Source organism: Chenopodium quinoa, unplaced genomic scaffold (assembly GCF_001683475.1).
Source record: "Chenopodium quinoa cultivar QQ74 unplaced genomic scaffold, ASM168347v1, whole genome shotgun sequence".
Classification (NCBI taxonomy): domain Eukaryota; kingdom Viridiplantae; phylum Streptophyta; class Magnoliopsida; order Caryophyllales; family Amaranthaceae; genus Chenopodium; species Chenopodium quinoa.
Genome location: NW_018743204.1, coordinates 3,173,540 through 3,245,628, shown reverse-complemented (window position 1 = coordinate 3,245,628; position 72,089 = coordinate 3,173,540). Strand labels below are relative to the sequence as shown.

General features: G+C 36.5%; 3 protein-coding genes, 1 long non-coding RNA gene and 1 other non-coding gene across 5 annotated transcripts; 3 read left to right on the top strand and 2 right to left on the bottom strand.

Annotated features, from left to right (window-relative positions):
* Positions 1 to 1,128: 1,128 nt before the first annotated feature.
* On the top strand, positions 1,129 to 2,095 carry LOC110733773 (uncharacterized mitochondrial protein AtMg00860-like). The gene is made up of 2 exons (XM_021913833.1): positions 1,129 to 1,676; positions 1,981 to 2,095. Exons 1-2 carry the CDS (start codon positions 1,129 to 1,131, stop codon positions 2,093 to 2,095), a joined length of 663 nt encoding a protein of 220 aa, XP_021769525.1.
* A 31,791-nt stretch (positions 2,096 to 33,886) lies between these two features.
* LOC110733917 (transcription factor TGA9-like) lies at positions 33,887 to 40,993 on the top strand. The gene is made up of 2 exons (XM_021913994.1): positions 33,887 to 34,756; positions 39,824 to 40,993. Exons 1-2 carry the CDS (start codon positions 34,374 to 34,376, stop codon positions 40,191 to 40,193), a joined length of 753 nt encoding a protein of 250 aa, XP_021769686.1. The 5' UTR covers positions 33,887 to 34,373; the 3' UTR covers positions 40,194 to 40,993.
* A 7-nt stretch (positions 40,994 to 41,000) lies between these two features.
* On the bottom strand, positions 41,001 to 52,348 carry LOC110733915 (acyl-coenzyme A oxidase 4, peroxisomal-like). The gene is made up of 14 exons (XM_021913993.1): positions 52,192 to 52,348; positions 51,025 to 51,129; positions 49,619 to 49,725; positions 49,397 to 49,474; positions 49,195 to 49,318; positions 48,963 to 49,036; positions 48,816 to 48,875; positions 48,631 to 48,740; positions 46,711 to 46,870; positions 44,990 to 45,066; positions 44,731 to 44,902; positions 44,557 to 44,649; positions 42,962 to 43,089; positions 41,001 to 41,348 (listed from the first exon to the last, which is right to left on the bottom strand). The coding sequence occupies exons 1-13, from the start codon at positions 52,214 to 52,216 to the stop codon at positions 42,967 to 42,969; spliced, it is 1,308 nt and encodes a 435-aa protein (XP_021769685.1). The 5' UTR covers positions 52,217 to 52,348; the 3' UTR covers positions 41,001 to 41,348; positions 42,962 to 42,966.
* Positions 52,349 to 52,442: 94 nt separating this feature from the next.
* On the bottom strand, positions 52,443 to 52,515 carry TRNAA-AGC. Its single transcript has one exon. It is a non-coding gene; the product is annotated as a tRNA-Ala (tRNA).
* A 16,363-nt stretch (positions 52,516 to 68,878) lies between these two features.
* Positions 68,879 to 70,741, top strand: LOC110733794. The gene is made up of 2 exons (XR_002513670.1): positions 68,879 to 69,350; positions 70,577 to 70,741. It is a non-coding gene; the product is annotated as an uncharacterized LOC110733794 (long non-coding RNA).
* The last annotated feature ends 1,348 nt before the right edge of the window (positions 70,742 to 72,089 follow it).

Sequence of the window (72,089 nt, the reverse complement as noted above, 5' to 3'; positions counted from 1 at the left end):
TAGCAGCATGCGCATGCTAGGCATCGCCAGCTAGCAACTAGCGCACCATGCATGCTAGCGTGCTAGAATGCTGGTACCTTGTACTCAGCAGCCCACAAGCATCGCAGCAGCTAGGCGCTGCCTAGCATAAGCAACGCATCAGCAGCTGCAGCTCGCATAGCGTGCGAGGCCTGTTGGATGTGCGTGGTCATATGTGGGCTAGCTAGCAGGCCCAGCCATGGCGCTAGGCACCAGCAAGGTTACCTTGGCTGCCAAGGCAGGCCACCAGCTAGCACTTGCGTGTGGTTGGCTTGTGCGTGTGGGAGCTTTTGCGTGTGAGTTTGCTTGGGGAGCAAGGGGAGGGTGGTCCCCCCTTGTGGTCCTCACCTAACCCCTTTCTCACCACTTAACACTTGTTGTTTGTTGATTCATCTACATTTCAATTTGATTTTTGAATTAAATTAAATTGAATAAAAAGAAATTTTACCAACTTTCCCACATTGATGGGAGATTGGAATTCAAGGGCTCCCTTCCCTATAAATACCAATCATTTAGCATTGGGAAGGGACACTTGAGTTGTGAAGTTTAAGGGATCTCAAAGAAGAGAAAACCTTTGTTCTAATACTCTAAGTTCTTTTGGTCTAGCCCCAATTAAGCTTCGGGGTAGGGGCCGTCCGGGTCGGGTCTTGAGGGTGAGAGCCATTAGAGGCTTGCGCATTTCCGGAGCTTTACGCTTTCAAGTTCGAGCTCTAAAAGGAGTGAAGCACGCATCAAGGGTATAATCGTCTTTCTCTCTCTCTCTTTGTTAATTAATTATGTGACTGTTAATTAATATGCATGTTTAGTTACATTAATTTGTGTGCGGATTTTGGGAGGGTTTCATTCCGCGTAGTGTTGGACACTATGAAACCCAACAAGAAAAAGGATTAAAGTATGAGGTTGTGTATTGATTATAGAGAGTTAAATAAGTTGACAGTGAAGAATAAGTATTCATTACCAAGGATTGATGATTTGTTTGACTAGCTGAAAGGGGTTGGAGTATTTTCAAAGATAGACTTGAGATCCAATTATCACCTGTTGAGAATTGCGGAACAAGATGTAGCAAAGAGTGCTTTCAAGACCCGTTATGGTCATTAAGAGTTCACATTTATGTCGTTTGGTTTGACCAATGCACCAGCAGTGTTCATGGATTTGATGCATAGGATTTTCAGGTCATATTTGGACAAGTTTTTAGTGGTATTTATTGATGATATCCTGATTTATTCAAAGGATAAAGAAGAGCATAAAAAGCATTTGAGAAAAGTGTTGTCATATTTAAGAGAGCACCAGTTGTATGCAAAGTTGTCTAAGTGTGAATTCTGGTTGGAAAAAGTAGCATTTTTGGGCGATGTGATTTCCAAGGAAGGAGTCTCAGTGGACCCAAGTAAGATTCGAGCTGTCAATGATTGGTCAACTCCAAAGAATGTGTCGGATGTAAGAAGTTTCTTGGGTTTGGCAGGCTATTACAGAAGGTTTGTGAAGGATTTTTCAAGGATTGCAAAGCTCGTGACAAGTTTGATGAAAAAGGAGCATAAGTTTTCATGGACTCAAGAGTGTGAAGAGGCGTTCAAGACCTTGAAGGAAAGGTTAACCACAACACCTGTGTTGACTTTCCCTAATGGAAGTGATCTATATGAAGTGTATAGTGATGCATCGAGGTTTAGACTGGGATGTGTTTGATGCAAAGTCAAAGGGTGATTGCGTATGCTTCAAGGTAATTGAAATCACACGAAGGAAATTACCCAACCCATGATTTGGAGTTAGCTGCAATAGTGTTTGCTTTGAAGATTTGAAGGCATTATTTGTATGGGGTGACTTGTGGGATTTTCACAGATCATAAGAGTTTGAAGTACATTTTCACCCAAAAGCATTTGAATGGGAGGCAGAGAATATGGTTGGAGTTTCTAAGTGATTATACGTTGGATATTTAATATCATGAAGGGAAGGCTAATGTGGTGGCAGATGCTTTAAGCAGGAAGTCAGAACATTCAGTGAATGTGATGGTATTGCCAGACTAGTTATGTGTGGAATTCCAGAAGTTGAATTTGGAAGTGATAGAGCATGGAGAAGTGACTAGGATGTTGAATGCCTTGGTGATTCAACCATCCATTTATGATGAGATCATGGAAAGTCAGCTAGAAGATGAGAATTTAAAAGCGATTAAGAAAAAGATTGATGAAGGTCAGGTGTTGGATTTCACCATTGGTGATGAAGGAAGTATTCGTTTTAAGGGAAGATGGTGTGTACCGCAGAGTCGTGGGGATTTAAAGCAGAGATTGATGGAAGAAGCCCATAATTCTCCTTATTCAATGCATTCTGGAGGGGATAAGTTGTATAAGGACATGAAGAAGACTTTTTGGTGGCCGAATATGAAGAGAGAAGTAGCTGAATTTGTGGCCAAGTGTTTGTCATGTCAAAAAGTAAAGATCGAGCATCGTAGGCCTCAAGGAAAGGTCCAATCCTTGGAGGTGCCCAAGTGGAAGTGGGATTCGATTTCTATGGATTTCGTTGGAGGGCTGCCTAAGACCAAGGCAGGGGATGACACTATTTGGGTAATAGTGGACAGGTTGACAAAGTCATCAGCATTTATACCCATGAGAAGTACTTGGACTATGGATCAGTTAGGAAAAGCTTATGTGAAGTTTGTGGTGAAGTACCATGGGGTACCCACGGATATCATTTCAGATAGAGATTCAAGCTTCCTATCTAACTTTTGGCAAAGTTTGCAAAAGGCAATGGGAATGAAGTTGTTAATGAGCACATCATTTCATCTTGCGACAGATGGTCAGACTGAAAGGACAATTCAGACATTGGAGGGTATGTTGAGATTTTGTGTGATGGAGTATCAAGGGTCTTGGGAAGACCACTTGGATTTGATGAGTTCTCTTACACCAACAGTTATCATGCAAGCATTTAAATGGCACCGTTTGAAGCTTTGTTTGGAAGAAGGTGTAGAAGCCCTGTCTGTTGGAATGATATAAGTAAAACTATGGTACTTGGGCCAGAGATGATTGAGGATATGGTGAAACAAGTGAAGTTGATCCAAGAAAAGATAAAAGCAGCCCAAGACCGACAGAAAAGTTAGGCTGATTTGAAAAGGAGGGAGGAAGAATATGAAGTAGGAGATAAAGTTTTGTTGAAAATTTCACCCATGAAAGGTGTAATGAGGTTTAAGAAGAAGGGAAAGCTGAGCCCAAAGTACATAGGGCCATATGAAATCATTTAAAAAGTGGGAAAAGTGGCATATGAGTTGGATTTGCCCAATGAGCTGGAAAGGGTTCACAATATATTCCATGTGAGTCAAATTCGAAAGTATATACCCGACGTGACACATGTGTTACAACTAGAAACCATTGAGATGGATGAAAATTTGACCTATGAGGAAAGACCAATGAAGATTCTGGATTCTAAAGTGAGAAGTACAAGGAATAAGGATGTGAGAATTGTGAAAGTGTTGTGGTCAAATCAGAAAACTGAGGAGGCTACATGGGAAGCTGAGGCTGATATGAGGAAACGTTACCCAGAGCTTTTTTTCCTAAGGTTAGTGGTCGAGTTACGTGGGCGTAACTCCTTTTAAGGGGGGTAGAGGGCAATAGAGTTTCGCGTGTTTGCTTTTCGAGTCATTTTTGAGTGATTTCGAGTCTTTCTTGAGTTAGTAGGAGTCTTGAGCCAAGTTAGAATGTGCATGAACCAATAATTTAAAATGATTTTCATATTTCTTATGGCTAAGTTTCGGGACGAAACTAAGGGGGGTAGACTGTAATACCCTGTATTTTTTAAACGTATTTTCTAATAATTAATTTATTATTATTTTTTAAAATGGGTATTTTAGTAATTTATTCTACTATCTGAATTTTGGAGCCAAAATGATGTTTGAATTTTGGCGCCAAAAGTATTTTAAAACTTAATTATTATTTTTTGATTTTGAATAAGATTTATTATCCATTTATTTTATTTTAAAAACCGGATTAATTATATATATTTCAGATATTTTAATTAAGCAAAAAATTTATATTTTATTATTTAAATGAGGAGCTCCGAAAAATTCCCATTAATTGGCTATTAATTTCGGATTTTCCTAGTGTGTGGAAAATCTTATTTTCTTAGTTAATTAATTTAGTGAATAATTGGTATTCTCTTAATTAATTATTTTATACAATATATATTATTTACACAATTATTATTAATCCCTTAAATCTAGAAAAATATTTCCCTAAATACTACATAGGGTGTTCGAAATTTTGAGCTATGGAAGCTCAAAAATTTCGGCCACCAAGGTTGGATATTGGGTGAATTATTTTGGTAAATTGTATTTTAAATTATCTCCCTTAAATCTATTATTTTTCTTAATTTTTATTTCCTATCTCCTAAATATTTGATCATCTTATTTCCCTACCTTATTTCATCCTTGATTATTCCCCAAACAAACTCCTTTTGCCATATTATTTTTCATGACAACATACTTTCCTTAATTTTATTATTCTCAAACTTTCCATATTTCCTTAACACTCTTCTCCAAGTAATTTCCTTATTTCTTTTTACCATAATTCTTCCTACATTATGTTACCATAATTCATGCATGAGCTAGCCTATAAATACCCATTGATTCACAGATAAACACTCACACCAAATTCTTTAATTCTCTATTTCATTTTCTCTTCTCTTTTTCTTTTCTTTTTCTTTTCTTCCACCACCACCACCACCACCAATCACCACGACCACCACCCTCCACCGTCAGCCGCCACCTGCTGCCGACCACCACCGCTGACCACAACTGCGGCAGCCGCCAACTGCCCCACCGTGCCGCCACCTTCTTCTCTCTTTTCCTTGGTTTTCTACCTCTTCTTCTTCTTCTCTTCTCTTATTTAATTAATTATTATTATTATGGGGATTTATAAAAATTATTATGAGTAGTTTTAATTAAATAAAATCATATTTTTATTCATGTTTATGAAAAATAATTTAAAAGGTTCATGTACATATAGAGTTGGGGTTTTTTAATTTAATTGTTGTGATTATTTTGTAAACCTTATATTAATTAAGGTTATATTTATTGTAGGGTGGGTTTGATCCAAGTTCTTGAAGTTTCTTTGTGTGTTCTAAACAAGGACCAAAGGTACGTTTAGGTGGCTAGATACCTTTGAAATTGGTTGGATTGAATAAGCAAGTTTTATATGATTTTCATGATGATTGAATTAAATTAAATTGAATTATGATTTATGAAATAAAAGCATGTTAAAATAATTGGTTTGATAAATAAATAGGAGAATATATGTTATATCATGTTTTGAATGGTTTGAATTACTTATCATGTTTGAACAAAGGAATTGATTTGAAAAGTTGATGAATTAAACAAAATGATGATGATGATCTAGAGAACATAGTTCGGAATTTTTATGAGAAACTCTTCTCTTCTTCTGGTCCATCTACGGTGGAGTGTGAGCAGGTGCTTGAGGCTATTGTTCCATCAATTTCGGCCGAGGACAATGAGTTTCTTCTTAGGCCCTTCGACAAAGGTGAGGTTTTTATGGCGATTTGTGCTATGCACCCTTGTAAGGCTCCGGGGCCTGATGGGTTACATGCAACTTTTTATCAGAAATTTTGGCATGTTGTTGGTGATGCGGTGTTTGAAAAGGTTAATAGCTTTCTTAGTGGTTTTTTTGTCTCCGGAATCTAATAAGACAAATATTGCTTTAATTCCGAAGGTTTTTCCAAGGAAGAGTTATTGATTAAGAAGATTGAAGGTGATGATGATGATTTTTGGTGATTGAATACAGGGTGAAATGACCTCTATTTATAAGGAAAAAAAAGAGTCGAAGCGATCAGAAAAGATCCGAATTCAAACGGGATAAAATAGGTTTCATCGCAAGGCGATAAGAGTATTGTGCCGCGATAGTTTTGTCGTTCTGCGATGGTTTTCTAAAGATAAGAATCCGTACGGAGTTTGAATTCCAATCAGATTGGGTTAATCAAATATATGTACGTATTCTATTTTGACCAGGATTAGGATTATTAAAAAAGATATGTTTTATTCAATACCAAATTCTTTAACCTTATCTTTTAGAGAAAAGATAAATTAGAACCTTCTAGAGGATTCTAGAAGCTCCTAATGAATCCTAATGGATATAGGATTGAAAATAACCATCTAGATGATTCTAGAAGCTCGTAAAAAATTCTAATTGGTTTAGGATTAGGATCAAGGTATTTGGACCCTCACATGGTCATTGGGTTGTATGTAAGATGGACCTAAGTCCGGCTTGGGCTCGGTTTAGTATTTTGGCCATAACTTTTTCGTTATAAGTCGGATATGGGCTTATAATATATCGTTGGAAAACTCTTTTCAAGCCTCATCCGACTAAACAATAATTAGACCAGGATTATGAAACAAAATAATTTGGTTTTGATTTTTTTTAAGGTTTTGACACGAAATGAATGATTTTAAGGACATGACATGGATGATTTTGGCTTAAAAGACACGAAATAAATGGTCTTGGATTAAAAAAATTTAGGTAAGGTTAGGGGTATATTTAAGGCTTACGGGAAATTCACGAGACTCTTCAACTCTTTACCAAACTCATCAATCAAAGACGTGAAAGGTACTCAACATTGAGTTTGGTTTTTGGGGAAACACAATCTGGTGTCTATAGAAGCCCCCACTTTAAATGAGTAAGTTTTGAAAACAACAGTCAAAGTAGATCGAAAGGAATGGAGAATGATTCAGAACGTTTGGCGATCCTAAATCATATTTTTTAACGCCGATACCTGCAAAAAGCGTCGGTTCTACAAATAAAGGAGTTAAGAAACGCGTATCTGGGTTTGCCGAGCACACATCTCTGGGTGACAACTCATCGAATCAAAGCTTTGTTGTTTGACAACATCCTTATTCTCAGGGAACGCCGTCGAAGAACGCTACGCTTCGAGCCATCTTCTTAAATCAAGGGGAACAACCTTCGCATTTTCAGGAAGCACTATCGAAGACCACTTCGCTTCGAGTTGTCTTCAAAATCTTCTCGTCTTCACGCCTTAGAAGTGATAGTTTCTCACGCTTTAGAAAATCTTTCGTAAAACCTAACTCTTCAAGATCTTACCGAGCTTCAAATTGTTTTCCGTCGAAATCTTCCATTTTAAGAAATTTGTGATTATAATTGCTCACTACTCCAATGTACTCAATTAATATGTAATCAATACTGTGATCGTCATCAAGCCGATCATCAATAAAATGCAATTGTAACCGGACTGATTATTAATTAAATCAAAATCTTTATACATCAATTGCTCATCACGAGGCTCTAAAAAATCAATTACTCATCACGAGGCTCAAAAAGATCAATTGCTCAGCTCAAGTTGATAATCACGGACCAACAATTCAGCTTGTGGCACCCTCAAAATGCTAACGTAGCCACGTCAACATCCATCGCGCGATGACAGGAGTATCGCGCCGCGATGACTCTGTCGTGCCATGATGAAATCGCGATTCTGATTTTTTTTTTTAAAACCTTTCTTCTTCCTCATTTCTGTTTTACCGCTGCTGCTGTTCGTTGTTGCTACAATCTTCAAGTCGCTCGTTCTCACTCGTTTCTCAACCAAATCAACTCAAGTTTGTCTCAAATCTTTGCATTTTTTATCCTCTATACAAATTTATGTAAATTTTCTTCAATCTCTTCTCAATTTTGCTGAATTTCGAACATGTTCTTCACAAAATTTTCAAAAATCCGAATTGGGTTTCGTTGTTTGCTTAATTTTTATTGAAATTCTTGTCATGAATTTTCTTATATATGTTTGATTGTGAGTGATTTGAGACTATAATTGCTTGATTTGGTGAAGAAATGAACAATTTTTGTTGTTGAACACCCTTAGTTCGTGAGTACAATGTAGCTTATTCTTCATGATTTTTCTTGCTTCTTAGCTCTTGATTTGTTGCAATAATAGTCAGACTTTGCAAAAACATTGTTTTAGTATGAAAAATCCTTGTTGTTGTGCGAATCAAAATCATGCTCTGTTTTGTATTTTCGTACCCTGTTTTGACGAACATAGTATTATATGGCTAGGCGAAGATAGATACTGTAGAACAATTAATTTATTGTTTTTGTCAAAAATAGCATGCCTCGTCGTCGTGGCTCTGGTTCACGTTCCCGCTCTTCGCACCGAGAAAACGATCCCGTTCGAGAGGGGGAAGACGATGATGGTCGCGCTTCTACCAAACAGGCATGGTCTCTTCCTACTTAGGACGAGCACACCTTGGATTTTGAGCTTGTTCACCATATTTCCCAACAAGTTTTGCTGGGTTCGACTAAGGAGAGCATGTGTTTCCGCGACTCGGGCAACGAGACTATCTCATTATTGTACAACCACCACATCATTAGGAATGATGCGGTGAGGATTATTTAGGAGTCATGTGGGTTGTCTTCCTTACTACGTGCTGCTATAGCCTTTCAGACTTTTCGGGAGAGCCGTTTCATTGTTCGTGGTGCCCTAGAGTTCTTCTAGGACACTACGAACACTTTTCACTTTCCGTGGGATAAGATGATTATCACCCCACTTGACTTCTCAGTCATCAGCAGACTCGAGTTCTTCCTAACTTTGGTTCCTATGGATGAGCGACTGTCACTGACATCTCCGGAGACGGAGATTCTTTTGGGTCCTATTGTTCATAGGGCCATTGTTGACGCGAAGGAGAATAACTCGAGTATGAGATTAGTTTGTACTCGGCTGCTAGCTCGCGCTTTCGATGACCCCGTAATTACGCCGGAGCAGCGGGTCCGCATTTTTGGTCTTATCCTCTTGTCGGGGACTATTTCTCCTGACAGAGGAAGTCGTTCTTTGCTGCCTTATCTTCCCGCCTTGCGCAATCTTTCACGGATCAGCACCTTTGATTGGGCCAGCATCGGCTATGGTGACCTCCTTCTTAGTCTACGGCAGGGATGCCGTCAGCAGCACGGCGGGGTGGAGATCTATGTTTGCGGTATATAGAAGGTCATAGAGGTATGTTTTCTTCTAATCTCGTGATTTCAACTCAAGTCTCGATGTAATTAGTTCTTAGATTTCTTGGATTCTGCGCAAGTCTGGCTATAAGAGTTCTTTCCTTCACTAGCTTCGAGGAGACCTAGAGGTAGAGGGCTTCATGTAACCGCCAGCTAGCAGGACCGTGTTGTTGGTCCGGTCTGTTCTACAGCTACTGTCAGGACTGCTATTCTTGAGGAAAGGATATTTCTTACTTTTTGTTTTCTTCGATCTTATTATGAGTATGACATGTCTTTTTATTTCAGCGCCCTGACGTTCGATACCGTCCATGGCTCGACTTAGGCGATTTTCGACGGGCTTCTTAGATGACAGTTGAGAGGCGCGTCTTCTGGGGCACCTTCCAGGTGGTGTGGTACCTGGGTGTGAAAGGGTGGTCTGTCATCACTCTTCTGACGTTCCTCTAGATCTTGAGGATCCGCCTCCCTCGATGATGAATCAGGAGGCGCTTAGGGTGTATGCCATGGATGACGTCTTGGCTGCAGACTTTTAGGAGCATGTCTACGCTAATAGATCTTATGAGGAGGTGTTGCTCCCTAGATTGGCTCGTCTGCCTTACTGCGAGGAGGTGCGTAGATTACCATCATACATTTTGTCTTTTTCGAAGCCCCCAGTGGCGCTAATTATTGGTTCATTTTGTAGGAGGTGAGGGAGCCTGAGGTGTTTGAGCCCCACGCATGTCCATTCACTAACAAGGAGTGCATGGTCCCATCGAGGAGACGATCCCTCCAGCTCCAAAGGAGTAGCGGATGATAGAGCAATCCATCCCTTGTTCGACGAGATGGGTGAGTTTACATCATTTCTTTAGTTTCATGTTCATATCATTAGATCCTTGCATTTCTCTCAAGAGACCATGGTGCGGATGGCAGCTATTATCGGTGCCTGTCTGTATCATCATCTAGCGAGGTGCAGCCATCGCATGACGTGTCGGCGCACGAATGGTGTTGAGTCGGTATGTCTTTAAGCATTTTCCTTTTATTTACCTATTTGATTTTAATGACTAATCTTGTATTTCTTTGTCTTTGTTTCAGCCAGGTCCTCGATCGCGTACTCGTTCGAGGCTAGAGGGATAGAGAGAGACAAGAGCGAGGCGTTGTCGTACCTCCTTAGAGATCCCGGGCAGACAGGAGGCTACTGGCCAGAGCGAAGGTTGATGATGGTTATAGCTCGAGTCACGAGTCTTCGTCGACTGAGGTGTTTCAACCTGGTTTTGGTCTTGGGGTGGTATGACCTCACAACGTTTCGGATTCATTCAAGGTTGGTTCTTGTCTCAGCACGCCAGGCCTCCTCCTCAGTTCGTTGGTGGGACGTATGAGGTTGGCTCATCATCTCAGCAGCCTTTTACTGGTGGGAGCTTCCACCAGTACGGCTTTCAGGGGGGTCCACAGTTCACATAGTGGAGCGGTCCCACTATTGTGATCCCCATGACAGGTGGTGCCGGCTCTAGTCAGGTAGTGACTTCTCGTACTTGGGAGTTTTACGAGTACATGGGCCTTTCTTAGGAGCCTCGTCCGGCAGTGCCTTAGTTGTTCCTGTATTTCATCTTATTTTTGACTATTTGGACTTTGCTTTGATGTATTTGTATATTTATTGACTCTTATGACTCTTATGTACAATATTCAGACTCATTTGTATATTATCTATTTAGACTCTTGTGTATTTTACACTTGCTTTACGTGCGTATGAGTGTGTGATTTTGTGACAAAATTTTGCGAAAAAATTCCGTCATTTTTATTATCATTGGAGGGTATCCGACTTTTCCCCCAAAAAGAAAAAATGAAAAAAGGAAATGAGGAAAAAATAAGTGTATAGTTAATTAATTCAAAATTCCTAAAAAGAAATTCCAAATAAAAGAGGATTAAATCAAAATGGTTGAATTATCATAGGAAAAGGTGAATATTTTTTTAGACAAGGTTAGAAAAGTGAAAAAACAAATTTGGATCACAATCAGATTTATCAAAGTACGAGTTTTATTAGAAGTCAAGTCAAAAAGTGTTGAACGCGGTAACTATATCGCAGACGCTAGGAACCATCGCGACGCGATAGCTTTATCGCGGCGCGATAGTCCTATCGCGCCGCGATGGTTTTGGGAAATCTGACTTCGAATAAAATTCAACTCCTGCTTCGATTTTGCTTATAAAAAGCCCCCGAATTCATCACATACAGCATAATTCGAGTCTGTAGCTTTCATATTTCTCTAACTTTCATATTCTAGAAATCATGTCTAAGAATTTTTGTGACATCACTTGTGAGTGGTGTCGGTCTTTGACCACTTGTGAGAGAAAAAAGCTCAAATATCTCAACATGAATGGCCTATTGGGTATCAGGGTGTAGATTTCGATAGTGATTTTATTTATACTGCAATAGAATATTGGGACCCTAACAGTCACTGTTTTAGGCTAGGAAATGATGAAATTAGCCCTCTACCAGAAGAATTTGTACCTATTTTTGGCTTTCCCTCTTTGCATCTTGCTGTAATCCCCACAATATGTGAATATAATTACAAGGATTTTGAGGTTTTTATAATCTTAGGGAAGCTGATTTAAAATCTATAATTCATGGAAAAGAAGTAGATCTAAGAAATTTTGCATCTTTTTTCTTTAATAGACCTAAGTCTAGTTTTTTTTCACATATATAGAAGAAGAGCTTTTCTATTTTGCATGTTTATTCAATTCTTGCTCACTAATGGTAGTAGCCATATGGGTCAAGCTATACTAGCATCAGTTATGGAACAAATTGACGTCGGAAGAAATCCTATGCCTACCATTGTTGGAGAAACAATGATGAGTTTAGATGAATTGAAAAAGATTCGCAAAGCACCAATTTGAGGATCTCCTATATTATTACAGGTAGAAAATCAATACTTTTAATCACAGAACTAAAAAATATTTAATTTTGTAATGTAATAACAATTAAGTTTTAGGCTTGCAGATTTGGCAAATGGAGGGATTAGGATTATTCAATTCTCCTGATGATATTGAAAAATACACTCCTGATTTCCTTGTGAGAAGGAAGAAGCGCTTTTCTATAAAGATGGGACGTCGGGAGTGGAGCAAAATATTTGAAACTCGCGATTTCTCCATCAAGTGGGTTATGTCATGGTGGAAAATTAAGAAGGTGAATGGAGTCAATACTCAAGCTTTCTGTCGCATCCCAAGCCTATCAAAGTTGACTTTTTATTTCCCATCTAGAGTGATGAGGCAATATGGACTTGCTCAAACTATCCCTCTGGTGATGACCGTCGCCCTCATGAGTACTCTGTATCAAAGAATGTTGAGAGGTTCAACGATTATTGGTACGGTAGACCATTATGGACTGTTGTATCTGATAGAGTTCCTCCTTCATTATTTCGGGAATATAAACAATGGCTACTTGCTCGAAATCAAAAGGACAAGAACAAGGCTCAAAATTCAAAGTCTAAGGGTGTAGAGAAGAGTAACATAAAAGATCGCCTAGGGGATAAGAAGGCTCCTCCTAAAGATCTTTTGGGTTCAAGAGTTGAATTCAAGACTCCTATCATGCCTAAGAAAAATAGTGTTATGGAGGGCAAAGGGAAGTGGAAAGTCACTCTTATAGAGAAGGAAAAGAAATTCTGGGTGGAGAAAAAGGTTGAGGTCTTTGCTAAAGAGGAAACTTCCTCCTCTAAGGTTTCAGTTCGCTCATCTAAGGGTTCACTTTTGGTAAAGAAATTATCAGATGATGAAGATGCAGATAAGAACTGGAAAAGGGCTTAAAAGGAAAAGGAAGATTAGATTTAGATTATTGCTTTACCTTTAAATTCTATTAGACAATTTTCAATTCAAAGTTAATTTTATCTTTAAGCTTTATGTCATCGATAATGTAATTTTAATTTTAAATTAATTATCAATGCAATTTTAGCTTTTAAATTCATTCCCAATTTTTATCAGAAATATTATATTATTAAAAAAGCTTGAATGATCCCAAAAAATAATCCGAGTACGGAATTTGGAAAATTTTCGAACGCATTCGAATGTGAAAAAGATCGCAATTTATTTGCGGAAACCGAATTTTTATCGCGGCAGGATAGTTCTGTCGCAGCGCGGTGGTACTTTCGGGGATGTGATGCTAAAGTTTCGACCGGATTTACGATTTAAAGGAAATATTTTAAGTTTTTAAAGTGGCTGCACCCTACGGAAGGTTTGCCTACATATCCTTGGTATACGGAATCAGACCAAACGTAGCTCTCTTGAGTACAAAACTCATTAAATTATGGGTAGAACTTCTTGAGTTGGTCAAGGTTTGTCATATTTGAAAATTAATTGCCGTCTATATCTGTTAATTTAGCTGCGCCTCCAGATACGATGGTTTTTACAATGTATGGTCCAGACCAATTAGGCCTAAATTTGCCCCTTGGATCTAAAACATTCTTTCTAAGAGCTTTTAATAACAAGTCTCCTTCCTTGATGTTTCTTGTCTTGACCTTTTTGTTGAAGTGTCTAGCCATGCGATTTTGGTAGCATTGAACATGATGTAAGGCTTCTAGTCGTTTTTCATTGAGTAGAATTAGCTCTTCATATCGTGCTCTTATCCATTCAATTTCATCAAGTTTACTTTTCAATGTTATGCACAAGGAGGGTATTTCTAATTCTACAAGTTGTACGCGTCCATTCCATAGACTAGGGAGAACGACGTAGTTCCTGTGGATGAGCGGATTGACATGCGATAACCCCAAAGAGCAAAATGGACTTTATTAGGCCAATCCTTGTAATTCTCCGTCATCTTTTCAATAATTGTCTTTACATTCTTATTGGTTACTACTACTGCACCATTTGCTTGAGGTTTATATAGAGAGTAGTGATCATGTTGGATACCATACTTTTTAAGTAGGTCTTCACATTCTGCTTGAAAGTGAGTACCATTGTCACTTATCATTTAATTTCTTGTGGGACTCCATATCGACATATGACATTTCTTTCGATGAAGAGTGCCACATGCTTTGTAGTGAGTTTTGCGTAGGATGCAACTTCGACCCACTTGGTGAAATAATCGATGGCAACGAGGATGTATTCATGGCCTCCTAATCCAAGTGGAGTGATTTTTCCGATAATATCTATTCCCCAAGTTGAGAATGGCCATGGAGATGTGTAAGTGTAAAGAAGAGACGGTGGAACATGTTGTAAATTGGTATATATCTGGCATTTTACACACCTTTTCACATATTGATGGCAATCTATTTTCATGGTAGTTGATAAGTGGTTTATTTAACCACTTATTGTGGTGGTTTTTACCCGAATTTATAATCTTTTCCCCTCTTTCTAACCCGTTTTGTATATAAATGTTGCGTTTTGGCTTTGCCCCCCCACCTCCTTGTGTGTTTGTATACTTAATTTGCAGGTAATGGTGAAGTGAAGCAAACCAAGGAAGTTCATGGATCGAGATTAGAGGAAAAAAGAGATGAAGGGAGAAGCCGCTCCTAATGGAGCGGGCGTGCACCTCTCCAGGAGCGGGCGCTCCTTTTAAGTTTCCAATTTTGAACCTATGGGGAGCGGGCGTGCACCCGAGCTGGAGCGGGCACTCCTCCAAGACTTCAACATTCTGCCTATATTCTAAGAACAGCTGGAGCGAGCGTGTAGTCACGACGGAGCGGGCGCTCCTAGCTGGTCTGCGAGAATCTGCCTCAATCTGAGATTAGAGGAGCGGGAGCTCCTCCTTGTTTGCTCGAATCTGCCTCATGTTAAAAGAGCGAGGAGCGGGCGTGCATCCTTTGAGGAGTGGGCGCTCCTCCTTGGAGCTTTGAATCTGCCAATCTTTTGAAAAGTAGGGGAGCGGGCGCGCATGTATAAGGAGCGGGCGCTCCTCTTTCTGGAGCAGGCGCTCCTAGTTGGAAATCCGTTTTCTTTTGATGGATTAACCTATGTAATTCGGAGAGTATAAATACTACCCCTTTAGTTCATTTTAAAACGGGCAGCAGTCTTAGCATAGTTCTTAGCAACCTCCTGTTAGTTTGTAACAATCATCTTTGGTATTTTAGCTTAGAAACTCTTAAATTAATCATTGTAGTAGCAAGTTTTAAAAATCATTTTCAGAAATTCAGCATTGGTATTCAACATATGAAGCTTCAATTAGTAACTTCTTTCACTTATCTCTACTTATTTTCTGATTTTATTTTGTTATTGCAAGTCATTTGAATCTCTCTTGATCTTGACAAATTGTTGTTGCATGTTAGTTTTATCCATAGTGAATCACTTTTCCCCAATTTTAGAATTACTTAGAATCCTAACTTGGGACTTTGCATGTTACTCACAATGAGTTGTGAGTAGTCCTCTTAGCTAGGGGTTGGGTGAAACTCAATCTAATGGTTAATTAAGTGATTTTGGGAGATGTATTAATGTTTGAATTGTGATTAAATTGATTACATGAGATTGCTTGTTAGTTCTTTATGATAGGAGTAGATACCCTAGACTTTGGGCTTGATGGCATGATATGCTTGATTTGACATGTGAATGTATATTAAGTATGTCATTACTTATTGCGAATTTGACAATGTATCTCCTATTGCTAAACTAATGAGGAACCTAAGTTTAGGAGTGTGAGTTGTTTTCTTATTTCATGAGGTTGGTCTTACATGTAGTCCTTGCTATCTGTTGTCTCTATTTGCTCCCAATATTCTTGATTTCCATGGTTTTATTGGATCCCACTCCCTAGTGCTTTTATTTACTTGATTTAGAACAATAGCTTGTTTATCTACTTGACGAACCCCCGACCAACAATAGTCTTTGAACTAGCTTGCGTGTTAAGATCTTTAGCAATTATATCCCTTTCCTTGTAGACCGAACTCTTACTTATAATTGTTCTTGGTTTGTGAAATGTTTGCTTATAAATGTGTTTGAATGAGTGCGGAATGTGTGACCGGTCTAACGCCCATCAATAGTCCAGTAATTGCCTAGGTGCATGACCTTCTGGACTAGCATTTTACCATTCATGTGTGTTCCACATGTTCCTTCGTGGATAATTATCATTGGATTTTAAGCCTCCATTTTTCCTACGCATAGGAGAGATCTACCTTTAGGTACTCTTTTGTGAAGTTCACCATCTATAAGTACGAACTGTGAGGCTAAGAGTCTCAAAGCGCGTTTCGCTCTTTTGTCATCATTAGGTGGATATTCCCCTTTGGTGACATAGTTAAGAATGTCTGTGTACCATGGTTCTTCTTCGTCCTCCTAAACTTCTTCTTCATCCTCAAGAGCTTGAACATAGGCAAGCTCATGCCTTTTCTCTATGGTTAGAGGCATTTGCTCGACTTCCATAGGAATCCTAACCATTGAGGCTAGTCTTGCTAAGGCATCAGCGAATTGATTTTCCTCTCTTGGTAGGTATGTATATTCTACCTTCTTGAGTTAATCTGTGAGAGTTTCCAAGTAGGTTTGGTATGGGGCTAGACTTTCACTCCTCACCTTCCATCTCTTGGAAATCTAGTTGATAATAAGGGATGAGTCTTCGAATATTCGAAGCTTTTTGACCCTAGTGCCAATGTTGTTTCGAGGCCTACCACACATGCTTCATATTCTGCAGCATTGTTGGTGACGTCGAAGTCAAGTTTTATTGAGATTGGATGTGCTCTTTGTTAGGTGACACTAATAAGACTCCTACGCCACATCCCTTTTGATTGGATGCACAATCAAAGTATGGTACCCAAGTGTCGTCCTTAGTGACTTGTAATTCTTGATTTGGGAAATCATTTTCTTGTACTGGTGTTGAATCTTCAAGTGGAAAGTCAGCCAAAAATTTAGAAATTGCAGACCCCTTGATAGACTTTTGGCGCATCAACCTTAGGTCGAATTGAGCCAAGGTGATTATACATCTTGATATTTTCCATTAAGTGTGGATTTCTCGAAGAGGTATTTGAAAGGATCCATTCGAGACACCACATGGACTATGTGAACAAGCATGTAATGCCTTAGCTTCTTTGTGGCCCACACGAGTGCAAGGCACAATTTTTCAAGTGGTGTATACCGAACTTCATATTCAATCATCTTTTTACTTAGATAGTAGATGGCGTTTTCTTTGCCTTCTACTTCTTATACGAGCATAGCCCCCATTGTTTCCTTGGTGATTGTCACGTATAGATGAAGAGGAATGTCTAGTAGCGTCGTTACTAGTACAGGAGGATTTGCAAGGTAGGCTTTGATCTTGTCAAAGGCTTCTTGACACTCATCGTCCCATACTACTGGTACATTCTTCTTGAGTTTCTTGAATATTAGTTCACATATTGTGGTGAGTTTTAATATAAACCTACTTATGCATTGCAACCGGCCAATGAATCCTCGAATTTTCTTCTCGGTCTTGGATGGGCGGCAGCATGGACATGATAACCTTGATCTTAGTGGGGTCTATTTCAATTCCTCCGAAGCTAATGACATAGCCTAGAAGTTTTGCTAAGGTAACCCCAAATGCACATTTAGCTAGATTTAGCCTCATGTTGTACTTGCGAAGCCTTTCAAAGAATTTTCTCAAGGCTGTTTGGTGACCAGGGCGATCTTTAGGTTTTACAATCATATCATCCACGTACATATCGACTTCTTTATGCATCATGTCATGGAGTAAGGCAGTTGTTGCTCTTTGGTATGTGGCACCAGTGTTTTTCATCCTGAATGGCATCACCGTGTAGCGGTACCCCATGGTGTTATGAAGGTGGTCTTTTCCATGTCTTCTTCTGCCATGAGAATCTGGTTATAACCTACATACCCATCCATAAACGAGAGAAGTGCGTGATTTGTTTTATTATCTACTAGAATGTCGATGTGAAGTAGAGGGAAATTGTCCTTTGGGCTAGCCTTGTTGAGATCCTTGTAGTCGACATACATTCTTACTCTACCATCCTTCTTGGGAACTGGTACCACATTAGTGACCCATTCAGGATACTTGGATAATTTGACAAAACCTGCAATTATTTGTTTTTTGAATTTCTTCTTTTATTTTCAGTGCTACGTCGGGTTTCATTCGGCATAACTTTTGTTTTACAGGTTTCATTCCCGGAATTAGTGGTATAGTATGTTGAGCAATTTCTCTGCTTATACCTATCATATCTTCATATGACCAAGCAAAGACATTGATAAACTCAACAAGTAGATTTATTAATTCAGCTCTTTCCTCTTGATTTAGAGTTAGTTCAATTTTAACTTCTCTTTTGATGGTGGGATCCTTTGAGATATCAACAGTTTCAGTTTCTTCAATTATTGCCGTTTTATTCTCTAGTGCTTCCATTGCTTTAATTATTTCTTTGTCATTTTCATTATTAGCAAAGCAATACTCGTCGTCTTGGGTAAGAGAATAACACGAAGAGTAAGCGGATGAAGTCATATTATTAAACTCTTGAACCATTACATTAAAAAGAGAAAGGTCTGTGGGGACCTGGCCACTAACTATTCTAGGGGTAGATTCTAAGCTAGGTTTGATGGTAGGAGGTTCAACTATAAGAGACTTAGTAGACTCAAGGATAGAAGACTCTAAAGAAGACTCAAACTTAGACTCAGACTCAAACTCATCAAATATGGGGCCTTCACCCGTAGTTATGGATATCTTCCTTCCACTTGGCGTAGTCACTTTCATGGTCTTGCGCCATCCCTTGAGTAGTCCTTCCGCTAGAGTGATGAGCTTAGAGGGGTTGAAGTCTTCGCTTTGTAAGACAATCTGTATAAGTATGGAGTTGTCATCGACACACTTAGGCTCATTTTTCTCATAGCCAAAGAGGACACCCATGATATTAAAGTCAAAGCACGGGGGTGCTCGTTCCTTATAGGTGGGATTGGGAATTTCATCTATAAATTTGCAATCCAAGAAGATATTGAACCCAGATTGGCGTATCCCATTCCTGACGAGTGGTTCAGGGAATTCATAGCATGGGTAATCTTCTCCCTCTTTTATAAATTGTCCATTCAAAGTGAGGGGATATGGATCTATTGGTATTGCACCTTTCTGGATATGAGATCTTCTTCATGCATTGGACTTTTCCAAGCCTCACTTGAGGTCTTCCGGAGTTGGGTCGAATCCAAGTCCAAAAGTATCCCTCTTAGGGAGGCTAGGTAGTCCCATGCGCTTAGCTATTTCTTTCTTCTTTCCTAGAGTCATTCCAGGAAAGTTTCCTTGTCTTTTAAGAATATCATTGACGACGAAATTTGAGTGAGGGTTATAGTCAAGAGGGGTCTTTTCATCTTCTTCGATAAAAGAGACCTCTTCGGCGTTAAAGCCCCACAAGTGTTCTTCATACTCATCGTGTTCCACATGAATGATTGGTCTGTTGACCGCTTTGATTCTCATGGGGGAGGCATCGATTGTGATAGAAATTCCTCCTTTTATAGCCTTTAGTTGTTGATGGAGAGATGAAGGAATGGCCTTGAGGTCATGGAGCCAAGGGCATCCCAACAATAGTGCTATGTTCAATGACTCCTGAAGTGACATTCATGGTGATGGTTCCAAGGGCTTGGCGACTAGAGTTGTCATAAGCCCTTATTATTTGTGTGGATGGAGTCAAGTCCTCATCCTTTATTCCCTACATACTGGCAGTGCAAAGTGGGCATACATTAATTGTTGAACCATTGCCTACAAGGGTCATTGGCACATTCATCCTTTTACATACCACTGTGAGGTTTAAGGCTTTATTGTGTTTATCACCCTCCGACTGTAATTCTTTGTCATAAAAAGGTATCAAATTATTTGGACTTGGGAGGTCACTTGTGAGGAAGTTGGCCAACCCTTCCGGAGTAGTTTTGGAATCTACTCCAGCTTTTGCTAGAGCATCCATTACTACGACTCTATGCTCATGAGATGAGGCTCGAAGCTTCCAAACATTCATCTCTACTTTAGTCTTCTTAAGTTGCTTGACTATATCATTGTCTTCTATGAAGGACGTTGGAGCTTGTTGAGTTGCAAGTGGAGGCACATGTGTGTCTGGTTGTTGTAACCTTTCGGACCTTGTAAGCACTGTAATTGGGGAATGTTCATCCCATACATCATCATTGTTATTATATGGGTAAATTGTAGCAGGGGGTGTTTCGATCATGTCCTTGAGGTATACATCTTCATCATCATTGTCCTATATTCCATTGAAAATGGTATCATTGGAGGTTAGGATAGTGTTTTCTTCCCTTGGGGTGTTCTTCTTTCTTAAGATGAAAAGCTCCCCATTATCTATGAGCTCTTGGACATGGTCTTTGAACTGGAAACAACTTTCGGTTGTGTGTCCTCTAGATTGATACTATTTGCAATAGAATTTGTCCATCCTCTTAAGGGACTCAAATGGCTTTGGTTCAAGATGCTTGACCATACCCCTATCACGGAGCATGTCAAAGGCTCTTTCATAAGTAGTGCCTATAGGTGTGTAAGCCTTCTTTTCCTTTTCTCTTGTGGCTCGATAACGTTGAAAATAAATTGCTTCCTTCCAACGGTATTTAGTCCATGAGAAGGAGAAGAAGGGTCACACTTCCTTTTGAGGACTAGCCGGGTTCTAATTCTTCTTACTCTTTTAAGAAGTTCTTGAAGTTCAATATGGGCTATATGAAGAGCATCACACAGGCGAGCAACGTCCTTTTTGGTAGCCTTTTGAGGGAGACTAGCAATGTCTTCATTGGAAGTCTCACTTTGGAAATCAGTCATGGCATCAAAGAAGACCTCCCCTTCTTCTTCAACGGCGGTAACTTCTTTCATGGAAAGTTTTTCAATAGGCCTAATAAGAAGTGATGGATCAAAAGGAGCTTGATCGTCAGAGATGGCCAATGCATCAGAAAGTGGAGAGGTATTGATACTTGGCTTTTTGCCGGCAGAAGGCACGGGAAGCTTGTTGTTATCTATCTAATATTGGATAGCTTCCTTTAGCTTCCAACAACTCTCAGTAGTATGGCCCCTACCTTGATGGTACTTGCAATGGGCATTAGGATTCCAGTTAGATAACCTTTTTTCAGGTGCAGGATCATGGATTTGTCCAATAGGAGTGATGATTCCCTTGGCATGGAGACGATAAAAGGCGGTGTCATAGCTCATCCCAATAGGGGTGAACTCTTTCCTTAGTTGCCTTCTTGGCCCTTGATTATCCATGGCCAAGACATCATTTAGATTGAAGGTGCTAACATTGTTACGAGAGTGGGTGTTTTGAGAAGAAGAAGGATGGTTGTTCTTCTTTCCTTTCCAGCCATTGTTGTTACTATTGTTAGCAGCTTTCGATTTTTTGAGGTCGTCTTCGATGTCAATGCCTATGTTGTAGACGGCCTTGAAAGTGTTCAAAGTTTGATACTTCTAATGCTTTTGATACTTTCTTGGATATTTCTAATGAACATTCTCACAGACTCTTTCTCACTCGGAACTTCAATCATTTTGGCAGAAGTTTCTATCCACCTATTGTAAAATGCAGTGAAGCCTTCATTTTCTTTTTGTTTAAGAATTTCAAGTTCTCTATGATCAGTTTCTACTTGAATATTACATTTGTATCTCTCAACGAAAACATGCATAATAATATCCCAAGTAGCAATTTTCTCAGCATCTATGGAGAAGAACCATTGTTGGCATACTGGTTCCAAGGAGAGAGAGAAAAGCCAGAGGAAGACCTTCTTATCAATCCCCTTGACCTCCATGACTGTCTCGAAAGCCTTCAAGTGAAAATAAGGATTGTCAGTAGATTTGAATTTAGGAATGTCATTGGCAGAGAACTTCTACGAAAGAAGGTCCTTCTCCACTAAGATCCGCTTAGAGCTTATGCCAAGGTATTTATAGTCATTGGAGATTTGACTTAAGCTGTTTTCGATGCGCTTTATTGCCTAGGATGTTAATTGCTTATTAGGATCATCAGCCTTCTCCATTCGAGTGCTGAGTCCTTTGATCATTTCAGTAAGACCTTCCATAGTCTTTTAGAGTTTGTCGACATCTTCTTGTTTAGCTGCCATTGGTTTCACTTTTCTTCTTATTCTAACCGGGCTATGGAAAAGGAGTACTTGAACAAAATTGTTGTCTCGAATCAAACGCCCTTCTTTCCTCGACCAAGCACTGTAAAAATTAAACCATTGACTCTTTTATGACTTGACTCTAATTGACTTGTATTTTAATTAGGTTGAAAAGCAAAAGATGGGTGCATATTTTGTGGGAATCAAGCAAGGGAGACAAGTTTTCAAGCAATCATAGTTTATGTTGGGAGGATAATATCCGACTAACCCCCTAAAAAATGATGGAAAAAACGCACGCAAGACTCTTAGCATGGTCATGGTGAAAGAGGGACATGTTCAAGGACTCGTAAGTGAAAGTAATATGTTTAAGACTCGTGTGATGACCATGGGACTAACACGTGATTAGACTCCAACAACGACCAAGTAAAGACCATGTTTATACATTAAACTGGTTAATCGTGATAGTAAAACTCGACGCGTAGACTCGGAAAGAACATCCGAACCATCGCATAGCGATGGAACCATCGGAGGACGCTGGAACCATCGCGGCGCAATAAGACTATCACGACGAGATGGAGACCGGCGCTCTGCGCCACAGACCAAATTTATGCACCGATATTGGAACGTCAATCTAATCTGTTTTCGGTGATTCTTTCGAAGGTTTAAGCCTATAGTCTGCTAGGTCGAGTATATTTAGACTTTATTGGTTCATATTAAGTAACCAATTTAAATAAGCAAAGTCCTTTTTAGTCCTTGGTTAGTTCATTAGACTTTATTTACAAGAAACAAGTTAACACAAAGGGTTAGTTTAATCACAAATAAGGTATGCACAAGTAAGAGATGCACAAGTAGTCAAGTATGATGCAATGAGTTTGCCACCTAACCATGGCTCTAGTTCTCTAAGGTTAAGGATTATGGTGTCCAAGAGGGTCCATGGTGAAGAGTCTGGATTCATCGTGCGGAAGCCTTATCATAGAAGGGTTGGCACAATGGATGGGACCCTGCAAGTTAAACTCAACTCCATGGATTAGTGAATTCAACAAACTCGGATGCACCCATTATTGCACGGAGCGTTTATTAGGGTGGAGGGAGCATGAATTCCCAAGGGCTAAAACCATATTAAGAACTTATGGGTTCAAAAAAGTCAAAAAACTCAATCAAGAAGTAAAATCGTCGAGACAGTACTAGAATCGAGCAAAACAAGAAGACAGAAAGCTGGCGCAGAATCGCCAGATCTGCGCTGGAAGGCAAGAACTATCGCACGGCAATTGCTCCATCGCGGCGCGATGAAGCTATCGTTTGGCGATGGTTTCTGTCGTCCGATCCTGCGATGGTTCCAACGCTCTACGGCAATATCTATGTTCGATATTTTTTCCGATTTTTCGTAGTGTCTGTTCGATTTCAGTTGTGAAAGATATTTTCGGCCTTTTCTACGTGTATATTCCTATGTTTTTGACGTATTACTGGTAGGCGTGTCGCGCACCTTACAAAAATAAACCTAACTATTCCTCTTAACTATGTAGTCGGACAAGTAAGGGTCGAATCCCAAGAGACTAAGGTTCAACTAATTAAGTAGACTCAAGTAATCACCAAGTAAGTAACAAATCAATAGTGAAGAAATTAATAACTAGAATACTAAATAACATAAATAATCTAAATAAAATGATAAAAAAATGAACTAAAGCATCCAAGATCAAACATTACCACAAATATAATCGATGCACTAGTAAATCTACCCCCAATGACACTTCAATTGACAAGAGGAAAAGCATTCCCTAAACAATACCAAAGGTCTCTTCCGAGTTATTAATGGCTTCCCAAATCAACTATCAAGCCTATTTCCATGGAATCAAGCGAATAAGGGACATTAAACACAAAACACAATACTTAAATTCCTAATCATCCAATCATCCACTTCCGTGATGAACTTCAAACCCTTAATTGAAATACCCAAATCCTACCCAACTTCCGTTGCGATAAGAACAAAGAGATGATAAAAATACTAATTATTCCTAATCTAGCATTGGCATAAACACAATCAATTAAGCATGTCAATTGGGATCATTATTGGAGAATTTAAAGATTCAATTCATGTATCAATCATATTCGGGTTTTGCAAGATCCCGAATTATGGATCTACTCACACATATTAACGAAAACAAAAATAAGATTCAATGGAGAAAACATAATTAATAAGCAATAAAAAGGTAAAGGAGAGAGAAAGTAGATGAATACCAATTACTTCAATTGAGAAAGCTTGAATTGTTGATGAATAATAATGCCTAATTAAAGAATAGAAATCAAACTATGTAAAGAGAAAAACTAGGGTTTAATGAAGTTCTAATACTAGGGAAAATAAAAGCCAAACTCTTAATTATGATTACAATGGGTATTTATACCCCTAAGAAAGATAAAATCCGAAAATAATTAAAACCGGGTAACTTCGAAGCTGTGCCCGGTCTGCCCGGGCGAAGGATGCCCGGTCGGGCGCACAGGGTAAGTCTAGATTTTTCAGTTTCCTTCTTCCGCCCGGTCAGCCCGGGCTTTGAATGCCCGGTCGGGCGCGCGTAGCAATATAAAACAAAGCTCTGCACTGCATTCTTTCTTCGCCCTAGCAGCCAGGGCATTGGGGAATTTTCCTCTTTCACTTAATAACCTCTTATATGACCATCCAAAACAAGTCCGAAACATCCAAGAAATCTATGTTTTCCTGTGAAGCTCATTTAAATAGATCGAACACACTAAAGAAGAGATTATTAGCGAGAAATAGCTCCGTAGAGCTCAAAACCATGCAAAATACGTTGTGAAACCGGGATAAAACATGGTATAAAATGCATATATCAAATTCTCCCAAGCTAACCTCTTGCTTGCCCTCAAGCAAGACATTTAAAAACAACAAACAACCAAGTAAGCATACTTCACCCTATAGTGCATTGGAAATAACGGACTCAAAATCGAAATCAGACAAGCAAGCATCTTGGCCAACTAATCGAATCACTTAAACCATCAATCAACCTAGGTGGTCGTCAAGCGAAATCAACCATGTGCAACTCAGGAATCGATGACTAGAATATCTCACTTGGTGGTAACTCTGCACAATATTTATGTGGCAAGCTAAAGATGAGCTCGATCTCTCTCCATCCCCACCAATAATGATAACCCCCCATCTCACAACACTCGCGTGTTTAAAGGGTTATACTGTCACTCAATCTAGTCAAATGTCGACTCGAAATGTGACATATATTCCAGCATTTTGACAAAGGACTCATTTCACATGAACACAATACCATGCACGAAGGTCAGAAGGTTTTTTTCAAGCTCTTAATGTAGGCCAGGTGAAAGTGGGTAGGGAATAAATTGGGAAATGTAGGCAAATATAGTATAACTGGGGAGCTATCCAACATGATCAATAAACATCCTCGATCCATCATTCTGACTCGCAAGGGTACATACCCCAATTATATCGTAAACAACCAATTCACTGCAATTGTCAACCAATTTATTCTTTATAGCATACTCATTGCATAGTTTCCTCTATATATACATATATATATATATATATATATATATATATATATATATATATATATAAATTTATTTTTCTCTCATTTTTTCAAGTTTTTCCTTCTTTCGTTTTTTTTTCTTTTCATTATTCTTCTCTCTTTTTTTTTTCATTCACCTTCCAAAGATATAATCTCCATGCTTCTGATTCCTTATTTTTTTTTTATTTTAGCTCCACATGAAACACCAAGTTCATCACAAATTAAAAGAACACCAAGATATATAGCTCCCCCAAGCTAGACTTGGGAAAAGTAACCAATTGGGGCCAAGGGGTTAATTTTGTGACTTAAATGAAAAATATGGACAAGGCTACAACATGGGTGAGCAAGAAGGGAACAAACGTTTCTAAATTCATCTGGAGGCTACCTAAAGAACAAGGCCTTCGTCCTTCTCAACGTGCACGTGCAATGTACTATGACACACTACTAAGAGTCTAAAGTCAAAACTAAGATCAATATCACACCAGGAACTAAACACACATGAATAAATAATTAAGGATCAGACCTCACAGTTAACACAGTCAAGCTCTAGATTCATACATGGTTAACAAAGCTGACTTCCACTAGGGATCAAAACAATTCAAGGTCAAATCATGATCATTAATACACAATGCAAGCCTTTCAATCAAAATCAAGTCGAAAACCTTTTGGCATCAAGGATAGGGGCACGGGGAAGTAGCATTAAAATCAATCTAACAAAGCAAAAGCAAAAGAAAATAAGAGAATATACCGAGATAGATATACACAAGTCTCCCCCAAGCTACACTCGGCAATGGCCTCATTGCAACGTGTGGGAGGTGGAAAATTGAAATATAGATTTGGGACCAAACCCTCAGAACTATCAACCTTTCACATTGAGGTCAAAGGCAACGTCGAGGTTAGCTAGGAGTATTCAAGTCTCGTGAAGGAGGCATGGTGTATAATTTGGGAGAGTATCAAGAATGTGTTTAGGGTGTGCTTAGCTAAGGCTTAGAACATGGGATCAAGAGAGAGAGAGAAGGGATGATTAAGAAGATTGAAGGAGATGATGATGATTGTTGGTGATTGAAAACGGGATGAAACAACCTCTTTTTATAAAGAAAAGAGAGAGTCAAAGCGATAAAAAAAGATCCGAATTTAAAACGAAATAAAATAGGTCTCATCGTAGGTCAATAAGAGTATCGCGCTGCGACAGGGTCCATCGTGGCGCGATAGTTCTGTCGTTCTGCGATGGTTTTCTAAAGATAAGAATATGTACAGAGTTTGATTTCCAATCAGATTGGGTTAATCAAATATCTGTACGTATTCTATTTTGACCGGGATTAGGATTATCAAAAAAGAGATGTTTTATTCAATATCAAATTCTTTAATCTTATCTTTTGGGGAAAGGATAAATTAGAACCTTGTAGAGGATTCTAGAAACTCACAATGAATCCTAATGGATTTAAGATTGAAAATAACCTTCTAGATGATTCTAGATGCTCATAACAAATCCTAATTGGTTTAGGATTGGGATCAACGTATTTGAACCCTCACATGATCATTGGGTCGTAGGTAAGATGAACCTAAGTCCGGTTTGGGCTCGGTTTAGTATTTTGGCCATAACTTATTCGTTATAAGTCGTATTTGGGCTTATAATATATCGTTGGAAAGCTCTTTTCAAAACCCATCGAACTAAACATTAATTGTACCATGATTATGGACCAAAATAATCTGGTTTGGACGTTTTTAAGGTTTGGACACAAAATGAATTATTTTAAGGACACGAAATGGATGGTTTTGGATTAAAATACACAAAATAAATAGTTATGGATAAAAACTTTTTAGGTAAGGTTAGGGGTATATTCAAGGCTTAAGGGAACTTCACGAGACTCTTCTACTCTTTACCGAACTCGTCAATCAAAGACGTGAAAGGTAGTCATCACTGGGTTTGGTTTTTGGGGAGACACAATTAGGTGTCTACAACTATTATCGCTTTATTATATTTTTAGTATTATTAATATTATAGCATTATTTTATTATTATTATTATTATAATTATTATAATTATTATTATTATTATTAATGTTATTACTATTATTATTATTATTATTATTATTATTAATTAATTAATTAATTAATATTATTATATATTAATTACTTTTATTATGAATTATAAATTATTATTATGATTGTTCAGTATTAATTATTATTATGATAATTAAATATTAATTATTATTATTAAATATTAATTATTATTGTTGTTATTATTAATTATTATTGTTATTATTAATTATTATTTTTAAACAGAGCATAGCAGAGTAGATTTGAGCAAAGCAGAGCTCAGTAGAGTAGAGCAGCTCAAAAGAACAGAGTCTTAATAGGCTGTAGACTTGTAACCCATTAAAAGCCCTGACACGCCCAAATATAAATGGGTCAGGTCTGTCTAATGAATAATTGGGGTGGGGGGTGGGTTTAAGATTTTTTAAAATTTTTTGTAAGAAAAAACTGTCAGGAATTACCTACTATATTTCTATATATTAGAATATATCCATGCTAATGCATAGGATATATGTATGTTTAGGGGAAAAAAAATTAGTATATATAGAAGTTATAATCTTTTTTTTTTTTTTTTTGAAAGGAAGTTATGGTTTTTATTTAGAAAAAAGTTAATTATTTGGAGTTATGGGAGTTATTTGAAAATTATTTCTAAAAAAAATAAGAAAAAAAAAAAGTGCATGAGAATTGAGTGTTAGGGTTTTGGAGTGTTAGTTGTGGTTAAGTCTTGCAAAATTGACTCTTAAATTATACTTTCTCTGTTTCTCTATAGTTACAACACTTCTCTTTTCAAGCTTGTCGATGCAAGATTTCAATCGTTAATATCTTTAATTACCAATATGTAAAAATTATAAACACTTGATATTCAAATAGTATAAATCGAGACAAATCTAACAAGATCCCACATGACTATATTTTTGCATATTTATAAATCAACAAATTAAAGCTAGTTAAGTGGAACAAATGAGCAGTGAAAAAGTCAAATTGTTGCAACTATAAAAAAATGGAGGAAGTATATAAGATGCGATTTTGTCAACAACTTCCTGCTGAAAATTTTTTTATCAAAAAAACTACATTTAAATTTTAAAATTTCGAGTAGCACTATCCACTAATGAATTCCGACAAGAATCTTCGATAACTATCTAAGACCCATTTTTAATTTTTTTTTTTTTTTTTTTTACTCTTAAATTAGGTTCTAATCTACCTCTTTTCATATTTTCTTCGCAAAAAGAACCTTTAAAAATCCAAAATTTTTAGAGTTTGGCAAATTAAAATCGGAGAAAAATAGTGGGATTTTGTGAATAAAAGACGAGAAAGAGGTTGTGTAGTCATATATACAAGGGTTATCACCTATTTAAGTAAAAAAAAAATTTTAAAAAAAAAAAGGTCATTTAAACCAGAGGTTCTAGCTGTAATTCACAAATAATTAGTATTACTCAAAGTCTTAAAATTTAAGGGTAGTTTTTTTTTGTAAAAAGAATTTAAGCGGATAGTTGTTCACAAAATTATTGTATATTCGTTAGGTAGATTATTAAAGGGAAATATTCATCTATACTTTATTAGTATTTAAAGTGAGGGATAACTCAAGTGGTTAAAACTTCCCTCTAGGTTTCAAGTAATCTTGAAAAAGATTAAGAGTTTTGATATATATTAGACTTGGAAATGCATTGTTCAACATGTTTTTGAGGTTGGCCGGTAAATTGAATGATGCTTGGTATGTGTTTGAGAAAAATAAAGGAGAGTGATTTGTTTTCATAGAATGTGTTAACTGGTGGGTATGCGAGCCGGGTGCAAGCTTGATACTATTGCTCCAGTTGAGAAAATTTTCTCCATTGAACGTAACGTTTCCAAGTGGAACATTAGCATTATCTAAGTTTGCTAGGAACAAAGGGTTGCATAACTATTCTCGTTCCTTGATTCTTTATCTTAACCTGGCCTGCCATTTTTAGCTAGAAATCAAGACTCTTCTTTTCTCAAAATGTAGAAAGATATAAAGTTTTAATTTTTATATCGTTCATGCTCTGATACCATGTAAAATTCTAATCTTTCATCATTTTATATGTTCTATTTTTTAAGGAAAACCTCTTTCAATAATTCAGCCAAATCTATTTTGAGTTTTGATTATAAAGAATAAAAGAGTAAACAGATATGTACATGTATTTACTTGTATTTTCTACGATGAATTTTGTTAAGTTCGTGGCCTGTTCATACTCATCTTTATCTGTGGTTTGTGCTAATGTGCTTGGTTCATAACACTAAGCTTTATAATTGTGTCATTACCATATAATATTGGCTCATTTCTAGTTCCTTGGGCCCCATTGATGTGAAGAATTTAAGATCAAGAGGATTTAAAATATCTATTTCGAGCTAGTGGCCTAACATGAATAATGATTGCTCAAAGTGGAGACCATTTGACCTCGTATTTTTCCTGTGAAAGCGATAACACACATGCAAGGTGAAATTAATGGTCTCATTTTAATTAGGAAAAGAAAAAATCAAAAAAATTAATTAATATTTAAAGGAAAACGCTATACATAGCCCTTAGGGCTACACATAAGTAGAGCTGTCAAAAGTTGATCCGATCCGAAAATTTTACCCAAATTCGATCATAATCTAACCTGTTTGAACCCGAGAATTGGTGACCCGAACCCGATATGACCTGACCGGAAACCAACCCGAGACCCGAGTTAACCTTAGGATTCGTGACCCGAACCCGAACATGACCCAACCTGAGATGACCCAATACCCGAACATAACTCGTCAATTATTGACCTAAACTGAACCCGACCCTAACCCGAGATTGACCCAAACCTGTTTTAACCTATTGAAACCCGAAATCAACTCGACCTGTTACTAACCCGACCTGTTTTTAACCCGACCGAAACCTAATATAACCCGACTTAAATAGTAATGCAATCATGTCAAATTGACCCGAATCAAGCTAACTCAACTAAACACTCAAAAATTGACAAATCTACCTTTAACATTTGCTTACACATTGATTCCTTAAATCAACTTTCCCACACCACACACATATATTAACTCTTATATTCTTATCTAATATAGCTAGTAATTTAGTTTAGCACATTAATGCTTTAAAATGTTTCCCTCAATGAAGCTAGTTAATTGAGAAGGATTGTAATCCGAATATGAACTTATCTGAAATTATTTCTATCACAGTAAAATGAAGAAATTGATAATGATTAAACGTGAACGTCAATACATGAAGGTCATGAACTGTTAACAAACCGATCAGAAAAATGTACCCGAACTCGATATGACTCGACCTGAAATCAACCCGAGCCTCGGATTAACCCAATATTTGAGCCCCGAAAATTACCCGACCTGAAAATGACCTGACCTGATTATAAACCGCAAATTATTGACTTGAACCGAATTTGACCCGAACCCGAGAATGACCCTAACTCGTTTTAACCCGTTAAAACCCGAATTAAACCCGACCTATTATTCACCCGACTCGAATGTAACCCGACTTGTTATTGACCCGACTTAAACCCGACCCAAACTCGATAAGATGTATGACCCGACATGACTCGACTCAAGTATGACCCAACCCGAACCCGACCCTCATAGGTTACGACATTAACCCGAATTGACCCGACCCAAGGTGACCCAATCCACACTAACCCGACCAAACTCGACCTGTTTACCCGAATTGACAGCTCTACATATAAGCATTAAATACACACTAGAAAATCGTATAAATTTAGGAAATCATCAAATTATAAGCACTAATTACACTTATTTACGTGTGTTTTGTCATGAATTCCTGATTTTATACAATTTTCAAGAGTGTATTTAATGCTTATATATAGCCCTTAGGGCTACATATAACATCATATTTAAATTAGGCAGAATACCGAAAACATAAAAATGATTAATATTTAAATTAGATGGTATTCCCAACTTTATAATGGATTACTAATTAATTCTATAATGTATCCTCTTGAGTTTGTACTCTCTTTTATATATACTGCTTGTACTTGGCCCAATACATGTATCCAACTTAGCTAGCTCTGAATCTGAATACCTTAGCTCACACATGTCCCATTCACCCATTCAAACGGGCCTAAATCTAGATATGTGATGAAATGCCAAACAATTGCACTGAATAAAACATTATCTCTATCAAGTTTTTTTTTTTTTTTTTTTTTTTTGACAGGACTCTATTTTGATTAAAGTTAGTTGAATGAATCTTAATGAGTTAGCCCTACTATAATGATATAGTCATTTATCTCAAAATCAGTAAATGAATGCATTAAACCCACATGCATGCATCTGCGTGCCTTTTGGTGGAGGAAAAATGGAAAGCGCTAGGAATACTAACGTTGGATAGTCATACATTGGACCTACTCTTTTTCTTCGTGATGCTTCCATGTGTAATTCAACACGTGTGAAAGTTCCCCATATTTTTGCCTTTTTCTTTAAGTATATTGGGACGATGTCATTTTTTGCAAACTACAAGTAGGATGGCGTAGGACTTTGTTTCCAGCCCAATTGACACACAATAGCTCTGACTCAACAATCGATAGGTAGATGTGATATCATATGCATTTTAACAACTTCGAAAACGGTGAATTGATAATATCAACTAAATTAGTTGGTTAAAGAGGGTAATACAAAGTGAGATAAATGAAATAATCTCATTTATAATAATTCATTAATAATAATTTTTACAATTGGTGTGACTCGTAATCGAGTACGACTGCACGTGCATGTAACATGTTGGTCCGGCCACAGACCCGAATGCAAATATTGAAACAGTAGCGAAATTGGATGGGGAGCTGCAAAGCGCGCACAATGGCAAGAGCTGTGTGCGTGCAATACACATGATAAGCTATCACACGTGTTGTGAATATGCAGTTTTATGTTTGTTGCAGGGTATTACGTAGTATATTATATAACCTAGTTTAAGGAAGTACTCATAACCTTGATAAACAAAAATAAATTAGATGGCAAAATTGTATATGAATCAATAAAAGTATTCAGTTAGCATGACATTTTTGTACTTATATTAATAATTATGATTTTTATTTTTAACAAAAGTTGTTGATTCATTTACTATTTTAAATCACCTCTCAAAACTTTATCTTGATGATGAGCTAATCCCTATTTTATACTTCCTCTGTTTTTTAATAGTTGCAATACTCTTTTGTTTTCACTGCACACTTGTCTTATATATTAGTATTTTTCCTCGTCTTATTTTAGTTACCTTGCTATTCGATTAATAAAATATCTCAATTTACGTATTGTATATATCGGTGGGGTTACTTCATGGTTAAGGCAGAAGCAATTGTAATAAAATAGAATGAGTAAATAGTGAGAGGTGCATAGAAGGAGACTGGTACATTGGCTAGATGAACCAAAGGCAGAGTTGGTGAGTTGCTGTTAGGTGTCAAATGTCAACTGTGTGCTAACTCCATGTGTAGGCGTCCCCTTGGCCTTCTTAGGTGTGCGTTTTGCTGCTCTTTTTCTCGTCTTTTCTCATTCACTTGATTGCTATGGTTTGTTGTCATACACGTTTGCCTAGTTCTTCGAGATTCCTTTTCTCTTCTTTTTTTTTTCCTTTCAATCTTTTATCTATTCTAACAAAATTCAGATCTATTTATTACGGAGTTCAAACTATTTTTTGGTTAAAATAATTAAATTGTGTTATATTCAATTGATATTTACTATATTTAAATTATTTATTTATTGAATATGATGTCCTGTAAGACTAATACTAAAGATGGGTATGGGTCGAATTGTGTAGACTATGTAATGATGTGTTGTGTTAGTGTGCCAGCTGCTCAAACGAGATGTGTCTCAAAAGGGATAAGAAATAGTCGTACCATGTTATGTTCATGTGGTTTTTTTTAAGCAAAGCCCCCATGCACGACCTGATGCATGTGTCGAGTCATTTTATGTATTGTTGTGTCGTTCCCGCAAATCCCCTACCCCCTTTGTAATTTTTATGTACTTAGTAAATTGGTTTTAAATAAAAGGCAAGTCGACAAACAAAGCAGCCCGTTGTGCTTGTGCCGAACTCATGTCAACTTTTGAATATGATGTCTATGCACATCACATGGTCCATTGGTGTGCTTCGATCTCATGCCATATCAAGGCTAAGTTGTAGCAAGCTCATCTCAGGTCCAACCATTTTTTTTGTCATGCTTAATAGCCCCTTGTACGTGAAAAGAGACGATAAGAGAAAATTAATAACATAACATTAACCATCATTTGTAGCTATTTATAATATGTTAAAGTTTTACGCTTATTAATACATAACATTAACCATCAATTATAAATAGGATAAATGTTAAAGTGTTACAAGTAAACAAGAACAGAATAACCGAAAAAATACACCGTCTTATCCAAGACTATATTTTCTTGGACGGACCCAAGACCTAACTATACAAATAATGAATAATACAAGGGATGGATAGAAATACTTATATATTATAATATTATATAGATTCCTCCGCCGTGTCGAAAACATACTCCCTCGTTGAGGAGTCATTTGGTCACTTGAACTCATTTAATTTAGTTATATCATATGATGATATACTACGTAGTTGTTTTTTTTTTTTTTTTTTTTTTTTTTTTTTTGAGAAGATATCATATGATATAGTTTTATTTCATATAATTCCCTTTTATATATCAGAGTTTGTACTTGGGCATCAGCATGCAACTCATTTTTGTGGTCGCGAGGTTGTCACCCGTCACCCCTTAAAACTTTATAATAAAATAAAATCCGAATACTTTATATAGCAACCTCAACCTCAACACATCCCAATTTTATTTTTATACTTGTGTTATAAATTTTCTCTTTATCATCTCTTTTCACTCACAAATTATTTTTCCCTCAAAACATGCCAAGTGGCTCACCATTACCAAACAACACCAACGCCTCTTACTCCTTTGAGGAGTTCCTCCGCGGTTGGTGCCACCGCTTGGACCGCCTCTCCGCCGAGATCACCGCCGCTGTCGATACGAAGGATGGCGAAGCGAGCCAGATTGAGGACATGGATGCTAAGCTACTAATAGCGCGAGCTCTCGGTCATTTTGAGGAATACTATGAGCACAAGTCTCGTGCTGCTCATCTCAATGGATTTGCTCTTTTCTCCCCTAATTTTTGTTCATCATTTGAATGTGCTTTCCTTTGGGTCGCCGGGTTTCGGCCTCGGGTTCTTTTGCATCTCGTCTCCAGCTCCGTTCAGGATTTGTCCGCTCAGCAGACTCAAGCGCTTGACAGGTACATACATACTCTATCCATTCTTTTTTATCTTATGAATCAGGTGATGGGTTCTGTGTACTTATATTTATTTATGGTTGACACGTGTATTGCATGCGCAATAAAATACATACAGGCACGTGTCTTGAGACTATGCTGATTTATCATAGGCCGTGCTAGCTGGTGCAAACTATACCTTCTCTAAGTATGAAGAAAATGTGAAAAAGGCTCTTGAGCGAGAGTGCGAGTGGGATGTTCTCCACACGTGTGCCTAGATATTTATTTTTCTTTCCTTTTGTTGATTTGTTTAATTAGGACTAAAGTAGTCAAGATGTAGACTTTTCTTGGCTAAAAAGATTTGTTATATACATAAAGGCTTAAAAGACTTAATCTTTCTTACGGATATTTGGGCTAATAATTAATTAAGATATGGATCGGTTAACATATTAAAATCAAAAATTTAATATCTGACATCAAATTTTGTCTATATTATTAGTGCCCTTTTATAAGTAAATGTATATGAGTTCTAAAATTGAAACTTTTATACCAAGAAAAATGTACATTTTTTTAAAAAAAAAAAATTAGAAAAGGTGAGGGTAGGGAGTAAAGTTTAGAGTAAATGAGACCCAATAAATGGAATATTTTAGAGGTCAATATAGATTAAAAGGGTGGTGGGTAGTTGCATGTAAACATGTAGTCAGTGAGGGGTAAAGTGACAGTGTAACACTGAGAACTTGTTTTGAAATTATTTGCAATATGCCAATATGTGCTATAGTGCTCTGCCAAACCATAACACCGATTATTCTTTTTTTTCTTATTTTTATTTTTTTATCTACAAACATTTTAGGGTAAACATTTACAAATTTTGACTTTGAATTGATCAATTATCGGCTCATTTTAACATCTAAAAAACTATGTAAGTGCTATTTGATTATGTGTTAAAGGACTGATACTTAGTATGTTATCTCTAACAAAAAAGTTAGAGTAATGTAGGAACTTCTTAGGATCTTTTTCTCGTATTTATGGACATAGTAAGAAGATGCCATTTAAAGAATCAATGTAAATGGAAACATGTATCGACGTTATAGAGCGAGAACGTATTATTTAGTTTATTTGACTAGAAGGTTAGGCCAAAAATGTATTTTATATGTTGCAAGATACAACCTTTCTTAATTAACTCATTCCACAATAATAAAACATGCATGTAGCTCAATGGAAAAACCTTAATTTAATTTCTCATCTGATTTCATTAGAATATGTTAGAACTCATATATGAATGCCCATTTTCTTTCTCAAATTAATATACTCATTCTTCTCTTATAATCTCTTACATTAGTAATGTCCACCGTTCTTGCAAATTACCATTTCTTTCCAATCTCTACATTCATTGAAGATGATCAATTGCCCCCAAAATACTGGCCACCAATTGTGTAGCAATAATTGAAATAATGTAGCCCGATTTAATAATCAAATTCACTGTTTAATCTTTCTCTTTTCTCTAGTGCTGGGTCTTCAACTTGCATGCATGCACCATTGCCTTCTAACAGCTTCATTGAATCACAACATCAAAGTATCGAACATAGTTGTTTTCGAAATTTTAAAGTGTGTGGAAATGAGCAACCTATTCACTTTTAAAATTGCACATGAAAATTTGGAAGTTATTTTTTTTATTGGATGAATTAATTTGCTGTTACAATCAAATCACTAGTCTAGTGTGAATATGTAATTAATGTGCATTGTTTTTATACTATCCAAAAAATTTGTTTTTTTTTTGGTATTGTTTGATTTTATTGGTTATTTGCTGAAATTTTTGAGCAAATGAGCTAATTTATAAAGATAGGTTTTAAATTTTCCAAGATTTTCACTTTCTTTTATTTCTGATTTTTGCATAGTTGTGCAAATGAAAATATATTTTAGGGCCCAATTTTAAAATCCCAAAGTTTTCTCTTTCCTTTTGCACTCTAATTATCTCAAAGTAAATTTGTCAATATTTATCAAATCCTTTTGCTTGATTTGATAAATTGAGCAAACATGAGAAAATTAGATTTGATCTAAAGGACTAAAAATATTCTACTACTCATAGAAATCACAATTCGAACACACAACCTCAAATTTGAACACTAATTGCCCTGCCACTAAGATATGTGATACTTCATGCTTTCTTTTGCAAAAGATAAAAAATCAAAATATTGTGAACGACATTGTAAAAAAAAAAAATAATTTAAGAAAGGATTGGGTCATGTATAAACCGACATATTGTTCAAGCCAAAATACTAGTTCAAGACTTAACATTTGTATCGAATGAATATAATTGTATTTTTTAGATTGATTTAACATGTGTTTGAAATTGTTTTTTATTTTTAAATTTGGAGAGTTGAGTTTTAGTTTAGTGAGAGAGTGGTGTAATTCCTCCATTTTTTAATACGTGCAACACACTTTTTCACAGTATTTAAGAAAAATGGGCCTCACATTATTTAACACATTTAAAATGAGGTTCAGAGATTGTTATGAATTTACTTAAGTGAGCCGTAAGTTTTTTACTTTTTTTTTTATTTTTTATTTTTTTAAATGAGCATAAGTTTTTAACTAAGGGCAATAGTACCACATTTATCAAAAAAATACTTTCCAATTATAGTTTCTTGCAAATATTGTGAAATTTTAATTTTATGAAAGTGTTGCAAGTATTAGAGAAAAAGGGAGAAGTATGAGTTATTACTAAAATGTCAAAATTACAAATATGTCTACCTTGCAAGGTACAACGACAATGCAGAAGGTAAGAAGGTTTTAACCAAAAATAAATAAATAAATAAAACCTTAAAAGTTAAAGCTAAAAGTTGTCTTCTCCTATTTCCTTTCTTTGTATTAATTAATCTATTTATTGGTTAACATAAAATTTCAATTATTAATATTTTTCCAAATCATATTTATCTTTTGTAATATTTCTTCCGATTTTTTTTGTTTTCCCATTTAAAATCTTGATACTATTTATTATTAAGAGAATCTTCTACGAATAAATTACTCTTGGAGCATATTTGGTGAGGGGTTTTTTTTTCGAAAACGGATTCAATTAAACTAGTATTGCTACCAAACGTTTGGTTAGAAGATTTAGATGACAATTATCATTATTTAGGGTTATTAGTTAATTTATTTATGGAATACTAGAACAATTATGACTTTATGAGTAGTCGAGTATTGTCTTATTTCATACAATACCTACCTCACTAAAACCTAAGGTAAGAAAAAGAACTAAAATAGCAAAATGAGGCGTGGGTCCTAATCCCTTGTATTGTGACTTAAAAAGGATCCAATCTATAGATCGTTGCCGCGGGCGCGCAGGTTTGTCCACTTCTAGCCAAACGTCTGGGATTGTGCACTTCATTAATCTCCCATTCATTCTTTATTTTGAGGCCCTAAATTTGAGGCTTCTATTTGATAAAATTAAATAATGCAATCAAAAGTTGTATGAACCTATAAGATGGAACTTCACAATTTGTTTACGTGGAACTTTCTAGAGCAACCAAATAATTTTATTAGGGAGTACAGAGGAAAATATAAATTGCGTATTTTGTATAGGAATGTGCAATTAAAAAAATAATACTTCATAGTATCTTTGTTTTGCTTTTTGAGCCATTTATATATATATACTGATATACTATTAACCTTAGGAACATTTTAAGAGTGGAGATCTCTTTTCATTCAACTTCACTTTTAAAGTGTCAAATCCACAAATACCACACCAAAAAAATTCGTAATGTTGAGATTTGATCAAATTTCTTCACTTTACCTTAATTAAAGAAAAAAAAAAAATTTGTATTTTTTACACACGTTAGGATATACTTCATGTGTATTATAGATGATAAGTTTTTTTTTTATTTCACCTCCCTAATAAGTAAAAACTTGTGCTAAAAGCCTAAATGCATTAGTTAAATTTGAATTAGGCCGAAATAGGTTTAATTTCAACAAAATTAAGTGGTTTTTTTTTTTTTTTTTTCATGTATATATACATAGCAAAAATAACTTCTTTTTTTCATCAAAAACATGTGGAAGAACAGATGGGGTGGCCTATGGTGAGATTCGGAATAAAAATTGTACGCGACCTCATTCAGTCGTCGTGTCCTTGTAGAGTTGTAGGCTAGGACCCTCCATCTATCTTTCATCTTTGGTGTTTTACACTGGTGCAGTCATGCTAGATGTTCTATACCATGGTACTATGATTCTCTCTAGTTAGGCTCTTCGGGCATAACACCGTCCCTATACATCAAATACATGGCCAAAGTTTCATGAGCATCTTCTAGCTAGCGGTTGTCATAGTTCAGATTTCTGCCTCTTCCATTGGCCTCACAGTTATTTGGCACTAGTTCGGGGCTCCTTCAGTAGCCCTTTGCTATGTTTTGCTCATCTTGGATTTTTAGTCTATTGTAAATAACTAGTAGTCTATCTTTATATTTGTATCAGTTAGGTTTTACATGTGTTTTGTTTGATTTTCATCCCAAGGTTTTCTTTTGCTTAGGGTTTTAGGTTATTGGGTCGTAGTGGGAGGATTAGAACTAGGTTATTTTAGAGTTCTCAATTCTAGTGCATGTATATCCTCTCTAAAGCACATTTAACCAGAACGATAGGGACTATTTAGAATATACTACCTCTGCTATATATTGATTTCATCATTTAGAATTTAGGTACACGTTAGGAAAATTTTAGTATCTTAATTATTAAATTAGATTCAACTATTATTTTTACAAATATACAATCATTAATGTTTAAAGCAAAATGTTTAACATCACTATGAAATGGAGGTAACTAGTACAATCTATCATCCTAAACAAAATTGGGAGGGGGGAATGTTGTAGTCTTGTAGATCAACTAACTTTAAGAGATTATATACTCATGAATCCATTAGCTTATATTTTGAATAATTTAAATCTTAATCTCCCATGTATATATAAAATGTAGAGTCAACCGTGTTTGAACTAAAATTGAACAAAATAATAATTTGTCATCAATGCCAAAATAATTTAAGTTCTATGTTATTCAATTTGATGCTCAAACTTTTTGAATAAATCTTGATATCTTCATAAAACTCCTAAATAGGCTGAAAAGAGATACAAGAATAAATGAAAAGGCGGTGGAAGACGAGCTAGCAAGGATACAAGAGACGGCGGCAGCACCACCACTAATTGATGCCATGCGGGAGGCTGCATGGCTATCAGAGGGGCAATCCTTAACAACAACAAATGAGCAAATACAACGGTTGAATGCATCACTTGAAGCAGTCATAGCTAATGCTGACTCCTTGAGGGTGACAACAGGAGCAAAAGCAGCCGAGATTTTGAGGCCAACTCAATGTTTGAGGTTCCTGGTAGCTGCTATGAGACTAATGCAAAGAATGAGAAGTACAGGGATGGAAAGAGATAATCTTGGAGGAGACTTGGATAGAAGTAACATAAATATATATATATAGGTTGATGCTTCATTTTCGATTTTTTAAAAAGAAAATAATGCAACTTATATTGAAATAGATAAAAAAAAAATTATAAAATATATATAAGTATAGTTTTGTACGAAGTATGTTACTATGATTGTGGCTGGCATAGATAAGTCGGATGAAAAAAAAAACCCAAAAACAGAAGAAGAAAAGAAAAGGAAAAAGAACAAACCTCTTGTGATATTTCAGAGGGGTTTGTCTTGATATTGTAGTACTCCTATATGTCCTATAGTAGGTTGATTGTTGTTTTTGAGCTTTTGTAAAAAAACGTAGTCTCATATTTTATGGTTGTTTTTGAGAAATTGAAATTTCTTTATGTTAGGGAGATGTATTAGATGATCAGGGGTATGAAAAACAATGTGGGTATGATGTAATGATGTGTGTGTGGTCTATTACTATGTCATTACGTTGTACGAAACCAACGTACAATTTTTTCTGGAACGATGGTATCCTAAAAAGTTTATATACATGTTTTTAAATGATTTAGAATATTAAATTTATTTACATTTTTGTTTTTTTTTTTTTTTTTTTTTTTTTTTTTTTTTTTTTTGAAAGAGAAAAAAAATTAACTTAGTTGAATTGTACCATCAAATAAAAATGCTAGATCCATGTTTCCTATAAAGATCTTTTTTGAGTATAGACACATTCAAACTTTTATCCTTTTTTTTCAATTACGTTAAGTATTAACAATGCAGATTATTTAAATTCACTACATCGATCATAGTATGTTATAAATTAGTTGGGGGTATTATCCCTTTAGTTTCATTAAGAATACCGGACATATTTCAACAACTAATATTGACTTTTAATCATTCTGTATACTATACAAATAATACGCAATGATTGATATTTTCGAATTTGCAACAATTTGATACATAGGAGCATGATAACATTGCTAAATACAAGTTTAAAAACTATACTTGATTATGATTACATAGTCTCTTAGTATTTTTTCATGTAGATTGTCTATCCCACCACCTACTTTGTGTTTCATAGAGGTATAACAACGGGATTACAAACATACTAAGGTAACATGAGCATATCATATGAAGCGCTTTTTTGGTTCAGCAAGCAACAACATCCTAGTTTACTAGTCCTCCTTTCTTGGGTATGCGAGGATAATTTAGCAGCCTGAAACGCACATATTTAAGAAAATAAAATAAAATAAAATAAATGGTGTCAAAGCAAAGTTTACACAGAACAATGAACTAAGGCAAACACAATTCATTTTTTGTTAGCAAAATACTGTATGAATTTTGCAGCAAGGATCATGATTAAAGTACCAGCCTGCATTCACAAAGTTACTCTGTAATATATTTGAATGTGGTATACAAGGTGCGGGTGCAAGCCTTGCATATGAAGCTGAATATATGAGCTTGGACACACCATTAAAAAATACAAGAGTATTTGCAAAAACACACAGGCTAACATAATAGGATCTTCAAAAATCAATCATGCCCGTGAAGAAGAGGATGGAAAGAAGCCAAACACAGCAGAATACACCACACCATGGGGTTCTAAACAACTGCTAACTTAATTAATACATCTCCCGTTCAAACAAAACTCAATTTATAACTGCTCCTCACACAAGTACAGTAAACCAGTATATTCTCAGTTAAAGAAGTGTTAATTATAGTATAACCACCAATCAAACACCGCCTAAATCAAGAGGAGCAACTACACCTCTACGGCTGTACATATGTTATTCAAATTTTGCTTTGTTAAGTGAGCTTAGGGTTCCTCTAGACTTTGATTCAATCTTTACAATTACAAATTTACAACTGAACTAAGAGCACAATTCATAATTGAATTAATAAGGTAACAGGCTCAAGCTAGGCTCTTTAAAACTAGTATTGTTGTGTGCCTATTAAAAGGCTTTGATACATTGGTTGCCTAATGTTTGCACATCCAAGAACATCATGTTTTTAACACTCACTTTGGAAAGAGATATACATAGATCTAGCACTTTTTGTTGAAGCTGCAACAAAGGAAACATGAGATACTACCAGTACCATTTTGCTTATGGTACCGACTTTAGCTCCACCAACTGAAAGTGGGTACTAGGTATGGGGATCTAACTATCCTCCAATGTGTTTGAACTTTCTCAATTCAAAATTCCTATTGCATTTTATTTAAACATTATAAAATTGACAATGCTACCCAGAATTATTTAGAACACTGAACAAATTTGAGTTTAGCAGTGATATTATTCCTCTTCCCATATTAAGCAGTAAGATAAGAAAAAATGTTGGATTAAGTTCAGGTAACATAAGCAAGCCTTCTTATAAACAAACTCAACAAACAACACAAGGACTCAAATTCCAACAAAACAATTTCCAGTCCACTAATTGATCAACAGAATCTAACAAGATCCCAAATGATACATTACATATATTATTTTAAAAAACAATGGTCAAAGTTTAACTTTGGCATAGAAAAGCCAATTGCTCTACGTATCAGAGTGTAGCAGGTTTTTTAATAAATCAACTCATCTCGAACTTTGCACACATCACATGCCATAGGCCATAGCCATGTTGTATTTTCATAATTTCTGATTTTTGAGTTATTTACATCTCTTGTTGAATAACAAAATATAGACATTTAGTTTGACTGTCAGCCAAACTTGTCTTCATTTTTATCTATTATCCCTCTTGGTTTGAAGATTTTTACCAAGCAGCATAAATAGCAAGAGCAGAGCATATACATAAAGCAGAAAACAAATCAAAGCAAAGAGAAATGTTTACATGCACTATAAGCGGCTCCTTGCTGCAGGTTTGAAGCTGGGAATACCAGTGACTTCCCTTGCTGTCACCAATGAGTTGATGTCATATGTTCCTTCATATGTGTAGATGGGCTCAAGGTCACAGAATGCCTGGAAATTGCAATGTCGGAAATAATAAGATATAGGAAAGACTGCCTAGTGAAACACAAGATAAAGAACTGTCACAAGGAAATGGTCGACCAATCATAATAAAATATCCAAAAGTTGATTTTGAGCTCAGGAATATTATGTACAATGGGTTTGGAAGTAGAAGACAGGTATTTGACATTTCGATTGACAAATCAGTCCAGCAGACACAGGGACTAAGTCACAAAGCCAAAAGTAACTTATAGATCTCATGCTTGAAAATTAAGCCATAAAAGGATCTCTCTTGATCTGTTAGTTTCTCTCTCCTATCCATTTTCCCTCACCCTGCCGCAGATCTGAATCATCTATCAGTAAGCTTGCCAAGCAACTTTATCATACTCCCTTCTCGTCATTGCCAGAGATTTAGGTCTACATGTTACCAGTATTCATCTTTAAAGCACAGAAAGCTATCCTGTTTCATGTTGCTTACTGACTGGCAAGTACAGATAACATAATTAATCTGACAATACTGCAACATTTTCCCTAGTAATAAGCAAGTCATCTTTATTCTTTATCACTTGAAATCCCAGCGCTATTAGACTGCATTACAGCATAATCCAGGACAGGATAACAAATTTCACATTTCTATTTATAACAAACGGAGAGAATCCTTTATGTTTGGTTGCAAATAAAACCATCTGATATAAATCACAAGACAAAATTGTTCAGGGGGAAACTAAATAACTAATGTTTATAATTGGAAAGAAAAAAGAAAGAGAGCCAGCCCCTGGGAAAAGAATTGGCCAGCAAGTTTCTCAGATTTTCGTGGAGATGTGATCTGGATTTGACCAACAATTTGACAACCATGGGAGGCCAATGTCAGATAAATTCAGTACTCAAGTAGTACCCCTCAATCTTATTCATGATAATTTAATATTTGAGTTTCAGTAATGCACTAGAAAAACATCACTAAGAAACCTGAACATGAGTTACTACAATCAGAACCAAGGAACATCTCGAACAAGGAGACGAGACAACAAATTCATCACTTACAACATTAGAAATGTCATAAGCTATATTTATCGCCAATAACATAAATAAACCAAGGGTATATTCATTCGCTAAGCACATCAGGTCCTTTCAACCATAAAGTGGAAGGAGCAGCTAGTGCGCATGATTTCATAAAGACAAGTAAATCAAATTAAGACATACGATACGAATACGATATATAAATATACTATATACTCTTTTCTGCCAATTGACTAACTATTGGGAAAGCTAAAATCTATAAAAGAGTCAGCTGACATGTTCTGTTAAGCAAGATTTAATTATTAACTGTCTTACATCTTTAGCATCAAAAGAATTGACATTCAGTTCATATATATAATAAAACTCCAATGTAAATTATTTTACCCACATTCTTCAAAAAGCACATGATAGACAGTAAATAGGCAAGACAACGAAGTACTGAAAGTAGGGCAAGTACGAGACCTTTGCAACAAGAAAATCGGCAAGGATTCCATTGCCTCCTAGTAATTCGCGACCAAGAGCAACTGTCTCTCTTGCCTTGACAGAAATCCATGACTGATATATTCACAGAGGAAATTGTCATTAGAACAGCTGTTAAAAGACTTTAGATAATCATAGCTTGTTAACTAAATTCACCTTTCCCAAGCTTGCATGACCAGGGGTCATTTTTCCACTCTCGTACAATTTACAAAGGCGCCAACCAACAAGAAACATTGCCTGAACATTTCCCAACATCTGCACAAGCTTTTGCTGATTTATTTGGAATGCTGCCAATGGTGCACCAAATTGTTTCCTCTCTTTTAAGTACCTTCAGGAGCAGTATTCAGTCCAAGTAATGCTAGCATGTTAGGGAACTACCATTTCGTACACAAATATCAGTAAACCATCATAATACCTGAGACACATGTCATAAACACCCATGGAAATGCCAATAGGTTGCCAAGCAACCATGACCCGTGAAACTGCAAGTACCTGCTCACATCAAGAGAGTTGCGTCACATAAATGCAAAATGAACAATATATTTGACAATTTGTCAGCAGATTTACAGAATAACTAAGCACCAAAGGCATTTTACTACTGCTATTGAGTTTGTATACAAACTTGATAAACCCTACTTCAGGTCACAGGTCAAGTTGCCTTCCGTGACCTCACTTTGCCCTCCTTTCATCCTTATTTATTAGCCAGCTCATCAAAGAGATCACATTGGGCAGCCAACAGCCATTGCTAAATCAGCAAGGAGTTTTAAAACATATTTAGATGCTAGTTAAAAGGTGGATGGATAGATCTTGAATCCAAGTATCCATTAAAAACATTGGCCCCTTAACTTGTAACCATATCTCAGTCAAGTTTCAAATTTTGTATGTCAAATTCTTAAATCCTTAACTAAGTTTGACACTCATCAAAATTTAAGCATCATCTTCATTCCCTACTTCCACCATCCACTCCCAAATGCACCTTAGCTTTAAAAAGTGCATCTGAGGTACAAAGCAACAGAAGGCACTATGGTCACATCAGAGAGCACCGGGGCACAGCAATCTTCAAGTGGTGCAGATGGTAGCCTCGACCCCACCAATGCCCCAGATGAGGCTACTCAGCTGGCTATGTACACTGTATACTGAATTACTAATGCAATTTAATGGAAGAATGTTATTATATTCTTAAAACAGACATTGATTATCCCTCAACTAGATTACCCCATGTGTTGCATTATTTAAATAGGTTTTTTTAGAGGATAATCGTTATACTTTATTTGGGAAATGTGTAGGCATAATCTCATCAGAAAATCCTTCATCAGTGGTTGCAAATGACTTATTTTTTCAATCTTTTCGGTCTTGCTTCGATAGGAGCAAGTCATCTGGCCGTCAAGATCGTGGGGCATCCTTCTCGAAACCAATATTTTCTTAGTTTTGGAACTTGGAAGGACAAAATGATGTCATAAGTAATTAAGGCGGGAAAATTTTCATAAGAAGCTGACATATGTCAATCAATATTGTCAGAAGTGGCTTGTTTTAGTAATAATTATAACAGTGATGCGTAAAGTACAAGTTCATAGGTTTTCCAGGGTACATTATTTACTCATTTGGATTACTATAAATGAGTAAAATGCATCCCAAAATAAGCAACAATAGCCTTGGGTAGAGCTAACTACCAGAGTACCCAAGAACATAATGAACAGTATGTGCATTAGGCTTTCCCCCCCACCCCCCACCTTCCCAGATCTGCTCTTAGCTCTTAATTATTCAAGCAAGAGAAAACCTCAGTGGCTAGATCTCCTAACAAGCACCTGGCAAACAATCCACCAATCATTTCAAATCATTAATTTAAGTAGAACAGGAGAATCAGCAAAAATAACCAAAAGCTGAAAATAATCAAGTTCTTTACTCTTGCTTTAATATTCTGATCAGGTTTTATATTCTGACATAAGTTAACATATAAACATACATAAATAGCTAGAGAGCAGCAAAAACACTCTCAGAATTAGAAACATAATGAACCCACATTAATAATCCAACTTATTAATTTTCTTAACCTGCAAGATCCTAATAGAACAACGAACATAATACAAAACAAGAGTAAGGACATTCAGTAACTGAAGTTATGTATCCCTCCATTACCTTATTTGTGTCTTGGAAAGAATTGACACCAGGTAGCCTATCCTCATCAGGGACAAAAACCTTCTTTAGGACTATATCTCCATTCTGAACAATCCGCAAGCCTATCTTGTTCTCAATTTTTGTAGCAGTGAGCCCAGGCGAATCCTTTTTAACAATGTATCTGTAGAGAGTGGACTGTTGATAAGAGAACAGGGGAAAGAGGACGAGTTGTATGGATATCAATGAGTTAAAACTGCAGTAGGTCTAACATCAAGCTCTTGTTGCACCAAAAACTCGAGATTAAAATCAGATTAAGCTGATACGCGAGCTTTTTCAAATTATTACAAGGCAACTTTGGGATGATGGTAAACTATACACAATCCCAATATTGTTTTATGCTGAACTCTGAGCCAATTAAAGGTATTGCTTCTTACATCTTGACCTCCTAGACCATTCAAGTTGGTGATCAGGTAATGTATCAAGAACAGGTAAACTAACCTCATCCAATGATATTAAGAAGTATAGCCCCTATCATGTGAAAAAGAGGAGAATTTATAACCTTTGATGGGAACATTGTGCACTTAAAAAGTTAAGCATGCTCTGACTATCATAATATTATGGGAACTACCTTTACATACTGCCTTTTACAGATAATTTTAAAATAATTGATTCAGTGAACACTATCGTATCACAAAGCTAGTTCCTTCATTTTTATTCTTCCTCACTTCGCACAAATGGGCCAAGATTTGAGGATCATACTTAAAGTCTAATTTAAATTGTGTTTCTATATTTCTTAGGGAAAATGCCATCTAAGTTTAATGGGATATGCATTTTGTATGCCCACATGTGTAAAGGTTCAAGAGGATCCTAAAGCACTGGTCAAATATCACAAACCTAGGAGTATCTTGTTTTAATTATCAAAATCATAATAGATTTGACTGAAACTTCCTTATGCAGATCATACTATTTTTCAAATTTTCTCCACTTGTGTTTCCCCCCATCCCACATATTACAACACTGACAACTTCAGCAACAGATTTCCCAAGTCCAAAGTCCTCGATGAAAAGTGATATAAAATATTCACTAAAAGCATGGATTCATCAACCGCTTTCAGAAATGCAAAACCTCTGGCAAACAGAAACAAATAGCAGAGCTTTGAAGAAAACAAGTCTACAAAATACTGTCAATCATTTAACAGGGAGCCAGAGGCCTTAGTAACAGTTTAGACACACAAGGCTTAGGTTGAAGACTCGTCGTTCTGCTAACATTATACATTAACATCAATATCATCATAGCCCAAAACCTTTGATTAAAGACATGGAAGATCGGGTATACAAATTGACCTCTGATTAACTACAAAACAATTGCATGCTACTTCACGACACTTTAATAGGTATATACCGTTTAATAAGCCATTTTAGTTTAGTCCAAGGTCATCTAAAAGTCGAGAATAGAAATCCACATATTTCATTGACAATGGACAGGCTTATTACCTAATGTGGTACTGCCAAACTATCAGGCAAGGGTAGAGCAAGATGTTGCAGCAGCAATAAGGGAAGACACCAAGGACAGAGAAGGGGCATTCTCCAAGCATATCTTCAGTAGTAATATACATATTTGATAGAAAGTAAATGCATCACTCAATCAAGCATAATCAGATTCAGTAGGATTCTATCAATTCCAACAGACAATCAATTGTTCGCACTTGTATGCCCACATAACATCCCATGCAACCCCAAGGGTCGAACACTTTATATACTTGTCCCTAAGACCATTATCCAAAACATAAAAGCAAATTCTTACAAATTCTTCAGTATTTGTCTAAATGCAAACTTTCAGCAAAAGTTCTATAAAAATTCTACATTAACAAATAGATTTTTCTTTCTAGGATCCTGTCAAAGAGCTATATTTACTCAATATTTTAGAGGATTTCACACTTACCCATTTATCTGATTTGTTGCAGTGTTCCTAGCAAATATGATGAGTAAGTCTGCAAATGTGCTATTACCTATCCAGCGCTTTTGACCTTCCAATATCCAGCCTCCAGCAACCTATAAATGGCTATAATCAGATGTGCTTCTTGAGAAAGGAACAGGAAATGCATGGAGAAAAAATGGATTTTAAACCTTTGTAGCAGTTGTTTGCAGACCACTTGCATCACTTCCATTGTCAGGCTCAGTCAATGCCTGACAGACAAAGAAAATGAGAAAGATTATATGCATAAGTTCCAAAAGTCAGCCAAATTAATGAATGGCAGCAGAGGGCAAACTTACCCAACATGCTATAGTTTTTAACTGTGCCAAAGAAGGCAAATAATTCTTCTTTTGATCTTCTGAGCCACACAATGCTATCTCAACAGACACCACAATGTTACCAAAAGTAAATTATCAATCAGATATTGCCTTCCAATAAACCTAAATAACAGACATGATATATACTGACATTGCAAGTGTATCAGACAGAGGGTAAAATAAGTTTATATATAAAAGAAGTTGAGGAGGTCACCAATTGTAAGCATTGCCAGAGAAGAATGCACCAATATGAATGTCGAACAACTAGCATCAACCCTAGCAACCTCAGCCGTGGCAATAGCATTTCCGGTAATGGAAAGACCGGGGCAACCATAACCCTAATCACTGAAACTTGTGAATACCTCATTTAAGGTGCTCACAACAAAAGAAAGTCAAACCCAATGTAAATTAATTACCTTAATACTCCCACCAGCAATATGCAAGGCCCCCAACTTTGGAATAATCTGGAATGGAAACTCAGCTCTTTCCCAGTACTGCAATTAACAAAACGTGTTACAATCTCTTGCTTAATTTGGCAACTGAAGATAATACAAAGATGACTTAGAATTATTTATTACATAATGACCAATAAAAGGCCATGATGGTAGCGATCAAAGTTACTAAGTAGAGGTAACCACCTCTGCCATAATAGGAGCAACTTCTTTTTCCATACACTCTCTAACTTTTGCACGAATAGCCCTCTCCTCATCATTCAGCAGATCATCAAATTGATAATAGTCGGATGCTGCAATCCAAAGGAGGCACGGGAAAGAATAAATAAATAAACATCTAGAATGAGACTAAATTAGTAAGGAATCAAAGGAAACTAGCTGAGTAGGATATATTAAAAAATAATAATCAATAATAAAAAATAAAAAAAGAATTTGATAATTATATTGGTGAAATCAGAGAAAAGCCTATAACTGATGCAGACACACAGGAACATAGGTTTGAAAGTAAATGGAATAAGACAGTTCATTAATTGATCCAGCCAGCAAAAACCTCTAATATCCACAATTGCCTCCTTTATGAACATTTTTGTGCATGTTTTAAGCCTTATGTGTCACAAAAGTGATAAGTAGATTAAGTACAATTTATTAGAGGAAAACTACTAATTAGATTGAGACTATAAATGACAACTTGTGACCAATTACAGAAAAACAGATGAGACAAAGAATCTAAATTATGGCACTCTACAACAAGAATCCGTCTATTTTTAGGTTCATGGCCATTCAACAAGTCGGTCTCAGTATTATATTGACTAATTTAATCTTGGGGGAAGCATGTTTAGTTTCCCAAGTGAATACGAGTTTTAATCTGGAAATAAGTATTTACTTCTATAATGTATAATTGCGTATAAATACACTATTTAACAATTAACTAAAATGACTAATCCTTATAACTTACTCCTTCCTCTTTCTAGACCGCTTTTAGTGTAGGTAGATTCTTAGATACGATGGACGTATACAATAATATGGCTCAAGTAATCCCATATCTAACTTGTAACTTGTTCGATAGTATACTGAAATGCATTACAACTTTGCAATTACCTAAATCCACTACGTAAGAGAAAAATTGAGGCAAGACTTGGATAATTTGGAAAAGCGAAAAGAGATTTAACACAATAACAGGTATTGGAATTCAAAAAGAATAAGAAACTCATGCATCTGAAGAAGCTCATCAAAAGAGTGAAGCAATATCATCAACTATGAAACCATGATTTCATAAATTGTGCTAGGATACTTGCCAACTTTATAAATTCTAAGTTTCCACTTTCCAACTCTTTTCTATTACAATTCACCAAAATACTTTAATTCTCTCCTTCAATTCTATGCGTTATCACTTCATCAGTATATGACTAGTAATTTAAATTGATTCTGAAATTAGCAACCGTGATATTTTACATTATTATATTAATTATTCATTTCCCAAAAAAAATTATGTTACATATATAAGGACATATGGGTTGCCTAAGGTAGTACAAAGTTCAGCAATTAATTAAAATTTATCAGAACTTTACAGGAATAAAGAATAACAATCTCACCGCAAGGAGGAAATATGGATGCAGGTTTTGCTTGGGGGAATGCTTCTGATATATCAAGTGGTGGCAGATTGAAATATGAACTCCTCGCATCCTTTAGTGAGTCACCTAGTAGGCAAACAGCACAACATCCGATCAACCATTAAAGTGATAATAATCACTTGACTACCCAAAGCTAATTTTTATTTTTTCTGAATTTATTTTATCAGAGCTAAGATAAGATATGTTAAAATAAGATGAAACAAACCGGCCGTAAGGTAAGTTAATAGGGATCATTAGAAACTCTACATACACTTAAAGCAGAATAATCAAAAAATTATTAGGCTACTTCAATTTAGCTTATTTAAGCAAAGATTTGCTGGTTTCAAAACTGATCAAATCAGACCAGATTAGATCAAACTTGATCTTTTTATTTGCATTTACTTAATAAATATCTAGTACCATAACTAAAAAATTATGAAAATTTAATATTTGAAAAGTATACATTGATACAAATTTAATGACATTTTTTTTTTTTTTTTGAGGTAATGACATCTCATTTTATAATATATTATCTAGTTTACAAATAAATCAAAGTATAGCCAACTCTGAAAATCAAATCGAACCAGATTTGATCATATTAGAAAATTTCAGATAGGTGAATTGAACATAGCATTAGCCTTAATCATCAAAACATTCAAAGTCAATAATCCATTAAAATTAATAAAAATATTAACATTCAATTCAAAGTCCAAAACGTATTCCAAACGAAACCAAGTAATTGCAATAGCCGAAGCCAAGCAATACTAATTAGCATTTATTTACAATAAGATAAATTGAACAACAAAAAATAATTAATAAATTTAAAGCCAATGAAACAGTATATATTTTTCAAAATTGGAACAATTTAAACATCAACTATGAAGATGAGTAGATTGGTGTATGAGTCAGCTAAACAAAATTGCATTTCACAGTATAAAATCTAAAATATACCACCAAACGTCGAATTTATTAAAAAGAGGGGAAATGGTAGACAATTATGATATCTAATGCCAAAAAATTGCATAAAAAATATCGTAAATTTCATGATCTTGAAAATGAAAATTCATGCAATTTATTGCATTCACCAAACTTTAATTAAAAAAAAAAAAAAAACAGCGAAAAACTCATGATCTTAGAATGAAAACTAACCTTTATTTGTAGAAGAAATTGTCATTTTGCAGAATCAGGAAAAGAAAATTAGGAATTTAGGAGAGAGAAAAAAGAAGAGTTAAATGGCACGGAGTTCGAAGAGGACGAAATGGGGAAATGAAAATTGAAGACGATCTTATTAATTGAAGAATCGTGATTATCTGAAATTGAAGACAAAACAGTAATGAATGACGTGGCAAAGGGTAGACCCAAACGAATAAAGTTAAACTGTAAAAAATACAGGTAAAATATGGAGATGCGGGGTATCGATCCCCGTACCTCTCGCATGCTAAGCGAGCGCTCTACCATCTGAGCTACATCCCCATCTTACGATATTAATTCTTTTTTCAATAATGATAGTATGATATTACAGTGATAAAAAAAATCATCAGGGCTTCACATCATATATCGTGCCCAAACCCATAAAAAAGTAGCGGATTTGTCGAGTCAAAGCCGGTTTTTTGGGCTTTTCGGACTGGGTTCGGGTTTTTAACTAAAAATGTGCTTTAACCCATCTTATTTTCAGGCGGGGCCGATGTTGATCACCTCTAGCATTAACTCTCCAAAAAAAATGGCACTATGGGTTAAGAAAAACTATCTAAAGATTTAATCATCCAAAAATCTGATCCACATAAGATAATTTAGGATATCCAATTCAATATTAATTATAGATCGATCTAATCCGAAATTTTCAAATCAGATGCTTGTTCGAATATCAATATTCGAATTCAGGATAAAGAATATCTGATAAAAAATCCAAAAAATTGAGATTTTTTTACATTTTTTCATTAAAAACATAAAAAATAGCTGCATGGTATTTCGGATATTTGGTATATTTGATTTGAACAAAACTAGTATGTCGGAACTTTTCAGATCGGATTTAAGTTGAGCAAAAATAATTTCACCTCACTAAAAATAGGAAAATTTGTTAAGAATAATACGACCTTTAGCGATTTTCCAAGAGTGGAACGACCTTTGGATTATTTCAAAATGGAACGACCTTTGATACACATCTCCCAAAAATGGAACAAAAAACCCATAACCTGTTTTGGGTTATGATATGTGTCACATGTGTGATTGGTTAAAACATTTTATTTTATTTTAATATTTTTCTTCAATTATAATGTTTAAAAAACAAAACTTAAATTAAAAAATTTTAAAACAAATTTTAAAACTAAAAAAAAACTAAAATTTAAAAAAAAAAAAAAAAAAAAAAAAAAAAAAAAACCCTCCCCACCCCCGCCAGCAGCAAGAGTCCCCCTACCAGGCGCAAGCGAAACCCCTCCTGACCTAGACCCCGACCACCCAGCCCCTCCATCCCCTTCCCCTGAACTACCTTCCCCCCCAACCCTTAAACCCCCTCCTTCCCCTCGAAAACCCTCCTCTCCCCAGCGGCAGCGCCCAAACCCCCTCCCCTGTGCGGTAAACCCATTTTGCCCCTCCGTCGGCCGTCTCCACCCCCTTCCCCCCTTGAACCATCACCCGAAAACCCTAAAACCCCAAAATCATTACGAATTTTCGAGTGGTGGTTCAAGGGAGGAAGGGGGTGGAGACGGCCGGCGGAGGGGAGAAATGGTTTCGTCGGCACGGAGGGAGGGTTTAGGCGCTGGCAGGTGGGAGGGGAGGGTTTTTTTAGGGGAGTGAGGGAGTTTTAGGGTGGGGGAAGGTGGTTATTAGGGGAAGGGGAGGGCTGGGTGGTCGGGATCTAGGTCAGGAGGGGTACCGTTGACACCGAGTAAGGACTCTGGCCTGGGTGTGGTGGCTAAGTGGCTGCGGGTGGTGGGGTGGTGTTTTGGAAGTCACGTGCCACTCATGGGGTGGTCAACGCGGGATTTCGGTATAAGGTGTTATCTCGCAAAAAAATTTACATTTATGGTGTGTTTTCGCAAAAAATAATAATAATATTATATATATATATATATATATATATGTATAAGATGGTTTTTTTCCCAAAAAGTGTTATATAAGGTGGTTTCTGACAAATTTTTTCTTTATTTTATGTATGAGCAAATAAAAGATATTAGATTATTTTTTGTCATTATAGATTATTGTTTACATGAATAAAATTAAACATTAAATCTTCAAGTATATGATTATGATTAATTCTTTTTAGCAAAACATTATAGACATAAAATTTGCCATTGGAGTAGTGGTTGTAGTTAAAGTATAATGAGCATGAGGTCATGGGTTTAAACATTAATGCTAACAATTTATCATTTTTGCTTAATAAATAATAGTAATTGTATGACATGGCGCCACATCATTTGCCTAGTAATGATGACATATGGCAAGTTCATATCTTCCAATTGAGTTTTAATATATATATATGTGTGTGTGTGTGTTAAAGCCCACTGTAGAAGGCTTTAGCTGAAATCAAGCTCAACCAACTTGACGAGGCTCACGAGGATCTTAGCAAGGCTGCTAACGTCGAGCTCTTTAATCAGGATATTCTCTATGAACTAGAGAAAGTTAGGAGCACAAGTGATGAAGCAAAGATGACCAGTGGCAAGAGGGGAATCCTTACTCCCTCCCCAGCTCACCCTACCCACAACAAAAAAGGAAGGTTTAGTGAGTCTCCTATCGGGGGTGATTGCGATTCGTTAACTATCAACGAAGATCAAAGCGGACTTGTTTGTAAATAGATATCTATGTTATTATTGACTTGAAATTATTGTTATTGAACTTAAATTATCTTTACTTAACCGAAAGTCTTTAGTCTTTTTACCAAACTAAAACTATTGATTAAAACTTATTTTTATTGATTATTTTTTTTTAACTAAATTAAATTTATAATAAATGGATCATATTTTCAAGAACTTTTTGAAACGAATTTTATGATGGAAATAAAACCGAGTTATACGATATTTATTAAAAGTTATGATTAATTTTGTATATATGAAAATTTAGAAGTATAGTGATAATAAAACTTTATACAACAATTTTATCTTAAAAAAATTTGTCCAAGAATCGCTTACTTAGCATCATATGTGTCACAATCATACATATTTGTTGCCTATGTGGCGCAACACTTGGCGAAAAAGTGAAATGCCAAGTGTCGCTATCTCGTGGTCTGGCTGCGAAACCGACTTTATTTATTAGTGATATAATATGATATACTTAGTATTGTTCCCGGGCAATGACCGGATTGTTTAATGAAGTTTAGGATATTAATAACAATATGTACAATATATATAACAATCATATTAAATGTATCTCGTTTTTAATTACTTTTTAAAACGAATGTCATTTTATAAAAATAACATAATTATAAGATATTTATTTATATCATAATTTATTTTATATATAATATGTTGGAAACTCTTAATAACTTATCCATCTTAAAAAGTTTACCCGAATTTAGTTTACTTGACATCAAACATATTCTACTAAAAAAGAATTGTCATCTATATTAATAAGATAATCTATCTTATTCCTACTATGCATCATGGGTAATTGCTTGACAACTATTTTTGTAAAAAATAATAATAATAATAATAATAAAAACAATATTAGTTTTCATTCATAGCAATATCAGAGTCCAAGAGAGGAACTATACAAACTGGAAAATTCGACAACCACACACGCCTACCTATCACCCATGGCAAACAATGAGCAAGCTCATGGGCAACTTTATTACCCTCTCTATGGACAAAACTCCACGACACCCAAACAAGAAAACTACTAACATGATTAATTATCATCTAAAATTAAATGAAAGTTACTCCCCCCCCCCCCTAATCATGTGACTTGATAGCATTGATCAAATTAAGACAATCATTTTCTACTACTATACGCTGAAATCCATACTCTACATCATTTCGAAGCCCAATAAGCAAGGCCATAGCTTCAGTAATGTGTGGCTGCCATCTGCTCTCAGACCTCCACGCCATTGCCTATAAAGCAACACCATCTGAATTCCTCATTACAGCTCCCACTGAAGAACCCAGACCCTCCAACATCCCACCATCTATATTGAGCTTCAGGACAGATCCCTTAGGGGGCACACGAGCTGAAGAACTCACTCTTGGTCCCCCCTCTTCTTCGCAGGCAGCTCGTTTATGAGCTTCCAAACATACTCCATTGAGGCTCTTGGATTACAAGCTTCACCTTCAAACAACCAGCGATTTCTAGCGTTCCATATCGACCAACAGATTGTCATAAAAAGACCACGATCCTTCTTTGGCAGCCTATGCAAACAAGTAAGGGCCATATCCCCAAAATTATGATAATACCCACTTAAATCACCCGAAAAAGCCACTTTCATCCCAAATCAGTCTAACTATAATGCAATCCTCGAGGTAGTGCAATTCAGACTCATTTTCAACACCACACAAAGTACAGGTTGGTTCCTTATCTGGCAAACGCTTGCTTAATCCCTGAAGTGTAGGCAAAGCTCCACAACAAGCTCTCCAAAAGAACAATTTAATGCGTGGGAGAGTATTAGCATGCCAAACCTGTTGCCAGATTGCAGTAGGACTCGAAGAAGAAGCCTCCTCTTCAACTTTAGAATCACCATAAATTGCACGATAAGCCGAACGAACTGAGAATTCCCCACTTTTCTCAAGATCCCACGCAAGAGAATCCTCAAGTAGGCGGAAGCTTAATGGAATGCTGAGAATACGCTCTTTTTCAAAAGGCAAAAAAAGAGTGTCAAATAAAGATACATTCCAACGAGCTGCTGCAAGGTGAATTAGATCACACACATGTAAGTCCTCTGGCGCATCACCTCGAGGTGAAATAATCTTTCGAGTTTGAGTACTTGGAATCCACGCATCCTTCCAAACTGAAATGTTTAAACCATCACCAACACGCCAACAAATACCATGCTGCAGCTCCCACTTTACTCCCCAAATTCCCCGCCATGTATAACTTTGGCTGCTCCCTAACTCCGAATATAAGTAATCCCCATTAGGAAAATATCGAGACTTCAAAATTTTTGCTAATAAGCTGTCCAGGTACTGTAATAGTCTCCAACCTTGTTTAGCTAAGAGGGCTACGTTAAAGAATTTGTAACAGAATCCCAACCCACCCTTAGCCTTAGGTTCGCATAATTTTTTCCATGCTATCCAATGAATCTTCCTCTCACCCTTCTTTTGCCCCCACCAAAAATTTGTCACCAAAGATCTCATTTCGTCACAAAATGAAGAAGGGAATTTAAACACACTCATCGTGTAGGTTGGGATAGATTGGGCCACTGCCTTAATCAAAACCTCTCGACCCGCTTTAGATAAAAAAAAAACCCTCTTCCACCCTTGGAGTCTCTTCCACAACTTCTCCCTAACACCCTTAGTAAGCACCCTCTTAGACCTTCCAATCACCATTGGAAGACCAAGGTACTTATCATGCACATCCACCTCCCTAACACCCATCAAACTCGCTAGTTCACTTCTTCTCGTTCCACTTACTCCCTTACTAAAAGACACCGTCGTCTTATCAAAGTTCACCATCTGACCCGAAGCATCCTCATACACCTTCAATACTGCTCAAATCGTATTCACCGCCTCCGGTTTCGCCTTCGAAAAAATGATACTATCATTCGCAAAAAATAAATGAGAAACCGAAGGGGCCGACGATCGATGCCACTCTCACCCCATGAAGACTACCTCTCTCAACCATTAGTCAACAAACCAGACAAGGCCTTTGCGCACAAGATAAAAAGATAAGGGATAAAGGATCACCTTGTCGAATACCCCTAGTTGGAGTAAACTCCCCTGAAGGTGCCCCATTAATAAGAACTCTAAAAGAGACAATTGAAACACAATGCATGACACGATCAACCCAAAGCTCCGAGAAGCCCATCTTAGTCATAACTGCTCTAAAAAAACCCCCACTCCACTCTGTCGTATGCTTTAGCCATATCAAGCTTCAATGCCATCACCCTTCCTTCACTCTCCGACATCTTCATATGATGAAAAAGTTCAAACACTACCAAAATATTATCTGTTATTAATTTCCCAGGAACAAAAGCACTTTGATTAATAGAAGTTATATCAGAGAGAAACGTTTTAAACCGATTAGCAAGGACTTTAGTAATCAACTTATACACCACATTACACAAACTAATCGGTCGAAACTCAGTCATCTTATCGGGCTCCTTTGTCTTAGGGATCAAAACAATAAAAGTATCATTAATTTGCTTCGGAATAATCTCCCCATTAAGGCCACCCAATACTAATGAAGTGATAGCAGGACCTACAATATGCTAATAAGTCTCGAAATATAATGGGCACATACCATCTAGATCTGGCGCTTTCAAAGGATGCATTTGTTTCAGAGCTATGAGCACCTCATTAGCCGTATAGGTAGCATTGAGACTCGCGTTCATTTTCTCTATCACTCTCTTATCCACACCTTCAAGAGCCATATCAACATTAATAGGGGTCGAAGTACTGAACAAGCTTTGAAAATAATTCACAGACACATCACAAATCTCCTCCTCATCATCACACCGTACACCATCCGCATATAAAAGATGAGTGATGTTGTTCTTTGCACGGCGAGCTGAAGCCTTCCTGTGAAAGAAACTCAAGTTTCGGTCACCATCTTTAAGCCAAAGGGCCCTCGAACGTTGATGCCAGTAGATTTCCTCATAATGAATTAAATCTGCAATTTCCCTCACAACTCTTCTGCTTTCTTTCACTCTAGCTTCGGTTCTTCCCCCTTATTCAATGTGCTCAACCTTTTTCTCTTCTTCCTTATTTCTCGAAAAAAAATTCCCATATTCCTTATCACTCCATGACCTCAACAACACTGCACATAATGCTAACTTTCCTTCCTACCCCCTCCTACCCATGCTTGCTCCACCACCTCCTCACACTTCTCACTCTCGCCCAGATTTGTTCAAATCGAAAGGGCTTTTCTTTCCTTCTATCCGTGCCATTCCCTTCATCCAACAACAATTTAATGGGGGCATGGTCAGTCCATTCGCACTCTAAATGAAGAACTTTTGTTTTCGGGAATATCTCTAGCCATTCTTGCCGAGCAAGAGCTCTATCAAGCCTTCATTGAACATTGTCCTCGTCAATCTGGCCATTGTCAAAGGTAAAATCGTAACCCGAATATGGCGTATCCCTCAAGTTGCACAAGTCTACAGCTTCACGAAAATTCTCCATTTGCCATAAAGCTCGATCTCGACCTCCTTTTTTCTCCGAATCGGCAAGAATCTCATTAAAATCCCCCTTTCAAATTCACCGCCCCTCCTCCCCCAAAGCTAGCTCCGCAAGTAACTTCCACGATAGATGTCTATTATGGACTTTCGGCCACCCGTAGAAGCCAGTAAAACGCCACCCCACATTCCCTAGACCCTCAAAATTAACATCAATGTGGTGTATGGACATCGACCTCAACTCCACCTTCAAGACTTTAACCCATAAAAGAGAAACTCCCCCCGATCTTCCATTACTATCAACCGCAATCCCCTCATAACCAATCAACTTTGCACGCACCTTACACATTTCACCGCTACTCAACTTCGTCTCCATAAGAAAGATCAGAGACGGGGCCTCCCTCCGAACCAGGTTTCGAAGGCTATTAATTGCAGAGGTGTTGCCCAGACCTTTTCAATTTAAACTCAAGACACTCATTGAGCTTGGCAGGGCTGCTCATTGACAGCGCCGCCACCCGCAATCCAGAATTTTCATCTTGTAACAAAAGTTTCTTTTTCGACATTTCACTCTCCCCACGAGCAGAACCAACCTCCCTTTCCTTCTTGCCTAAAACTCCATCCTCCTCCACCTCCGTATGAGTATCAAATTGGTCCCTCTCCCTCACTATCTTCCTGTACACCTTATTCCTCCCTTTTGTATTATTTTTATTGTAATTTTCCACCCCAGCTTCAAACACAAGCTAAGTCCCACTAACTCCCTTTTTTTATTTACTTCTCCACCCACTCCTTTCGAACCAGCTTCAATCTATTCATTAATCCCACTTCCCACTTTGCTAACATCATCTCCTATTTTCCCCTCCCCGCTATTCCCAACAACACTCCCCCCCAACACACCATAACAGGGATTCGCAACAACTATCTCTAAGGTAATCTCCGCACCCTTCACCAATTTTGCATTCATACTTTCACTATTCACACCAAGCTGCAAAGTCTCCTCCGAATCAAGCTCTGTTTAAGGAGGTAATTGCTCCATCTCTTTTGTGATAAATAGTTGTCTCCTGGAAGTAAGAACAGACTCCAATTCCTCTAATTCTAGCATTTTGCCTTTCCTTGGAGACACTTTAAGCTATCTCCCCCACCCAAGCTTCTTCTTCTTGCTCTCCTCTGACACTAGGCAGTAATCCCTCTCCGAGTGTCCAATTACACCATAAGCATAGCAAAAAAAATGGAAGGCGTTCATAAGCGAATTCAAGGCAAATTTCTCTTCCACTTTTGTTAAGGATTCTCTAGAATCGACGCAAGGGTTTAGCAACGTTGATCATGATCTTGGCACGCCGAAACCGATCCAATCCCAACGTATCCTCTTCCATCTCTAACACCTCACCCCAATTTTCCACCAATCTAAAGTTAAAGGGTAAGTATTTGATTCGCATCCAGAACGGGCAATGAAATAGAGGAATTCTCTCGGGTTTCTCATCCCCTTCAACTTCTTTCAGCACAAGTAATAAGTTATTAAAGCACCATGGACGCCCATTCATAACTTTATCCTTATCTCTCCAATGGAAGAATTGAAATGCATAAAGAGATTCGGGCCCAAAACCCTAATCACCAATTTTTCCTGTAACGCCCAAACTTTCGTCATAGTACTTTTGAAGGCCTCAACATTATAGGGTCTTTCAAGTCTACCGATCAACATCAAATGAAATTTCTCTGTTGAAGAGGATGATTCCACCGCTCCCAAATCAACCACACCCCCATCCTCATCATCAAGTTTAAGGTTTGCATATCGATTTACAATATCATCCACCATTTGAATCACAGCTAGAGCAATCAATTCACAATAGCTGAAACAAACGACAGTAAAACCCTAGGCGCAAACTAGAGAGGTCAACCCTTTCTTTCGAGGGAGATTTTTTCGTAAGGACTTGGTAATTATTTTATATATACTTATTTTATATATAATTATTTATTTAAAGTGATAATTATTTTATATATACTTTGTACGTTTGAAATATCATAATTTTGTCAAAAACAAAACTCTTAAATAACTTTTTTATTTTTAAAAATATATTTGAATTACGTGGCTTAGAATCATACTAATTTTTTTTTATTTATAGAGTATGATTCTTGGTAAAAATTTGGAACATCAAGTATCGATGTCTCATTTTAATCGATATAAATATATCATAAATGGATCTAGTTTTCAACTGTTTTTAAAAACAGATGTTATGATGTAAATATAACAAATTTATAAGATATTTATTTTAAGTTATAGTTTATTTTATAAATATGATATATTAAAAGTTTTATCAAAAATAAAACTCTAAAATAACATGTTTTATCCTAAAATAACTTTTTTATTCTAATTTTCACATATGTGGCATTATACATGTCATATATTAGATAATTTATCGCTTACATGGCGCGACATGTGGCGAAAAGCTGGAATGTTAAGTGTCGTTGTTTTTCGGTTTGGCTGCGGGACTCGGCTTTATATATTAATGATATAATTATTGTAATTATATATGGTGTATTTGTATAGGAGTAAAACCTTAGATCTTGTAGGGCTTGTTGAAACTCTTGAATATGACGGGGATGGCCTTCCTGATGAACCCGAATTCCGTGGGCAGGTTCTAGTGGATCTTTCTAAACCCTTAATTCCTGGGTGGTTCCGGGTGAATTTTCTCCTACTTGGGGTTTTCAAGTATGAGGTGGTATTTAAGTATTGTAAGAAATGCGGTTGTGTGGGGCATTATAAGGAGATTTGTGAGTGTTCGGATTATGTGGCTGCTAGGCGCATTCATGCAAGGATGGAGACGTTTGAATCTCAAGGGTTAACAGTATTGTATTGCCCACATAATCGGCCTTTATACAAGAATATGGTGGAGGAAACTCAAGAAAATTTCTGAACGAGAAATACACGTGTCAACCTTCTTGTTTTGGCGTAAGACTTCGAGTATAATGATGAGAGTCCAGGTAATGATAATGAGGTTGTTGATGATGATAATGATTATATGGATAATGATGATGATAACAACCCTGATGATAATAATCCGGAGGATAATGATGATAATGAAGATGATTACAAACCTCCTGATAATGAGGATAATCAGGGTTCGGATGATGGCAACGAACCTGACAATTCGGACTCTGATTCATCAGGTCCAGGGGATAATGGATTGCCGAATGGTCATGTCACTGGAGCTGCTCCTAATGGGGATACTAATGATAATCTAGAACTTGAATTTATTCCTATTAATGGGATTTACCAAAATGGTTGCATGTCTCACCCGAATAATGTGGTTTCTTCTTCTAATTCGGTTAGCTCTGAATATAATTCTGCTTCTGAATAGGGGAATGAGAGTTTATTGTCTTCTGAAATGGATCCAACCACTCCAGAATCATATCATAACCCGAATTCTACAAGGTTTATTGCTGAGAATCGGGCTGCTATTCTAGAGGGTGACCCTTATGCACCGTTTACTGAGGCCTGTTCTCAATTTAATTCTGCTTGGGGGTTTCGAATTTCAGAAGCACTTGAGGAAAGCTTTCTTACGGATAGCTCAGACTTAGAGGAATTTGTTCTGCCACCTGCTATAAGCTATGCCGCAACTGAAGTAGCTCCTGCATTGCTTGAAAATTTGTCTTTACAAGACAAATCTGCTGGTCAGCTTCCCACAAATGCGCAACCTGATGTTCCTATGCAGCAGCTACAGGAAAATAACGAGACTTGGTCGCGCAAAAGGAGTAGTCATGGCCCCTTTCATTGCTGTCGCTCGTATGATCAGGACTCTTTTCTTGGGTATCATGGTTCTTCTTGGTCTCAGAAAAGGCGTAAAATCAAGGCTCTTAATTTGCAAAGCAAAGGGGGCTTTACCATGCCCGCAGCTACCTAACGTCAAGCACCTACTACAAAATGCTGCTCTGATGTTTCGACTGCTGCTCATTTGGGTTTTCTTGGTTGTTCTTCTGCTAAGTATGTGTGTTCATCTAGTGGTTTCATGGCCTTAGCAACAAGTAAAAGGAAGGGAGAAGAGGCTAGCAGCGCTTCTTCCCGTAAGCTACTCAAGTTTTCTGAAGATGGATTTGCTTATAAGGCTTTCTGCAATGGTACTAGTGCTACTTTGCCTTGCTTGTCTTCGGTTTTTTCAGGCACCCTTGGTTTGGCAGCTGGCCCTTCACAGCTCCAAGGTTTATGAAGATCACATCTTGGAATTGTCGGGGCTTAAATGACCTTAGTTCGCCTAAGCTTCCTTATGTGTTTTGGTTGTTGCACTCTTTTGCTTCTACCTTTTTATTTTGGGAAATTCTCTTTCATAACACTCTGGTTTTTATTTTCTCTTTGGTAAATTGTAAAAACACTAATTATCTTCGGTAAACCTAAACTATTTATACTTATTATTTATGACATTAATGACCATTTTTTATTAACTTTTAACTATAGTTTGGTTAGTTATTTTTTATTTTTCTTATTTATAATTAAATTATTTTATATAAAATTAAACCCACCCCTGCCATCAGCCCCCCTCCCCTCCCGTCGGTTACCAACTCCTCCCCTGCCGCACGAGATCAATTCCGACACCCCCAGCCCCACCACCCCCTCCCCTTTCCCTAAATTGATATAGTTATCGGTCTTGTTGGTTAAATAAAGAGAAGAGCATATCTGCTTCTTGAGCTCAACTGCATAATAAGAAAGGAACCTTAGCTTTGATCAGAAGAAGAAACAAATAACAGATCTGAAAGAACGAAGAATGAATGAAAACTTGTTTCGTAATCTACAGATGTGAGACGGAGAATTCGAGATTCTAGGGATTAAGGAAGGAAGGAAGGAAGGAAGCCCTTTTTCATTTCCAGCCCAGACATTTTCATCAATGACGACATCCAAAATCTTGACATAAGCGTGCTTGCGGAGTGAGTGGAGCAAGACATTTATCGGTGAGGCCTCACTACCCGTCGATGCCGAAATACCCGAAAGGCGTTTCGCCGAAAGAGAAGGAGAAGATTGAAGGTTCAGAATCCAAAGCTTTGTTTTTTGTTATTGGTATGACTTGTTCCGCTTGTGTGGCTCTGTTTAGAAGGAAATTAAACGACTTTTCGGTATTCGAGAAGCTATCGGATTCGGAGAAGAGGGGTGACGCCGAATGCTGGTGGGGATGGGGGACGCCGGACTGGCAGTGGAGGGGAAGGGGGAGGAAGTGGCTGGTCTACTGGAGAGATTTTTTTTAATTAAAATACCATGGTTACTGATTTTAATTAAAATAGTTATTATCATTGGTAATCAATGATATGATGTTACCAATGATAATGGATTTTTTTATAATTCACTATTGAGAAAAATAAAATATTTGATGTTACCAATGATAATAGAGTTTTTAATAATTCACTCATTGGAGTTTTTAATAATTCACCATTGAGAAAAATAAAAAATTTGGTGTTACCAATGATAATAGATTTTTTTATAATTCACCATTGAGAAAAATAAAAAATTTGATGTTACCAAAGAGAATTTCCCTTTTATTTTTGTGTGAAACTAAATTTTTCGTTTCAGTTGTGAATAGCTTTCTTAGTTTTACTAGTCCTACTTCGGTTTTTGGGGTTGATTTGGTAGGAACTAGCGGGGGTTTAGTGGTTTTTGGTTATGGTTCGGAGGTAGTCTCTTGCGGTTTTTTGTTGTTCAAATGTTGTACTTTGTAATATAAAGCTTACTATGGAAATAGTAAATATGTGATGTTTGTTTATGGTGCTCCTGTTCTTGAAGATAGACCTCAAGTTTGGGGTTTGATTTTAGATTTACTTGCTATTGCTCCTAATTACTTGATTATTGGAGATATTAATCAAAATGAGCACCATTAAGATAGGTTGGGTGGGTCAAATGTCATTAAGGGTTGGGATTCCTTTATTGATTTTAGACTTAAGTCTAGTTTACTTGCAACTCCCTTCAAGGGGCCTCCCTATACTTGGACGAATGATAGGGATGCTGATCAACTCATTTTACATCGTCTGGATCGGGCCTACACGACATCTGATTGGTTTCATTACTATCCTAATAGTCATTTACTCAATCAATCGATTCTCATTTCTGATCATGCTACTATTTTCTTTGATGACTCCCCGTTTCAAAGACAGTCAAATCGTCCATATCAATTGGACAATTGGTGTCTAAACTTTCAAGAAATACATGACTTTGTCCTCACTACTTGGCAAAGAAACATCTCTGACTCACCAATGTTCATTCTCTCAAAGAATCTGGAACATGTAAAGTCACTAGTCAAGAATTGGTGTCTCGGCAATAAGAAATTTTGGGGAGTTGATTGGAAATTTTTTCTGAAGGATCTTTCCAATGAGGGAGAGTTACTTTAGTCGGTTACTGATGCCTCTCTCTATATGAAAATTATAGTTACTTCAAAGGAGAGTATCTTATTGCAGCTACAGTTCTAGAGTCAACGTTGCAAGAAAAACTGGATACTGAAAGGAGATTGCCCGTCTAAACTACTGTTCTCAAAGGTGAAAAGTTGACAGAAGAAAAATGAGATTAGTTCGTTATTTGATGACCTTGGAGTTCTCTAACATGGGCAGACGGATGTTCAGCGTGTTATTGTGCAATCTCTAAAGAAAACTTTTATAAGTGATTGCATACCACCACCAGGCTTAACAAGTGGCGTGAGACGAGCACTATTAATTTATTCTCCCAACTCAGCAGGACATTTCCGAGCGAGAAAGAGATTAACCACCTGCGCAATAGAGTCCATCAACTCATCAGAAGCAGCAACTGCAGCACCACTCAAGCAATCCATAAGGTGTTGAGCACGCAAGCCGTCTCTACCGCAGGACGTACCACACGAAAAACCTCTAATTTAGTCCAAAACAACGGCAAGATTAGCAATAAGGTGATGATCAACGGGGATATCCGGTAAGGTAGGAGCTGGAAAGGAAGGGTGTTTAGCTTGTAACACTGCAAGAGTAGCGTCATTATAAAGGGCAAGACCAAAAGACAAAAGAACCCTGACTGCAGCAGTGTAATTTCCGTCACAAATCTTTCTCTTACATTGCTTAATATTATGCTCAGACAAATCATGGTCCTTATCAGCATCCAACAAAGGTGGAGACACATCAGCTAATGTGTCCCGCACAAGTTGTATAGAACCACCAGGCTCACACCAAGAACGAATAGCATATGTGATACTCTCTTCCTGCCGTTATCATCTGACAGCCGAAGTACACTCACGATTACTCCGTGGAGAAAAGGTTTTAAGGACACAAAGAGGAAACACAAGAAATTGAACGGAACAAGAGATGTCATCAGGCTTGCAAATCACCTTATTAAGCGCTCCTTTGAGAACCCGTGAAAAACCCAAGCAACACTTAGGAGGGATAGATTTCACCGAACGAAACCGCTAAGATAGTATACTATCAAGGAGAGCAACATCGAAAGCAAAAGAAGGTCACGAGGCACACTAGGAACAAGATCGGATACCTCCGAAGAAGGACCTTGCGGTTTAGGAAAACCGTGAATAACAAATCGTACAACACCATCCCCGGAATCAGGTGGGGCCACAAAATCAGAACCAGGCCCATGCCGACACTTAGAACGATGAGAATGAGTCTTGAAACAATCCCCACAAACACAAATGCCCATACGACGAAAGGTCGTCTCAACCTTTGAGAAAATAGCCAAAAAAGAAGGTAAGAGAGAGTTTGGGACATATCTCGCGCATCCGCACAACAATGACGGTTATGGAGATGAATTATCAAATAACTTTTTGTGAGCCCATTACCCCCACCATCATGACATCCATTAAGACCCACAAAGGGCAATGAAAACGAACAATAGGAGGCATGATCGAACCCCCCTAAACCCCTAACAACCGCCAAAATTGAGCAAACTCACTACACCACACTCGCTACAAACTTGACCCCAAACTAAGCAAAAATAAAACAAGAAAACTGCACCCAAACTGACTGGTAACTGCATGTTGCAAACACATTGCCATCTCCTAAAATCTGCCGCCTGAATTGCACCCAAAGCACACCAAAAACACCCACAAAACTGACCCCAAAGCACACTAAAAACTGCACGAAAAGTAAGCCAAAAACCTTTTTGAAACTAATAAAAAACCTGTCGCGAAACTGCCCAGAAACCGACCAAAACCCGCTGCCTAATGACAGCTAGTAAACCTCTGCTGCCCCCTGAATATAACACCCAAAATTGCACCCAAAAATGCACCCAAAACACCCAAAGAAAGCAGCAGAAACACCAAAATAATGCGCCTGAAACACTAGAGGAATGCGCTTGAAAACAGAAGGTGCAAGCGACGCTGCTATCCTGCTGCCGACGTCTATTAGCATCATGTAAAACTGCTTGAAAATCGGACCAAAAAACCACCAAAATACGCCTTGAAACTGCACCCAAAAACAAGATGATCGCCTAAAATTACACCTTAAAAAAGCCCCCAAATGCAAATGAAACCGCCGGAAAATGGAGCCCTTTGCCGGACCTATGAGCGCCGGAAAAATGGTCGGGATATGGACATGGAACTTGCCTCTGCTAGCAAATTGCCCTGAAACCGCCTGAACTTCGACGAAAATTTGACAAAAAATTGACATGGAAACCTTCGACTCACCGGACCCTTTGCTTGACCAAACCCTGTGCCGGAGATGCTGCCGAAATAATGACGTGGAAGCCTAACCTAGCTACCTAGCCCTAATTGCCCCTATACGAGAGAGTTTTTTTATAATAAACGAGAGAGTTTTTTGATACCTACGTAAGTACTACACTACAACTAACATACAACAACTATTACTTTTAATAATTTTATTATTATTATTAGTTTTATTGGTACTACTGCTATTTACCTATGTACTACTCCGTACTAACTACCTATTATTTTTATTAAAGATTAGTTTATAAAAGCAAATATTAATTTTACAAAAAGGGTTAAATTGTTCATGCACAACTAGGTATAATCGATATTTTAATTTATGTCTTTAAGTTTATTGTTGGAGAGTTCTTGAATAAGAGTTATTGGTTATTATAAGAGGAAATTCAAGTTCGTAATTAGGAGTTTCGTACTTGTGTGCAAGATCAAGGTACGTATTCGTGGCTAGATCTTTAACTATATGATTTTATATATAAATGTGTTTTATGTTTTGAATGATGAATTATGTTTGAATGTCGAAAAATGATTTATAAATGCTTATAAAATAAATTATATGAGCATGTTTCAATAAAAACAATTGTTTGATCTTAAATGTTTAAATGCTTTATAAGCTCGTTTGTAATCTTACATTGGTTGCCAAATTGTTTAAAAAGAAAATGTTATTATCTAAATCATCCTATACATGGGAATTGGAAGGTTGACTTATCAATATTTATGATAAGTGCACTGTACATATTTTTATTCCCTAATTTTATTATTATAGTCGTCTTTTATTTATTATATTGAGTTTTTTTCTACATATACATTTTCATGAGTAATATTTAGCAACGATATAATTTTATTGATTATTGAACTTAATTGATATAATTTGATGTTGTTAGATTATATGGGCTACAATTGCAGTATATTATGTGCAAATAAAGAAACGAAAAAGAGATATGAAGCCTACTCACTTCTTCCTTCAGCCAATAACACGCACAGAAGAAAGAGGCTAGGTAAACAACTCCTAAGTCTTCCTCATGGCCAAAACCAAGTTGCGGAATAAGGAAATAATACTCTTATTCTTTTCCTCCTCTTCACTCTAAAAATTCTCAAGAAATCAGCAACACAATCTCAATCTACAAATCACGAGCTTTTTAATATGGCAAGTTTGACAATTTATTGTCATAATTCTTTTAATCAATTTTGGGAATTATCTCCCTTGCTCATCACGGATCTTAGTTACCAATTGTATAAATTGGGACTCCTTCTACCCAATTACAAACAACCAGTATCACAATATTAAGGGTAGTGAGATCGAGTTTATAGTACAAGGGTGATCGAAGAGCTACGGTGTCGAGGATTATTGGAGGCGAGTATTCGAAATTGTCATAGGATCGAGTGTAGCGGCTACCTTGGTGTAATTCTAATTCATAAGTTTCTTCCTACTTTAATCCTTGATTATCTAGTTTGTTAGATTAAACTTGTTCAATTATACTTGTTAATTGGATTTAATTTTGTCTTTGATTTTTCATGATTTTTGGTCTCACTATTGAACGCTGAATTTATTAGTACTTTAATATTGAGTTTGGCATTTATTCAATTCATATGATCTTTTGTTTAATTTGAAGGTTTAATCTTTGTATGTGTCATAGTATACAATTACATCTATAAAGTAATTAAACTAGCTAGATTATTGTTAGACACGGCGTTTGATAGTAATTTAGAGTGAACGACTTAATTTTAATTAGTGTGAGCGGCTCATGTTGATTATATTAAGTGCATGAATTGATCAATAAAAGTTGTTTATTGGGTTGGTAATATTTTAGCAAGATTCTACTAGTTTAGTGAGCAAAATACCGGATAGTCCGCGGCAAAAATCCGGCAACCTAAATACTAAACCGAGTATTGAGTGAGACTAAAGGAATGGAAATAAGAGGTTAATTTGTGTCTAATTTTATCAATGATCGAACTTCAACTATGTTGGTGACTTGTTTGTCACTTGTAAATATTAGACTAGTTATCGTTTTAGTTCGTTTACTTTATGGTCTATGATCCTTAAACACCCCCCATCTTATGTACATAGTGTAAATAGTATTCCTTTCATTCTTATATATGTAAATAGGTATATAGCTGTATTATATGTATTTCGTGGGATCGACCCTTTCTTACCCTTTTACTAGTTGTTTATATTTTTGAAGGTTAAAGATAGGTTTTAAATTTAATACGCTAAACGACACGTATCAATTTATCGGATTTTTCTTGACCACTATGCGAAGATAATTGATAAGGTTATGAACTTTGTATGATCTAGTATTTCCTCGAGTATAGACTATGTAAATGAGTTACTAGCTTGAGAGATGCGCACACTTAGGTTGGGAAAATGGTTTAAAAGATGGTTGTTTATTCTACCTCTAATGAAAAATACTTTAGAGAATTTTAAAATTGGAGTGTTCCCAAAATATGAAATCTTGATTACGGAAGGTTCGAATAACCATGTTTTATGAGAATTATATATTTCGAAAGAATGTATAATCAACTAAATTAATTTTACTTGTTTAGCACTTGTATGTACTTAGCGTTTCGCTAACGTGCATTCCTCTTTTGTTTTTTCTTGGACCTACTTATCATTTATGATGAGTAGTTAGGTGATGATGATGACTCAACGTGATCTAAATGTTGCATCGGGGACGAAGGGAGAAATCACCTAGTTTAGGTTCACTATTATGAACTCTAGTATGAGTACCATTTCGATTATGTTTTAAAAACTATTTCCATTTTCAATTAATTAATGAAAGTTAATTATGTATTTCTTCTGTTACAAGTCTTTGTTTTAAACTCTTACGTAATCACGTGGCGGTAATGCTCCTAAGTTATTCTCTTAATCATGTTTTGTAATCATTATTATTGGAGAGTAATTTGGGGGTGTTACTATAAACACCTGATTGTGTCTCCCCAAAAACCAACCTAGAGACGAGTATCTTTCATGTCTTTGATTAAGGAGCTCGATAAAGAGTTAAAGAGTCTCGTGAAGTTCCCTTAGGCCTTGACCATATCCCTAACCTTTCCTAAAATGTTTTAATCTAAAACCATTCATTTCGTGTTTTAAAACCCAAAATTATTCATTTCGTGTCCTTAAAAATCATTCATTTCGTGTCCAGGTCATAAAAACGTCCAAACCAGATTACTTTGGTCCATGATCCTGGTCCAATTTTTGTTTAATTGGATGGGATTTGAAAAGAGCTTTCCAACGATATATTATAAGCCCAAATCCGACTTAAAACGAATAAGTTATGGCCAAAATACTAAACCGAGCCCAAACCGGACTTAGTTCCACCTTATCTACGACCCAATGATCATGTGGAGGGTCCAAATACCTTAATCCCAATCCTAAACCAATTAGGAGTTATTATGAGCTTCTAGAATCCTCTAAAAGGTTCTAATTTATCCTTTCTTCGAAAGTAAAGGATTAAAGAATTCGATGCCGAATAAAACATCTTTTTTGATAATAGTAATCCCGGTCAAAATAAAATACGTGCGGATATTTTATTAACCCAATCTGATTGGAAGTTAAACTCCGTGCGGAATCTAATCTTTAGAAAACCATCACAGAACGATAGCACCATCGCGCCAAGATGGACCCCGTCGCGCCGCGATACTCCTGTCGCGCCGCGATGGAACCTGTTTTATTCCGTTCAAAATTTTAACTCTTTTCTGATGCTTCGACTCTCTTTTTTCCCTATACATAGAGGTCGTATCACCCCGTTTTCAATCACTAACAATCATCATCAATACCCCTCTCTAATATTCTCTCTCTCTCTTGATTCTTCATATTCTTAGCCTAGCCTAAACACATCCTTAATACTTTCCCCAATCAAAAGTTCTGAGGATTTGGTCCAAAATCTATATTTCAATTATTATTTGATTTACTTACTTTGTTGATTTAATCTTTCTTGAAGATTACTAACGTGTTTATTGTTTTGATAGCAAGAAGGGAGGAACATCAACGTAAGTAATTCAATTACTTAATCCTTGATTTTGGAGTAGAAATCATGTTTAGAATATTATTATTCCTATTATCATGTTAGGATGTTTTAATGATTTCTAATATCATGCTTAGGATAATGTTTTGATTATGATTTTTATTTAGTGACATG

What these genes read in the sequence shown, in the direction of transcription:
- LOC110733773 (XM_021913833.1), top strand. Translation starts at nt 1,129, where the DNA reads ATGTCGTTTGGTTTGACCAATGCACCAGCAGTGTTCATGGATTTGATG. An exon ending in GTGTATAGTGATGCATCGAG is followed by an intron (nt 1,677 to 1,980) that starts GTTTAGACTGGG and finishes ATGTGGTGGCAG; the next exon opens with ATGCTTTAAGCAGGAAGTCA.
- LOC110733917 (XM_021913994.1), top strand. Translation starts at nt 34,374, where the DNA reads ATGCCAAGTGGCTCACCATTACCAAACAACACCAACGCCTCTTACTCC. An exon ending in CAGACTCAAGCGCTTGACAG is followed by an intron (nt 34,757 to 39,823) that starts GTACATACATAC and finishes ACTCCTAAATAG; the next exon opens with GCTGAAAAGAGATACAAGAA.
- LOC110733915 (XM_021913993.1), bottom strand. Translation starts at nt 52,216, where the DNA reads ATGACAATTTCTTCTACAAATAAAG. An exon ending in TAAAAACTATAGCATGTTGG is followed by an intron (nt 48,876 to 48,962) that starts GTAAGTTTGCCC and finishes TTTGTCTGTCAG; the next exon opens with GCATTGACTGAGCCTGACAA. An exon ending in GTCATGCAAGCTTGGGAAAG is followed by an intron (nt 44,650 to 44,730) that starts GTGAATTTAGTT and finishes TGAATATATCAG; the next exon opens with TCATGGATTTCTGTCAAGGC.